At 39.1% G+C, this 72089-nt stretch overlaps 1 protein-coding gene across 1 annotated transcript; it reads left to right on the forward strand.

The window, feature by feature from the left end:
* The first annotated feature begins 16835 nt into the window (after positions 1 to 16835).
* On the forward strand, positions 16836 to 51268 carry LOC118821740 (transmembrane protease serine 9-like). The gene is made up of 20 exons (XM_036590469.1): positions 16836 to 16907; positions 17851 to 17871; positions 18194 to 18356; positions 22117 to 22391; positions 27404 to 27549; positions 27647 to 27938; positions 29445 to 29616; positions 29722 to 29975; positions 30081 to 30181; positions 30659 to 30948; positions 33448 to 33476; positions 41644 to 41664; positions 43133 to 43295; positions 43401 to 43669; positions 45114 to 45259; positions 45357 to 45651; positions 47331 to 47502; positions 47620 to 47873; positions 48926 to 49026; positions 50498 to 51268. The coding sequence occupies exons 1-20, from the start codon at positions 16853 to 16855 to the stop codon at positions 50831 to 50833; spliced, it is 3555 nt and encodes a 1184-aa protein (XP_036446362.1). The 5' UTR covers positions 16836 to 16852; the 3' UTR covers positions 50834 to 51268.
* The last annotated feature ends 20821 nt before the right edge of the window (positions 51269 to 72089 follow it).

A 72089-nucleotide genomic window follows, 5' to 3' on the forward strand; every position in this document is an offset into this window, starting at 1 on the left:
ATCTGGTGTTTGTCCATATGTGTAATGCTCGGACAGAAAACCAGACGTGTGCGGATCTTGAATGAAGGAGGTTTAATATACAGAAAGCGGCTGTAGTCAAAAAGGGAAAAGCAGAGCTCGTAGTCCAAAAACAGTCCAAAAAGTCAAAAACACAGATCATAGAAACCAGCGAAAGTACCAAAGGAATAGGCAAGAGGCAAAAACGGAATCAAACAAAGCAGAAGGTCAAAAAAGACGGTAAGCAATCAGAACAGGAAGAAAACGCTCAGTAGTCTCAGAGAAACAATACCTCGCAGTGAGTCTAACTAAAGCCCGGGCTCTTCTACTCTAAACTACCTGTCATATGATCATCAGGTGAAAGCAATCAAAACTCAGGTGATTGTGAGCACTGATAGGAGTGCCTGTGAGAGTCACGTGAGACTCCATGGTATCCTGGGAAATGGAGTTCTCGTCGGAGTCAGATTCCAAGTGCAAGATAGGAGCAGATTGAAGTTCTTTCGTAATATCCCTACAAGTATGTTGACTTGCAGTGCTCCAGTTCCAAACAGGTCCCTTCTTCAACTTCTGAAGAAGTGCTGCTCACTGGGAAAACTGGGGGATAAATCGATGATACCATCCTGTCATGCCGAGGAACAGTCTCAGAATAGTCTTGGATGGCCTTTATCAAATACCACATGCCCCAAAATTGTCAATGACCACTGCATGAGGTTGCATTTATTGAGGTTGAGGGTAAGTCTTGCCTGCTGTAACCTTGAGAAGACTGTACTGAGATAGAAAAGATGTTGTTCCATATCTTGAGAGTAGATCTCAATGTCATCTATGTAGACAAAGATGCACTTTCCTCTCAGGTCTTGCAACATGTTCTCCATCAGACACTGGAAAGTAGCTGCAGTAAGTAGCCTCTTTGTTACCTACCTGCCAGTACCCACTTTTCAGGTCTAGTGTACTGAAAATGTGAGCATCATGCCAGGACTCTAAGATCTCCTGTATCTGAGGCATAGGGTAGGCGTCCAAGTGAGTCTTGGTGTTTACACCATGGTAGTCGACACAAAAACAAATCTCATAATCGTTCTTGGGTAACAGTATGACAGGGGAAGCCCAAGGTGAAATGAAAGGCCATATGATGTTCTTCTCCAGCATGTTGTTGATTACCTGGTCAGTAAACGTCTGCTTTTCCAGTGACACCTTGTATGTTTGTTTTCTGATTCAGGCATTTGTTTGGTTGTGTTAATCTGATGTTGGAGCCTGGTTGTGAAATCCAGTGCATCAGTACACACCTGTGGCCATTGAAGCAATATGTGGTGGAGTCTATTTTTGTCTGAAATGTCCACATCAGCTCTGTCTCTCAACAGGTCAAGGTGTTGCTGTTGTTTGTTGAGAAACACTTGGCAAGGGTTTGGCTATACACAGTTGAAGAGTCTCTTGCAATGGGGTTGGTGTTTCACTAAATGCATAAACCTGGAAAAGACCCTCTGCATCTGGTAACTGCTAGGAGGACTGCTGGAAGTTAATGGTCACCCCAGCTCTGTGAAGGAAGTCAATGCCTAGAACCAACGAAAATGCTAGGTCTCTGTTGCCCAGCACACACAGTTTCAGAGTCAGCCCATGCTCATGGAAACTGCAGTCCCACAAGTTGGATTCCCATCCATACTTGAAATCGTCTTGGAATGGTGGACAGTAGTAGGGGTTGCATAGTGGACAGGAATGGCTCTGGATAGTAGGCCATCAATCTTCTTTTCTCTGTGTTTTAGACAATCCACTATGGTTTGACCCAGGTCATTTAGCTTGAGCTCCACAATCTCCATGATGTGCTTAGTCTCCTTTTCCATTTTGTAGCACATCCTCTCCTCCAAGGCTTGCTTCTTCCTGGTCAGATCTTGGTACCTCTGCTCTAAGTCCCCCACTCTCCTGTCCACATCGTACATGACCAGCTTTTTTTCTTCCAGTGTTGCCAACACCCACTGCTGGAGAAGTCTGACTGTCCTGGTCAAGTAGGAAGAGCCTAGGTGGAGGAATATCTAAATCTTCACTGATATCATCCTCCTCTTCCGCAGAATCTAGATACAGACTACTAAGAGTCCTAATGATGTCACTGAGAGGTTCCTGTTGTGTAACAAAAAGGACCTGCAGTGTAGTTGAATGATAGGCTAGGCCTATCCAGTACCTCAGGCTGAGTGGCTGCCATGTTGTGTGGTGGTTGAAAAAAGCCTGCAGTTAAGACTAAGAAGGTCTCCATATGGGCCACCACATACATAACACCCAGCAGGACCCCTTTCCTATTGGATTGATATAAAAGACAGGGACTGTGAACATCTTGTACTGTACTTTGAGTAAACATATAAGCAATACAACAGCGATGGTACACCTTTTTGTTCTGGTGTTATTGAAATGATGAAACAATGAATATGCAGTGTACACTGGATGCACCCTCCCTCCCACACTGACAATACAGACATACCTTTAAACCACAACACAACCAATACACATAAAGACCAAAAAGAAGCAAAGGATCAAATACAGTCCACTTGAACATTAAGCTGCTAATGCCCTTTACCTGCACCATACACTTTGTGAAAACATCTGCAAAGCTGTTTACAAACAATTGCTACAATTTGCACACCTGACCTGGTTTACCTCAACACACCGTACAAGTAAAATTAAATATGGTATAATGACAAAGAATTAAGTTGAATTGAATGTTTGTTTATTATTTGTAGCGAACACTGGCTGAAACTTTACTTCAAGATGAGTGTTACCCAAAAGCTAAGGGCCTTTTGGCTCCAGCGAGTCCAAGTGTAAATCTGTCAACTTAACACTCCCAACCCCAAACTCAGTCAAATTTACGGCTGAATCAAGAATCAGCACCCCTCTCCCTTGACCCGGGGGTAACAGAGCACCCCCCTCTGGAGTGTGGCATATGGCTCTCCAAAGTCCTGTGGACAACTTTATCTTTAAATAACAAAGTATATTTCTAAGGTATATATCCATTTCAAACTGCAACCATTTGTTAGGACTCATTTTAACTAAACTAGACATAGCAAGAACGGGACTGCTACGACAATCGGAACTGAGGATTAAAAACTTTCTAAATCCGCTGAGGATCTCAACATGGACCCACAGCACCCCAAGGTGTGAAAACAAGAGTTACGACATCAACACCGTAAGGACTGTTGCTCACAAAGAACATCAGAAACACTCATTGATATGCATGTTTGACTATCAATCCTATCTAATTTGCAAGAGATGATGTTTGTATTTGTGTACCCAGTTACTTAAAGCGTAAATTCTCCTTTCTTTTACCAGACGTTAGGAATGTGTAGGATAACTGTCTGAAAGTTACTGAAATAACCAGTTAAAGTAGTGGTTTTAGAACACTAAGCATGCACCTAGGTTTTCTTTTCACTTATTACATCTAGCCTTCTATTTTACTATTCTCGTTCACTTGATTTTATTCTTTGAAGTGATGATTTTACTGTGGTAAATCTCCTGCCATGAAAAGACATCAAAAGAGTTACCTGTAAGACTATTTCTGCCTTTACAATAGTTGTTTTCAGGTAATGTGGATAAAACTGTACGTTGACGCACAAATGTTAGGTTTGTCTGTGTGGATTTTGGAACTTAATGATCTGAAACTGTTTTGATTTATTCTAACTAAACTTTTCAAATCTAGAGAGAACAAAGAAGGAAGTTCCCTGGGAAGGCGCTCACAGAGAAACCACCCCCAATCAGAATCGAGAACTAGTAATAGCTAATTACCCGCTAGGTAAGAGAACCCATCACCACCTTCGCTCCACCCCTGAAGGGAGGGGCCAACAGCCGAGTAAAACCGGCGCACACGCCAGTTCCAGTTTGTTCGAGCTCGCGTTCCAGAGAACAAAGAGAAACTTCCCCAAGTCTGTGCCAACCGCGGTTAGAAAGAAAGTTTAGAATGCTTAGATCAGATCTGGATATTTTGTTGTTTGTGTAGTTTGTCTTTTGTTTATACCTTTAAGTTTAACCCAACCTTAGAGAAGAAAGTGAAGATTTCTTTACATGGCCAAGTAAGAAATTTCTTCAAGTTTCAGCTCTGACGAAGATAGATAATGATTCAGGTTATCAGCCTCGAAATTTGACTGCACTCCCCAGCCCTAAGAAGAAGCCCAGAGACTCTGAAGCCCAGCCAGAGCCGCGCCTCGACCGGTGAACTGAATCCTCGCCAGAAGACTGCCCTGGTTCCAAGCTTCATCCTCTGGCAGGCGAGACGCCGAAGTCGGTCATCCACTGCAGCGCGTCGCCTGTGCGAAGTCCCACCAAGACTCCAGGGCCAGCGAAGAAACGCCCAGCATGCAAGCTCCGGCCGATACTCAAGCGACCCATCTCAGAGGACCCGCAGTTCTGTCTCCCGACTTCAAAGTAAGGCTGGCTATCTTTCATTTGTGCAGTCAAGGTTCGACGCTATTTTATTCGATAAGAATTCTCTTTTAGATATATGCTAGTTTAGGTTAAGTTGCCCTACAGATCCTTTGTCCTTAAGGCCCGAGTCGCTTTCCCAAGAAGCGCCCTCAGCCACCTTTGCACAACATTTTACACTGTGAAATAAGTTACATTACCTGAGCCATTCCCTTGTTTGTATTTCTTTTCTTTATTAACCAAGTTATCCAACTATAGTGTCATATTTAGCCAATAAAGTTACTTTTGACTGAAGCATCCTTGGCATGAGTGTCTGTCTCTTCCCTGCATTGGTCTGTAGACTTTAAACAAAATCCAAGTTACCCTGACCTCCTTTTTAGTTTGAACAATAATAATCATATTTATAATCAGATTAAAATTGCAATAACCGTTACATATTTATTAAAAATGCATTTGGGAGTTAGCATTACGTAGTAAAGGAGCTATTTTGTTGACTTGACAGAATTTCTATGAGTATTTTTGATAAAGCATTCATACAGCAAAAGCTTTTATTTTGATTTTGATGTTGATGTCTATTGAGGATATTTCAGATAAAAATAAATACTGCAATATTGGTGGTGAAGAAGAACCAGAGGATGCTATTATTTATGCTCAAGGAAACACTTTTTTAAAGAACAAAGCAGAAAAGGCCACTGAAAAATAGCTGTAATGGTGGGAAAGGTCACTTCTAGCAAAACAACTTCTCTTTATGGTAGACAGACAAACCCACACTTACTAACCCACAGCCCAAAACAAAACACAGCTGACATAAGCACATATCAAACTAACAAACATTAATAACAGCAACAACAAACGTCCTTTAAAAAGGGGTAGGGGAGTGGGGTTGTGTGGCATAGCTTTGCATACCACACCCCTAAAGCCCCTTCTGAATCATGGAGCAAGTGGCAGATACTACATAGCTCGTTCCTGGGTCCAGCAGGTGATGTAGGGGCGTCCTGAGCTTGTGACCGAACATAAGAGCTGGGGTGAACCTGGTCGACTCCTGCATGCTGATGTCTGAGTAGTGAGCATCTGTTTAAAATGCTCCACAAGGCCATTGCTCTGAGGGTGAAGCAGCATAGTTCAAGTCTTGCAAATGCCCAGCTGATCACAGATCTCAGGCATGACTGCTGACTCAAAGTTGCACCCCTGGGTGTTGTGGGAGCTTTATTGGCCCTCTGAACTGGCAGAAGTACTTCTTAACTAGCTATGCTGCCATAGTGGCTGCACTCTGATCTGGGACCGTAATATGCCTCAGGCCATTTTGTGAAATAATCCATGGCAATGCAAACATAGCATTTCCTGGTGTTGGCAGAAGGGAAGGGGCCCAGGAAATCCACTGTGACTCTCTACATGTGCGCACCAGAGTGTCCCAGCCAGTGCAAAGCACCTTCCATTTAGCCCATGTGGTGTCACATCTGTCCAATTCGGTTTCTGCCCCATCTAGAGCCAACCACATGCCCATCCTTCTGAGCATGGCGGAACACCTCGGGGCTTACCACATCAAAACCAGTGATGTGGCATTAGAGCAACAACAGCGGTGCTCTTCTCAATTTTTTCCCTCACAGCATGCAAAGTACCAGCACTCCTCAGCAGCACTTGGGCGGTGGGACAGGACATCAGTGTTAATGTGCAGGCTAGGTGTCAAATGGTGAAGCAGTACTTCTACAGGACCATGATCTACCACATGACCTGAACTTACAGCTTTTCAAACTGCATAAGCCAGTTAAACAAAGCATGATCAGTGCTCAAAAATGAAGGGGCGGAAATGGTGCAGTCCCACCACAGCAGCCAACAGCTCCCCTTTACATCACGCAGTAGTTGCGCTCTGGCTTACTCAAACTCTAGTAGTAATATGTGATGACTCCCTCATTCCCATCCTGAACTTCTGAGGGGACATCGCCGATGCCCTTATCGCTTTCGTCTGTGTCCATGACGAACTCACCGCCCGTCCTGGGGATTCGCAGTACTGATGCCTGACATAGCTAGGTGCAGAGGGCAGCACATATGCTTTCAGCTTGTCCCATTGGAGGGCAGCACCCTTTTTGTGTGAACTGGTACAGCAGTGTCAGCGAACCCATGCACACTGATCACAAGATTCTCATCCACTATCTTAAATACTGTGTACGCCTCTCAGGCACAGTTTCAGAATAGTTTAAATCATATTTAATGAAGACAGTTCTAGATTTAAATTGGAAATTTCATATATTTCAACTTTTTTTTGTGCCACACAGTGCCACAAGGTTCAATTTTAGGGTATTTGCTTTTCTCTTTGTACATGTTACCTCTAGGTAATGTAATTAAAAACATAATATAAATTTTCATATCTATGCTGATGACAAACAATTTTATTATTTTAGAAATCTTGCTACTATAGCTTTTTCTATCTCAGAGTGAAGCAGAGAAACTTGTTTATGCATTTGTTACAAGCAGAGTTAATTATTCTAATGCTCCTTTCATGGGGCTTCCTAAGAAAACAATTTCTACAACTCATGCAAAATGCAGCAGCATGCATATTAACAATAATAAAAAAAGAAAGCTCATCACCCCGAATCTGAAAGAACTGTACTGGCAACCTGTATCTTAAGGGGGTTGATTTAAAGTTCTGTCACTATTGTGATGTTAGATCTGCAGGTACTGGCCTCCTGCAAAACACATTTTGTGGAGAGACCTCTTTCAGTTATTCTGCTTCTAAACTGTGGAACTCAGTTCCACCTTTTAGTAGTCAGTCAAGCTAAGTGCATTTTAAATACTTTAAGAAGTATTTGAAAATGTCTGTCTTAAAAAAAAAAATCTATGTATATATAAAGGTTTGTTGTGACATGTTAACTATGACCTAGGTTACATATGGTGCTGATAGTAAATCAGTCATAGACACTAGCCCAGTTGTCTGTAGTATCTCAGAGAAAGAGAAGACAAGTGAACCACTCTTGTTGCTGTTCCACTAGCACTTTTATGTAAGGCATGCATAACATTATAGCCTAATAACAATATTAGGCTGTTTAAATGCAATGTGGTAAATATAGAAGAAAAAACTACCCAGCCATAGCAAGTACCACCAAACCACACCAATACAAAAGTTAGAAACTTGTAGGCTAACTAGAAAACATTTCCTTTCTCTTGTTTAAGCAGGCTTCTCTGTGGCATTACCACCTTACTTGCCATGCTAAAACGAATTATTGGAGAAAGGTGGCTTTTGAACTGTGCACTGATAATAAGCTGAGTAGTCTTTAGCCCGAAGGATACAGTGTTCTTGATTTCCAAAAAGAATTTCAAATGTTTCGTCAGACCACAGGACACGTTTACATTTCCCCTCAGTCCATTTTAAATGAGCTTGGGCCCAGAGAAGGTGACAGCATTCCGGGATCCTCTGTTTATATATTTCTTTGCGTTTAAGAGTTTTAATTAGCATTTGTGGATGCAGTGATGAATTTTTTTTTTCCCCCCACAAACAGTATTTTTCAGAAGCGTTCCTGAGCCCATGCAGTGATCTCCACTACAGAATTGTCTCTGTTTTTAATGCAGTGCCTCCTGAGGGCCCAAAGATCACGGCCAGCAAATACTGGTTTTTGGCCTTGTCCCTTACATACAGAGATTTCTCCAGATTCTTTGAATCTTTTAATGTTATTATGTACTGTAGATGACAAAAAGCAAAAGTTCTTTGCTATTTTATGTTGAGAAACTTTATTCTTGAATTGTTGCACTATTCTTTCACAGAGTGGAACCCCCCTCATCTTTACTTCTGAAAGACTCAGCCTCTCTGAGATGCTCTTTTATATTTCAATCATGTTACTGACCTGTTGCCAATTAACCACCAGGTGTTTTTTAGCATTACACAACTTTACCAGCCTTTTGTTGCTCCTGTCCCAACTTTTTTGGAATGTGTTGTTGGCATCAAGTTCAAATAAAAAAAGACAAAACAATAAAATATCTTAGTTTCAACATTTGATATGTTGTCTTTTTGTTTTTATTTGCATTTTGCACAGCATCCCAACTTTTTTGGAAATGGGGTTGTACCTTAAAATACTAAAAAGGCTATTCAGTAGTCACTAGATATTTGGTGACAGGCTGTTTTGCTAACTGGTTTAAAACTTTCTTTATCAACAAAAAAAGGTTTGCAGTCAATTGAGGTTAGTGCTACATCTGAGTACATTAAGTGCCAAGTAGAGGCTGGAATGTCTCTTTAAGGTAACATTTGATATCTTAAAGCAAAGAGATGTGCTGACCCTGACTGGACTACAAAAGATCACTTTTAAAGAACAAGCAATAAATGTAAGCACCTGGATTTTTTTGGATTCAGTTTTGGCTGAAACTGCAGATCCTATTTTCAGATGAGACAAAAATAGAGCTTCCAGTCTTGAAATTTCACAGGAGAGTTTGTGCTTTAATGGATTTAAATCACCTTTATAAAAAGGCTGCTTCTTTAAAATGAGAAGAACAACGGGCCTCACTTACCAATGCCTTCTAATTTTTTTTTCTTGAGAAAGTCCTTAAAAAAGTTAAACCGCAGAATTGTTTGCACCTTCGTGCTCTTCAGTGTGTGTAGATTCTGTTCTTACCTTAATAAGAAAACACTGCAGAGCTAGGCTGGTTAGTAGCACCGTCAAAAGCATTCAGGGCAGAGCAGAGGGTCAGAGGCCAAAACACACACAAAAGAGCCAAGGCAGAGAAATTCAAGGCAAAATCCAAAAATCAAGGTTTAAAAAAAAAATAATAATTATTTAATAAATAAATAAATAAAAACACAAGTCCAAAATTTGCAAGGAAAAAGCCTCAAGATTGCAGTGACACACTAACAATGCTTCACAAAAGGGTGGAAAGTGAGTGTGAGAGTACTTGTAGGGGAGCTGATGAATGGAGATTGAGAACAGGTGTGTGAGACTGACTGTTAGAATTCCAGAGACGATGACCTCTGGTGGGTAGTTTGGGAGTTGCACATGACATAATGCCTTTAGGTATTCACTTAAAAGTTAAAAACTAAATTATTATGGAACAAGCTCAGTTTCCTTCTTCTCCCTCTCCCTCTCTCTCTCAGCGATGTCAAAATAATGCCTAGTTTCTTGAACTAATGACTTATTTACTCAATGTTTACTTATGATTTAGATAAGCAATTGTTACAAAATACCAAGTGTTTTTGGCATAAGACATTATTTAGCATAATAAGTCTATTATCCATGCATCCATCATCTAAACCGCTTATCCTTCTGGGTCACGATGAAGAACTCTATTATATGAGATGTAATTATTGAGAAGTCATTAGTTTTACATTGCAAGAATTTTTTTTTTTAGAACATAAGTCATTCATTTTCAGATAATAAGTTAGTTTTGTCATATTTCTACCAGGAACGGAGAAGGAAAAAATATGACAATCAGCAGAAAACTAGTTCTACAGTTGTCATTGTAGGAAATTGAAGTGGACAGTAGATGGCAGTATGGAGCCACGTGTCAAATGCTTCAAAACAACCATTTTCTGACATTTTCTGATACATTTGGTTCAACTGTCTTGATGCTTCGAAAGCTTCGTAACGGCCATCACTAGCTGCAAGTAACTTCCTGCTTTGTTAAACTCAGATCAACTTTTTTTTTTAAAGTTTGAGCTTAATTTCTTTTATGGTTTCATTTTTTGTGGCTTTCTTTTCTTTGTCTTTTGTTTGGAGCAGAAGTGTATCTTCTCTTTCCACATTTCTCTCTTCTTTTAGTTTACTTTTCTCTTCCTTTTCTCTGATACCACATCAGTCACCCCTCCACAAAGGTGTGACACTGAGGGCTGTTTGCCACTGTCTTAAGTGCACTCAGCAGGTGAGCCTAGTTGGCCTGATTAACCCAGGGAAGTCTGGGAATTGGCGTTCCCACAACCACTAGCTCTAGTCCTCCCAGAAAACTGCCTATGTTAATGAGTGATTTCCTCATGCGATAGATTTGCCGTTTTACAGAAATTGTTTCATCTCTCTGGGTCTGTTTACACCTAGCATTAACATGCATTTTCGGCGATTGGGTCACGTTCGGAGTTCACTTGACTGCATGAAAAGCCAGGTGTAAAAACACCCAGGATGCACTGTGTTTAGATTACGATCAAATCACTTAAACTACATTCGGTTCGGATGTGGTCAGAGACGGATCTTGATCACGAATGCATGGAATGCATTTTTGTTAGCCATGTACAAATTCGTGAGCAGAAATGTGTTCGCGTTGCACTGACTAGCAGGTGAGAGAATAAACAACAAAACACAAGATGGAGGATATGTGAGGCTGAAGTTAGGCCCAAACCAAGAGCCTTCATGCACTCCTGGCCAATGAAAGTATCCAGGTTAATCTTGTCCACTCTCATTGTAACAGAGAAAAAAGTAAAAAATATTAAAACAAAGTGAAGTATGTGTTGACGTGCTGTTTACACAGAAGTTAAATTAGATCTTATCTGGCTAAACTGGGGCTGCATTTTAGTAAGGTGTAAATTGAATTTGATCAAAGTTTATCCAGATACAATCCAGACACAAAACACATGTTAATGCAAGATGTAAACAGACCCTCTATCTCGTAATGTTATAGTCTATGTATCTATAGGCTGTGGAGGAGTGGATGAAACCATGGATGATGAGAGAAATATGTCAATCAAGCTGGAGTGAAACGTGTGACATGTTAATGTTACAACATTCAGGAGTGGTTAAAAATATTAGGGGCTTTATTCGGGAGCCCAGACCAGGCGACGCTCCTGGGCTAAAGAATCATCAAACAGTCCTTAACAGAAACATAGCACATAAAGAGAAAACTGAGCACTAAAATGTACAGAAATATAAACAGAAATGGACAATTCAGATTCAGTTGTTTTTGCTGTCATACTGCCAATTGTTTCATAACAGAGCTTGTTTAATAATTACATTTATATATTTAGTGATAGTCTTTGGGACAGACATGTAAAAATAAACAAAGCCTTTTCTAATGCAGGCTGAACTTAGCCATAGGTAACTACAGTAAACAAATGACTACTGTAGGCCTTGTCCACACACACGGGTATTTTTCAAAAAGTAGGTTTTCTATACATTTTGGCCCTTCGTCCACATGCAAACTGCTCTTTAGGTCACTAAAACATTACCTTCTGCAAAACTCCTCACATTCAAAAACTCAGGAAATTAGACTATTTTTAAATTCATTATCTTGTGCAGCAGCATTGTATTTAATGTAGTTATGTACTAACTGAAGTTTGGGGGAGGAACATTGCTGAAACCCCTCCTTCTTCCAATCTAATGCCCTATAAATTTACATCCTCACCTTCTGTTCCCGTGACAAAGGGTTCTCAGAGTTCTCCCACCTCCTTCGATCAGTCCTCCCTCATACGACCACCCTGTTGAAAGCATGTTTGAACTTGCAAACTAATTTTTTATATTGATGTGTTATATGTATGTCAGTTCAAAAAGCACAGAAAATAAAATGCAGAAATGGTCAAGTGTGAGGAAGCAGAAGAACCAGTGTCTCTGTGAACAGTGCCATCTGGTGTCCAGGCGTACACCTTGGAGCAGCCTGCATTGACAGCGCTGCTTGGTGCTTAAGAGGGCGCCAGTGAGCCGCCACATCTGTTAACAGCGAGTGTGTTTACACGCACTTAATAATCCAATAACTGCAGAAAATCAGATTTTGTCAGAAAATCAGATCTTCAAAAAAACATTGCACCACTTTACCTAAAAAATATGAACACCATCTAGAAGATGAAGAATATTTACATCCCTCATTTCATCAAGCAGGGCGGCAGGGCGGCACGGTGGCGCAGTGGGTAGCACTGTCGCCTCACAGCAAAAATGGCCTGGGTTTGATTCCCGGCCGGGCGGGATGACCAGGGTCATTTCTGTGTGGAGTTTGCCTGTTCTCCCCGTGTCTGTGTGGGTTTCCTCTGGGTACTCCAGTTTCCTCCCACAGTCCAAAAACATGCAGTCAGGCTGATTGGACATGCTAAATTGCCCCTAGGTGTGAGTGTGTGTGTGACTGTGTATGTCTGTCTGTCAGCCCTGCGACGGACTGGCGACCTGTCCAGGGTGTATCCTGCCTTCCGCCCAATGACAGCTGGGATAGGCTCCAGCACCCCACCGCGACCCAGAAGGATAAGCGGTTTAGAAGATGTCTGTATTTCATCAAGCATGTAATTGGTTTCAGTGATGCTCCAAAAGTATTTGCTGCTTGTTTATTTCCAGTTCTGTGGTCTGTTTTCACACATCCGCAGACTGAGAAATCCAAAAGAAATCCAAATAAGAGTTTACATGCACTGAGAAATCTGATTATTGAACTAAAATCAGCTCTCTTTATTGGATTTCTTAATCGGATTTCTAGATTAAAGTATGCTGTTTAAATGACCATTTGAATAATCAGATAACTGCAGAAATGCAATTATGGTCAGATTATGGTCAGAGGATCTCAGAGCAGCCTTTATTGACAGCACTGCATGTTGGCCCAGATGACACAAGTAAACCAAAAAAATCTATGTTGAGCAATAAATTGTTAAATATTTTTATGTATTATTGCTATGCCCAAGAAACTACTACAACTGGCAACAGAGAATCCTCAAACTTTAACACTCATTAAGAACCTGAAGATTTACAACTATGCACAGTTATGCAAATTATAAACATCCCCTTGCCTTTCGGTTTCCAAACCCCGACCCTTCCCCCAACTGCGAATGGGCAATACAGCCTTCTATGTTTAAACAGATTGAGCAGATGAGTTGCAGCAGAGCAGAAACTAAAATGAGCTCCCACTATAACATAATAATCATAAAATAAAAACGAAGATCTCTAACGAGATCTTTAGTTTATCACCCAATAAATGCTTAACCATAAATTGCAGAACAATTGCTAAATGTTGCGGAGGGGCAAGAATGTATATAGTGAGGCCTTTGTTTTATGGCCAACATGAAGCATATATGTAGTGAGACCATTTTTCATCATTGGCAACATGTAGCATGTATATAGTGAGACTTTTTTTTTTATCATGGCAGAGTCAAGCCTGTAAAGCATCATGAGTTCCACTAAAAACATGTTGAATATATGTGCACTCAGCCCTTTACCACACAAATCCACCCAGCATTGTGCTTCACAGAAGAAATACAAGATATACAAGTGGAAGGCAAACTCACTGCAGAGTTAAAACTGCCTCTTTCTGTACAAGAACTGTGTGCTGGGAGCTTCTTGAAATTTGTTTCCACGGCCAAGGAGATGCACACAAGCCTAAGATCACTATGTTCAATGCCAGGCGTCAGCTGGAGTGGTGTAAATCACGCCACTACTGGACTGTGGAACAGTGAAAACATTCTCTGGAGATATGAATCATGCTTTACTATCAGGCAATCTGATGGATGAGTCTGGGTTTGGTGGGTGCCAGGAAAATGCTACCTCCTGGAATGCATAGTACCAAGAGCAAAGTTTGGTAGAAAAGGGATAATGGTCTGGGGCTGCTTTTCAGGGTTTAGGCCCCTGAGTTCCAGTGAACAGCAATGTTAATGATCCAACAGACAAAGATATTTTAGACAATTATATGCCTCCAACTTGCAGCAATGGTTGGAGGAAGGCCCTTTCTTGGTCCAGCATGAGTGAGCCCCAGTGCCTATAAAGACATGGTCTGATCAGTTTGGGGTGAAGAAACTCCAGTGGCCTGCACAGAGCACTGACCTCATACCAAAACTCCATAATAATGGAGATCCATTCGGAATGTATCCAACAAGGTCACACAGGTGTGATGGTCAGGTGTCCACATACTTTTGCCATATAGTATATACAGAAGAAACAACAAATCTCAATGAGATTCCTTTAATTGAGTTTCATGTTGTTGAACTATGTGGAAAACTGGTCTGGCACAAATTGTACTGTGTGTGACTTAGTGGCACACGGCACACATACCTCACAAATAAGATACCTGGATAAAACCCACGCTGTACGGCACATCACATCTGCTTTGTAACTCGAACTGAAATGACCACTACTTCCTCTTTAGGACTGTGTTATGTAGGGGAGAACTATTCAGTTTACTAAATGTTGGTTGCACGTGACACACCCTGCTGGGACACAGGAAGTGTAGCACCCCCATATTTCAGGATTGCAACTGCTAAAAATTATAATAAAATGATCTTAATTTTGTACTAATTTGAGCATAGTAAAGACGTGCTTGTTTTACAGTGGAGTTTGTATTTTTATATTACATTTTTGTATTTTTTGAACTTGCAGTAGCTCTGCACTGTACCTACCAGCTGTGGTTGGTATAGTGTAGTGGGTAACACCTTTGCCTTCTGTGCTGCAGACTGGGGTTCAATCCCCCATCCAGACAAGCACCCTACCCTTTACCAATAAGAATCCATGGGTAAGACTCCTAACACTACCTTTGCCTAAAAAATGATCAAATTGTAAGGCGCTCTAGGTAAGAGTGTCTACCAAATGCCGTAAAAGCACTGTTTAACCCTCCTGTTACATTCAACTGTAAAGAGCAGCAATAATGTTTCAGGGTCAAATTGACCCCAATGCATGTTTAACCATCCAAAAGTAGTTACAGATATATTTTTCTTCATAAACATTTAATTCATATTAAACAAGTTTTTCACCCCTTACAGATCATGGTATTTTATAATAATTCACTCGTTTTTCTTTGCAAATTATTATTATTATTATTATTTCTGTAAATTGACAAAAATTAGAAATTTAACAAATTTGTTTTATTTGTTCTTCTTTTTTGTTTGACTGTTTATGCATTTTGACATGGGAGCATGTGGATTAATACGAACAAAACATCTCTTCTGTTCTGGGTGAAATTGACCCTTTCAATTCAAATCACACAAAATGAGCCATAAGCGTTATTTTAAAACTATATATTTTTTTTTTCAACAATTTTTAAGAAACCTAAGCAAGAAAGAAAGAAAGTTTGGTGTATGTGTGTGTGGACCAGGTTTATGCCACATTATGGGGACCATAACCTGTTTATGTACTCATGTTGTGAGGACCTTGCTTCCTTATGGAAATAAATAAATTTTAAGGTGAGGGTAAGGATAAGGTTAGGGTTAGGGTAGTTCTGGGTAAGGTTAGAGTAAGTCTGCAGGAAATGAATGGAAGTCTATGTAATTGCCCCACAGTTTATAGGAATGGTGTGTGTGTGAGACTGTCTGTCTGCATGTGTGTGTGGGCAGGAAGGATTAGGCAACCACACTGTGTCTCAAATTTCAAAAGAAACAAATCAGTTTTGGCCTAAATTTGATACTTTTACCCTTTGTATCCTCCATTCTCACTGCTGGGTCAAACTGACCTGAACATTATGTGTGTAATATAAACATGTAGGGGGTTGCAAACATGGTAAATAAGTCATTTTACATTAACATATTTATTACACTAATTAAGCCCAGCAGAAAGGGCTTCATGATGCAAAAATTATTAAAAATATTTTTCCTGTATTTTTAATCTTTGAAACATATCACTCTGACATAACACAACGTAAAACATAACAGGACAGTTAAGTGAATGGCTTACTTTCATTACAGCGAGCCAACAACTGCTAGCCTCTTTGGGGGCATGTTAAAAAAGAGCTATAGGTTAGTTGTGAGACCCACAGCCTAATATTGGGCCTCATTCTCCAATATCTTTATAGGTTATTTCTGAAACTTGTTCTTGAGAAAAAGTCTATGTCAGATTCATGATGTGTTCTTAAACTACACTACTGTTCTCACCTTATGCTCTTAAGTGTGTTTAGATTCTGTTCCTACAAATCCCAAATAAGTAATGTTAGAATCTTTGTGAAAACTGTGTACGTGGATTTTAAGAAGAAATTTCTTCTTAAGAATGGTTGGTGAATGAGGCCCATTGTTTTTTAAATCATGCAACATAATCAAGTTTTTCATCAACTGTCACATCTCCTGCTCAGTGTGCATTTGTGTTAAATCCCACCAGGTGACTGTGGCCATGACACAATGGGTTAAAATGTGACCTCCAGGGGTACTACAGGTAGCCATGACTGGAAAAAATGCCAGAGATGGTATGAGGAAGAAACTCAATTAAGCAAGAGCATTCCTAAGAACTGTTGTCACTTGGAGCAGGATAAATTCCCCTTTAAAGGGTCTTTTCTTATGACAAAGGCTATCTACTTAATAGAATAAACTACTGGAAGGAGGAGGACTGGAAGACAATAAAACTGGTTCTATAACACTCATTTCCAGTAATGGCAGCAAAGTGGAACAGTGCTAAAGGACATTTTACACTTACATCAGTTTTGTGTATTTATTTATAATATGGGCAGACAAACATGTTTCACATTGATACAGATGTTCTTCCACTGAGACAGAGAGAGAGAGGGAGAGCGAGAGAGAGAGAGAGAGAGAGAGAGAGTTGGTGAGTGTGGGTGTGTCCCAGATGCTCACGAGGTATATATAAGGTTGAAATGTTGTAAGACAGTTTCAATGTGAGTGACGATGGTGATGTCAAGGACACTAAGTGTGGTGCTCGTCATCAGCTTCTTAGCAAAAGGTAAGTTCATCAACTGCAGTACATTTTCATGTGTTGCTGCTCACTTGCCTACTGAATAAATCACAATTCTTTCTAGGCTTCTTGTTTAGAACAGAACTCACCAAACCAGCTTATAAAGGAAATAGAAGGATATGTTTAGTGTTTATGTCCAAAGAGCACATAGACAGGTTTCGGGTTGATCTATACACTGACGTTATTCTTAGTAAAATTGCATTTTCTGGTGGCTTGTTCCCCAGCATTGTAGTCATGCAGTAAACTGTCTACTGGGGAACATTTTAGCATGCGGCTGTAATTATAAATTGTTTTCATCGTTGTGAATAAAACAGATTCTCGCACTGTAAAAACCTGGCATTTCAATCTAAAACAAGCAAATAGGCCCGTTTTTCTTTAGAATGTTGAGTTCACTGAACCTCTAGTAGTACATTAAAGGGAACCTCCACCTATTTTTCAAAATGTCTGCACCATTAAATTATTAAGATGATGATCAATGAGTAATGAGTATAATTTTTAGGAAGTAAGGAAGTAAGAGAGAATAATTAGTGATTTGTGTGTATACACACACACACACACACACACACACACACACACATATATATATATATATATATATATATATATATATATATACATACATATATATATATATATATATATATATATATATATATATATATATATATATATACACACACACATTTAAGAAATCCTGATCATTTATTTTGTTTAGGGAAACAAAACATATGGGGACGGAACTGCAAAAAGTGCTATACTTTCCTGACCAGTACAAAACAAAAAGCATTACCCAGATATAAAAGATTCTGTTATTCTTAATTCTGGATCCCATTTTTTCATTAATCCCTCGAACCTACAGCAAAAAATCCACTGTGCCATGAAAATGTTACTGAATGAGTAACTAACACTAACTTTGTTCTTTCTGTTTCAGTGTGCCACTCACAGTTGGGTGGTAAGTTATTTATTATAATTATGAAATGATATGGATACATAAATGAATAAAAGTGCAGCAATTAATATGTCATACTCAGTGCTACATACAATAAAATACGAATCGCAAGAACATATGTTGAGAGAGAAATGTTGTGTTACTACTGGTCCTCTAAAGCCACACTTATGATAACACATCAATATTTAGTGCAATTTAAGCAAGACAGTATAAGACAGCATTGTATAATTTACAAGACAAGACAGTGCAAGACAATCACAAACACATAAAGTACAGAGAGGGAGTCTTCCACCTAATTAGAATGTTGTTCTTATCTCTTTGCCAGTGTGCGGTGTGGCTTCTCTAAATACCAAGATAGTGGGAGGACAGGATGCTTCTCCAGGTTCTTGGCCTTGGCAAGCTAGCCTGCAGATTAGTGGTTTCCATTTCTGCGGTGGATCCCTCATCAATTCTAACTGGGTTCTAACAGCAGCTCACTGCTTTGCAAGGTGTCTAAAAAAATTCCTAGCTGTTTATGTTTTGAAACTGGTGTTTATTTGATGTCAATTTAATGAGATGTGAAATGCATGATCCCCCTAATTGACTCTTGGACCTACAGAATGTTAATAAAATCAAAATTCTAGGGGGGTTTGGGTAAAATGGTAAAATTGCAGGGTAGGGTAAAATACAAACTCAGGTCATTGTTTATCCTGCTTCACCAATGAAATGGCAAGCTTTTGTCTTTAATAATGTTAATCAACTAGTGATGCAACACTGCCTCAGGGTGGCGCTAGGGGGTATTTTACACATTGATTTTAACCTAATCTAAACTACTTGACACAAACATTATGGCCGTGCGAACGGTAGGTGGACATATATATATATATATACATATATATATATATATATATATATATATATATATATATATATATATTATATCCATACACTGCACATACAAATGCTTGTATATCTACATTTAACAGCTAGTGAACCATCCCATATGTAAAAAAATTATATTTCCATATTTTTTCAAAATATGTTTGTGTATATATTGTGGTGTAGGACATGTCACGGATAGGATAGGGTCCCAACGTGATGTGTCTAACTCAGCAGTTGAAGACACTCATACAAATCATTCATATTCATACAAAGCCAGTCAGTTCAAATACATCTGCCATTTCGATGGTGCAGGGAATTCGTCAGCTGATCTGCAACAGTTTGAGCTGGTTGCAGCAGCAGCGGGGTGTAGGAAGCAGACAGTAGCGGTTCAATTAGCCTCAGCATTGGAAGGCTCAGCCCTGTAGGTGCCCCGTGGCCAGCCTGCGGTTTGGTGAGCGTGTGTGGCTGGTGCACGTTAAAGAGAGACTCTAACAGAGAGAGAGCTCCAGTGTGGAAAGAAGCTGCATCTGCTTGCCACCGATATAAAGATTATGGTGGGGCTTAACTTCGGGAACTACCTGGCTGAGGTCTGTACTGATACAGCACCAGCAGCAGTTGTGGTTTGTAGAATCAACGCGTCTCACTGCGCTTATTGATACAAGCTCCCTGCTGTAGCCAGGTGTGCTCCCACACACTGAGAAAGGCACATTAGACAGCTGGGAGGCAACCAACATCCAGCTCAGTTCAGTTTCCGAAGGCTGGGTCTATCTGAGGGGGACGATGTGGCTCCTGGTTGTCCTGGGGGTCTGAGCCAAGAACATGAGTTTGGCTTGCACCCATACAGGATGCATGCATAATTGGCTCAGATTTCCTGGTGGCAGACGGGGCCGTGTGAAACGCTGGGCTTGGTGACAGGACGAGTGAAGCCATTTGGAGCAGCTGGCAGTGGGACCAAAGCAGAGAGGCGGAGCCCCAGCACAAAAGAGCAGCTTCCTCGCCTGTGTTGGCAACAGAAGGGATGATGGAGAGAGCAGAACTAAGACTGGAAGATCCAGGGCCGGGAACATCAGCTAGCTGAGAGAGTCAGCTGCATGGTGGTACCTGGAGTGTGGTGGAAGCCCCCCAGCCACACAGAGAACCCTGTCTATTTCCCCCGTGGTGCCAGAGTGCTGTTGAAGCCCCCCAGCAGCTTTGGAATTACCACGGCATCCCTCGGTGGCCCAGGAGGACCTCAACACCCCAACAGCCACAGCGATCAGCCCAGAGGTCTTTGACCTGTGCAAGCTCTTCAGGGAAATCCCGCCAAGCTCCCCAGTGGCACCAGAGCACTGTCAAAGCCCCTCAGCAGTTTAAGACTCCCCTCAATGGCTATAGGGGACCCAGGAGGATCGCATCACCCTGATGGCTGCAGGGAATGGGCTAAAGGCTGAGCCCAGAAGGATGCTGGGTACCCTTTGAATTCAGGTGCCCTTTAAGAGGCACCTATTTAATTTTGGCTGCCTTAGTTTCACCTTTACAAGGACTTTCAGGCTGAAGAGGCTGAATACAGGTAAGGTGGTGGTTTCTTCTGCTTTGGGAGTTTTCCTCTTTAGAGAGACAGAAGGCTGTGTTTGTTTTTGGCTGTTGACTAGGAGTGGCTGTGCTCGTCTTTCTTTCTGTTTTGCGCTGTTGCCAAAAACCTGGTATTAATGCTGTTGTGAACCATGATCTTGTCTCCACCAAGTTTCTTCGAGGACCCCCTACATTACAGTATTTGACATACAACCCCATTGCCGAAAAAACTGGGACACTGTGCAAAATGTAAATAATAACAAAATACAAGGATATAGAAATAATTTAAACCCTATGGTTATTTGAAAACAGTTCAAAGACAACATATACAGTGTTGAAACTGAGAAATTTTATTGTTTTTTGAAAAAAATATGCCCATTTTGAATTTAATCCCAGCAACACATTTCAAAAAAGTTGGGACGGGGCAACAAAAACTGGTAAAGTTGTGTAATGCTAAAAAACACCTGGTGGTTCATTCGCAACAGGTCAATAACATGATTGGGTGTAAAAAGAGCATCTCAGAGAGGCTTTCAGAAGGAAAGATGGACAGGGGTTCACCACTCTGTGAAAGAATGCACAGGCAAATAGTGCAACAATTGAAGAATAACGAACGTAAAACAGCAAAGAACTTGGGAATTTAATCATCTGCGGTACATAATATCATTAAATGATTCAGAGAATCTGGAGAAACCAAGGGACAAGGCTAAAAACCAGTATTGCTTCGGGCCCTCAGGTGGCACTGCGTTAAAAACAGACATGATTCTGTAGTGAAAATCACTGCATGGGCTCAAACACTTCTGAAAAACACTGTCTGTGAACACAGTTCATCACTGCATTCACAAATGCAAGTTTAAATTCTAAAATGCAAAGAAGAAACCGTATATAAATAGGATCCAGAAACACCGCCGCATTCTCTGGGCCTGAGCTCATTTAAGACAGACTGAGGTGAAGTGGAAATGTGTCCTGTGATCTGATGAATCAAAATTTGAAATTCTTTTCTGAAATCATGAACGCTGTGTACCTTTCATGATACTTAGTAACGTGTGATCGTTGAATAAGAAAATGGACAAGCTACAGGTAAACGCTACAGTACCCTGCGGACACAGAGAATCCCGCATCATGGTATTAACTAAAACACAGCTGTAAGAGAATGTTTCGGACAATTTACCTAAGCTCAATGGATGGGTTTTCACTGCTACGAATGGACAGAAGTGACTTTTCAGGGAACAGCCAGGGCAGTGGCATATGTGTGTATGTAAAGACAAATGGTGTAAGCACCACACATTGAAGCAGACGCTATGTAACTGTAATACCAAACTGCTGTATTTAAGTCTAATTAAGTAGTTAAGTTCATTTAGGAGCAGGGAGCCATTTGAGATTCAACCCCAGCATGGGAAGATGAGTGCTCTTAGTTTGGTGCTAAATAAGTCTAGAAATCACACTGAGGTGCTAATGGACATTAACATTGTCATCACAGTGGTAACTTAGTGACCAAAAAGTACTTATAAAGCAAAGGCTTTCGCATTAAACAGTGCTATGATACGCACAATGATATGTTCATTATTAATTGACAAAAAGTTAAGAGGTTCACTCTAACATTACATATCATGGTATTTGTCCATATAAAGAGTTTTGTGGGCAGGGAGACAAGTCTGCTAGCCCAGTGACTATTGCCATGGCAGTGTCCATGAATACATATACTAGTCCCACTTTCTTTTTGAAACATAAATATTGCAGAAATCACTGCCATGTTGTACAAAGACACAGTAACTACTTCAGGTGAGGCAGCAGCAGTAAACTTAGCTAACGTTACGCTAATCTACCTTCTTTTTTCAGCATTACTGCTCCACAAGTGACCGTGTATCTGGGTGATCAGTCACTGAGCACTCAGGGAAGTAACCCAAATGTAGTGACCAGATCTGTTTTGCAAGCCATCAAACATCCCAGCTACAATTCATCCACGAATGACAACGACATCGCTCTGCTGCAGCTGAGCTCTAGTGTGACCTTCACTCCTTATATTACACCTGTCTGCCTGGCTGCAGCTGGAAGCACATTCTTCAATGGCACTCTGACCTGGGTCACTGGCTGGGGAAACATTGCCTTTGGAGGTGAGAAATGAGAATGTAGTAATTGTAAAGCTAAGGTCAGTATCTCTGCTGTTAAAAAAAAAACACATTTAATTAAAGTTTATGTAAAGAGAGTTTATTCCAAGTAATTTTTGGAGCATTTCTATTGGTCTATTCACTATGAGATATTCACACAATATAAATGACTGCTGAAGTGTACAAGTGATGTAGGATAATAAAAATAATAAAATTAAATAAATAACAAAAAAGCTGGGTTTTGGACAGTGATCATGTGATCATGTCTACCATGTCAAAGCTGCCAAAGTAGGTTGTTCATTAGTACATGCTTTTTATTGAAATGATAAATAAATGTGGATCAATAATAATAATAATAATAATAATAATACATATTTTACATAGCATGATTAATTTTAGTTACAAAATCTCTTTGTGCTTTACACAGCACTGTAAGTCCATTTTGCAGAAACCTACATCTCATAGTGAACAAAATAACTGTCAAATACGAGCATAACACCAACTGTTTCTCCTTTATTTATTTTTAACAAAATCATTGCTCTAGTTTGTTATGCACCTTTTTCTTTTATTTGTTTCTTCCTCATCCCCGCAATTTTCCATGAGCTGCTATTACTGTTCCAAAATCTGATTTGACCTATACTAAATCAAGTGATATTGCCAAAAGTATTTGCTCATCTGCCTTCAGACGCATACGAGCTTGAGTGACATCCCATTCTTAATCCATAGGGTTTAATACAATGTCGGTCCCACCCTTTGCAGCTATAACAGCTTCAACTCTTCTGGGAAGGCTTTCCACAAGGTTTAGGAGTGTGTTTATGGGAATTTTTGACCATTCTTCCAGAAGCGCATTTGTGAGGTCAGACACTGATGTTGGACGAGAAGGCCTGGCTTGCAGTCTCCGCTCTAATTCATCCCAAGTGTGTTCTATCAGGTTGAGGTCAGGACTCTGTGCAGGCCAGTCAAGTTCTTCCACACCAAACTTGCTCATCCATGTCTTTATGGACCTTGCTTTGTGCATTGCTGTGTAGTCATGTTGGAACAGGAAGGGGCCATCCCCAAACTTTTCCCACAAAGTTGGGAGCATGAAATTGTCCAAAATCTCTTGGTCTGCTGAAGCATTAATAGTTCCTTTCACTGGAACTAAGGGTCCGAGCCCAACTCCTGAAAAACAACCTCACACCATAATCCCCCCTCCACCAAACTTTGCACTTGGCACAATGAGGTCAGACAAGTAACGTTCTCCTGGCAACCGCCAAACCCAGACTCATCCATCGGATTGCCAGACGGAGAAGCGTGATTTACTCCAGAGAACACGTCTTCACTGCTCTAGAGTGCAGTGGCGGCACTTTACACCACAGCATTCAACGCTTTGCATTGCGCTTGGTGATGTAAGGCTTGGATGCAGCTGCTCGGCCATGGAAACCCATTCCATGAAGCTCTCTATGCTGTTCTTGAGCTAATCGGAAGGCCACATGAAGTTTGGAGGTCTGTAGCGATCGACTCTGCAGAAAGTTGGCGACCTCTGCGACCTCTGCGCTCTGTGCGCCTCAGCATCCCCTGACCCCGCTCTGTCATTTTACGTGGCCTACCACTTTGTGGCTGAGTTGCTGTCGTTCCCAATCGTATCCACTTCCACCACGACTGGACTTGTTGCACAGGTGGGATCCTATCACGGTACCACGCTGGAATTCACTGAGCTCATGAGAGCGACCCATTCTTTCACAAATGTTTGTAGAAGCAGTCAGCATGCCTAGGTGCTTGGTTTTATACACCTGTGGCCATGGAAGTGATTGGAACACCTGAATTCAATGACTTGGTTGGGTGAGTGAATACTTTTGGCAATATAGTATAGTTTCAAATAGACTTTGTTTTATTTACCACTCTCTGCGTCTCTTTTTTGCATCTCTGTCCTCACTGATTATGTAAAAGCACACATTAAACATGTGTTATAAAAGGCTGTCTGTACCAAACCTCAGCTAACGGGCAAGGCAGCTACTCATACATGTAATTAGACAAAATACAGTCAAATGTATCAGCTGATTTCTTAATAATGTTAGATACATGATCCTATACCATCAATATGCCGGTTAACAGTGAACTTATTCATGCTGATTGTACAACCCCAATTCCAAAAAAGTTGGGATGCTGTGTAAAATGTAAATAAATGTAAATAAAAACAGAATGCAATGATTTACAAATCTCATAAACCCATATTTTATTCTCAATAGAACATAGAACACATATCAGATGTTGCAAGTGAGACATTTTACTATTTTATGAAAAACATTAACACGTTTAGAATTTAATGGCAGCAACGCATCTCAAAAAAGCTGGGACAGGCTGGAAAAGTAAGTGGTACTAATAAAAAAACAACTGGAGAAGCAATTTCCAACTAATTCACATGACTGGGTATAAAAAAAGCATTTTAGAGAGGAAGAGTCTCTCACAAGCAAAAATAGGCAGAGGTTCACCAAACTAAAAAAAATCTAAAAATTGTGGAACAATTTCAGAAAAATGTTCCTCAATCTAAAATTGTGAAGACTTTGGATATCCCACTCTCTACAGTACATAATCATAACATAATATCATTTAAAGGTCCAGAGAATCTGGAGAAATCCCTGTACGTAAGGGACAAGGCCGACGGTCAATGTTGGATGCTCATTATCTTCGGGCCCTCAGGCAGCACTGCACTGAAAACAGATCTGATTCTGTACTGGAAATCACTGCATGGGCTCAGGAACACTTCCAGAAACCATTGTCTGTGAATACAGTTTGCTGTGAAATCCACAAATGTACAAATGGTACATGTTAAAGCTGTATCAGGCGAAGAAGAAGCCATACGTCAATCCAGAAATGCCACCACCTTCTCTGGGCCAAAGCTCATTTAAAATGGACTGAGGCAAAATGGAAAACTGTTCTGTGATCAGATGAATCAAAATTTGAAATTCTTTTTGGAAACCACGGACACCATGTCCTGCGGACTCAAGAGGAGAGGGACCATCCAGATTGTTATCAGTGCACAGTTCAAAACCCTGCATCTCTGCTGGTATGGGGTTGCATTAGTGCCTATGCCGTGGGCAGCTTACACATCTGGAAAGGCGCTATCAATGCTGAACAGTACACAGAGGTTTTAGAACAACATATGCTTCCATTCAGACAATGTCTCTTTCAGAGAAGGCCTTGCATATTTCAGCAAAACAATACTAAACCACATACTGCATCCATCATAACAGCATGGCTTCGCAGAAGAAGAGTGCCTGCAGTCCAGACCTTTCACCAACAGAAAACATTTGGTTCATCATGCAAAGAAAAATCTGGCAAAGAAGATTCATAACTGTTGAGCAGTTAGAATCCTGCATCAGACAAAACTCCAGCAATTGGTCCCCTCACTTCCCAGATGTTTACAGACTGTTGTTAAAAGAAGAGGGGATGCTACACAATGGTAGACACGGCCCTGTTCAAACATTTTTGAGATGCGTTGCTGCCATTATTTTTTAAAAGAGTTAATGTTTTTAATGAAATGGTAAAACCTCTCACTTTTAACATCTGATATATGTTCTATTGTGAATAAAATATGGGTCAATGAGATTTAAAAATCATTGCATTCTGTTTTTATTTACATTTATTTACATTTTGCACACCGTCCCAACTTTTTGGAATTGGGGTTGTAATATGTTATGTGTAGGTAACAAAATAAAACTTTAATTTCTCATCTAATCACTAATATAGCCAACTACAGTGGCTGTAGCCTAAACTGAGCAGCTACTGGATTTAGCTATCAACATTGTGAGTGCTCCAAATAAAACATGAATTATGGAGTTTGCATCCTACAAGCAGAAAATGTAACTTATGCTCATAAACTCTTAAAGTTTTACAATAGTGATATTATATGTTAGCCTATAGCATGTGTGCCGCATGCTTGAACACCTCAAAAAGTCAAAGTTACTCTGGTACTCAGGCCAATGTAACGTCATGTACAGAGATGAACAGGCAGAGAGTTTAGGGCCGAACCACAGCTGTTCTAAGAACCTCTCACTGCTCACTGTGTAGTTTCATCGTTTTTTCCACATTTAATGTAATAAAACCCTTCAGAAACCTCTGAGGACATAGCTAGCCATGGCCATGCTTACACCTTAAATGAAAATTACAGCACAACTGCTAACAGGAAAAAATTAGCCACAATGCTTTGAGGCATATTGTTGCTGTCTAAATGTTTTTTCATTTTTATTTCTCTTCTTCATTTGAACACAGCAGCTGCCCTTGTGCTAAAGTTTCATGATGAATGGACCAACAGAAATGCTCCAAAATTTACTTTTTCCATTAACTTAAATCAAAGGTAAAGAATGTTTTTGTCTTCTCCTGTAAAGTTACTGTTTTGGAGATGCTTGTTTTTCTTAGGACAGGGACAAAACGAATAGCCTAAACAAATGTTTTTAATCTGGATTTTAAAAAAAGTCTAGAAAGTTTGCATTCCTAATATTCTCTGGAATGCTATTCCAGAATTTAGGAGCTATTTCAGAATGATTATCCACCAACTGAGCTGTAAATGATTCTAGGCATTCACAGTAAGCCTGACTCAGCAACGTGGAACACTTTTATTTTTATAATAATTTTGTAAGTATTATACAATCACACATTCATAGCTTATTGTGTACATTTGTATAATTTGCTTGGTCTGTTTGGCCTGATAATGAAATTAATCAGTTATGTTAACATTTGTTTTGAATGTTGTTGGTCTTTTGATGCTGAAAATAAAGTACTGTAGTAATAGCTTATAAAAAAACAAATTACTAGGTCTTAGAACAGATTTTAAATGATGAATTTTCATTGATGAAAGCTGAAGGCTCTGCAATGAAAATGATTTTTGGAGTTATGACACAAATCTAATGAGTTACTATAACTCTATCCTCCAAAAGTTAGCAGAGTTTACCATATTAGTAATTACAACACATTTGCACACCTTCACATTTCACAATATTTTACTGAGTTAAAATGATGTTCACTGTGTGTTTCCTCAGTAAGTCTTGCCTCTCCAATGACCCTGCAGGAAGTACAAATTCAAATTGTTGGAAACAGGAAATGTAACTGCTTTTATGGAGTTGGAACTATCACTGACAACATGGTGTGTGCTGGATTTTTGGCAGGGGGCAAAGGCCCCTGTCAGGTAATCTCTTCCTAATCTCTTCGCTGCTGGCATCCTCTCTTATTCCATTTAAAGATGATTATTGTACACACACACATATCTATCTGGTTCTGCACAGGGAGACTCTGGAGGTCCACTGGTCAGCAAACAGGGCGGTGTTTGGGTCCAGGCAGGCATTGTGAACTTTGGTATTGGCTGTGCTCAGCCAAATTACCCTGGAGTGTATGCTAGAGTGTCTCAGTACCAAGACTGGATCAACCAGCAGATCACCAGCAACCAGCCAGGCTTTGTCACATTCACTTCCACTGGCACTGATGGAGACCTGAGTGTGTCCTGTGCTGGCCTGCCTGCTGTTGCTACAACCACTACAACCACTACAACCACCACTGTCCCCACAACTACTGCTTCATGTAAGACTGCTTGCATTTATGTTACGTAACTAAATGCTAAAACTCATATTGACCATTCTACCAAATTTGTTTCAGTTCTTTCAGAAACATTCATATATTCAGCCCTAGGATTATGTTATAATCCATTTAATTGAGCATATGTATAAGTTAAAGTTAACCCTATTGTCGTTGTCCAAAGAAAAACAAGTATCTTCAAAATAGTATCTTTTACAAGAGAGGGTAAATTTTTTACTTGTCAATATAAAGAGGTTTTATTCCATGCAATTTTGGAGCATCTCTATTGGTTCATTAATCACGAAAACTGAAAATCACAAAAAATGGAAATACTCAAATTTTGATTTCTTTTAAATTGATGTCAAAATATGAGTTTAATTTTAAAAATTTAAAAACTTTATTTAAAAATTGCTGTCCCACATTTACGTTCCCCCAAATACTGTGGCAGTAAGTTTTCTCTGGTGGTTTAGAGATGGGTTTGCTTGCTTTGTCTGTTTAAAGTTAACTTACTTACTGCAACATGGCTGAAACTAAACTTACAACTTACTAAAGTTGAACGACCCGCTCAGCATCGGCTATTCATTCTACTCATTCAGGCTCCTGTATGGAATCACACTGCTTATTATTCAGTCAGACTAGCTCATATTACCAACTACAAGTGTAATGACAATGATGTGACTCGCAAACGGAGGATAACAGGTGTGACTGGAAACCACACAGGTTTACCACCACTAACATATTTAAAGTTTGTTTGTGGCTTTGGAGCTGAGCAGAATACACCGTCCTGCCCTCTGTCATGGTATGGGGTCTCTTTTAAAAGTCACGCAGGTCAATCTCTTAACCAAAACATTTGCATTACTGTAACACATTACTTTGTGCCGTGTTAGTCCCAACACTGGTGAGAGACTATTTAAGATAGTGCACAATTGGTTCTATATGTCTTTCATCATCATTCTTTACAAGATCACGAGGCCTTGTCTAGACAGACAGCTCAAATCTGATTTTTCAGCATATCCAAGTTTTTATATCAAGTTTTCTGCAGACCAAATGGCAAAAAAGCCACACTAAATCTGTCTTTTTCCAGTCAGATTCAAGCCACATTTGTAGGTGGTTTTGAATCGGATTCAAATCTGATTTCCAGTCATGTCAGGTTTCATGTGTTTTTGTCATTCAGGGGTGGTGGTTCATAATGTCAGAACACGTGACATGAAAGTCAGTGGTGCATATTCATATATTATAGCTTAAACATGGAGAACAGAAGCTTTTAAAAGTCTTTTAGGTAACATTTCCTACTTTGTATTAAAGCCTGTCTCAACCAATGTGGATATGTGAGCAAATGCAACTACAGTCTGACCATACAAATCAGATTTGGTCAGTTGTAACCTGAAGTTTGAAGAGTTGGTCAAACAAGTCAGATACAGTAATCAAACCCGATTTGCTTTTCTGTGTGAACAAAGCCCAAGACTAGTCTCAATGCTGAGAATTTTTTGTTCATTTCCTCTCTTGCTCCAGCTGTGGTGTGTGGCAGTGCCAAGCTAAATGCTGTTACAGGAGGGGGCAACTCCTTGGCATCTGCAGGTGTGTGGCCATGGACGGCCAGCCTGCAACGTAATGGTACTCATGTCTGTGGAGGAACACTGGTAGCTGAGCAGTTTGTCTTGAGCTCCGCTGATTGCTTCTCTAGGTAAAGCCACAGCAACATGATATATACAAATTGAGTCAGTTAGGTCAAAACCAAATCAACACACATTAGTGCTAGTTGTCAGACTTGATGTTCTGTATCTCACAGCTCCACCAATGCTTCTGACTGGACTGTAATTCTGGGCCGCCTCAAACAGAACGGCTCCAATGCCAACGAGGTTTCTGTCAACGTGATTAAAATCTCACTGAGCACTGGTACAGCGAACAACATAGCAGTACTGCAATTGTCTCGTAAGCCAACACTTACGGACTATATTCAGCCCATATGTGTGGACCTGGGGAGCAACAGTTTCCCTATCAACACTCAGTGCTGGGCGTCTGGCTGGGGTTCAGGAGGTGGAGGTATGTTATTTGTGTGTGAAACACTATATGAAATATGTCTCTTTTCAAATCATTCCAATGGATGTCATCAATTTTCTCTCTCATGTTGTTCTCTTTGTGCTATAGTTGAGCAAACTCTTCAGCAGTTCAACACTACTATACTGGACTGTGGGAGCGCATCCTCATCTAACAGTAGCATCTGCACAGGAGTCATGCCTTTAGAACAGGTCTCTAATTAATCTATTTTTACAGTAGGCATAAAATGGTATAAAAAGTCCACCTGTTTTGGATGAGATCCTCAGTTGAACTATGCACTTTTTTCTTTAATAATGTTCAAAGAATATATATTTTGGTGAATGATTTAAAAACCCAAATTGATTTTTTGTCTTTGCAAGCAAGGCAAAATATAAAAAAAGATTTTTTTTATTGTGTTTAAATCCTATTTCTTTACAGTACATGATAGTTTTAAGAACTGAAGAAAGCTGCAGTGTTATTTTCAGAGCACTTTTTCTCAGCACGGTCATCTTTGTGGAGAGGTGTGAATAGTTTAAACAGCAGGTGGTTCTCACCCCTCCTCTTTTACCCCTAACTTCTCACTAGCAGCTCAACACAGAGTCACAACAGTGTCCTAGTTCATCTGATAACAGAGTTAAGAAACTCTGTCTCTGAAATACTGACTCATAATCTTTCTCTCTCACTCTCAGACTAGTATAGGAGGTCCTCTGATGTGTAAGGTTGACCAATCATGGGTCCAGCCTGCAGTTTTGACTCTGGCTACCAAGCTGTCTCGTGCCTCAGATGTTCAGGTCTTCACTAAAACATCAAGCTTCTCAGAATTCCTGCTGACGGTAGTGGACACCTTCCCTTCCAAAGCCAACACCACATCTAACAACACCACCACCGTCAGTCCAGTCAGCTCCAGCGCAACTGAGTCATCTACATTCTTCTCCGTCATGTCTCTCCTTCTTCTCCTGCTTTCTGCTCTCATTCAAATGTTCAGATAAGAATGATTGTGTTAGCTCACTAAAGTACTCAGAAAAATAAACTATCAACCCAAGGGACGAGTGCAGTACTGTGCAGAAGTCAGAAACCACCCATAATTTATTTAATTTCTAGTCAAAATAGACTTTAAAAAGACCTACTTTCAGTTTTTCAAAGAAATCTGCAGGGATATTTTTCCACACCTCCGAAGTTCAGTCTTAGAAGTTAGTTGCCATTTTTGTCCCTCATGATCCAAATAATCCCAAACACTTTCAGTGATGATATTGTCTGGACTGCATTGTTCTGAGAACATCAGCAGCTTCTGTGTTTGATTTGCACAACAGCTTCTTGACAGCTACACATCCTTTCAGACTCATTGTGTTGTCACAGTGGAAGGATGGACAGAAACACCTGTGGATTTTTTCAGATCTGAAGTAAGAGTGGAGCTTCATTTTCCCCTCCCTCTCAAAGATGAATGCTTTAAGTACTGTTTATCTGATGGTAACAAATTTGGTGGCCTGTTTCTTTATAACCTTTAAATAACTCCTGTTTTTTCAATTATTTTCCTTTGTGTTCCCCCTTCCTTGTGCATGTGGATCATCTTATAACTAATCTCATCAGAAATATCTCCTGAAAAATGTACAACTTGTACTAAATGTCCGGTTTTGACTGGAAAATAAATAAATTAAGGAGGCTCTAAATTGGCACTTGGTCTCTTCTACAGTCCATGCTCTCCAGTGTAACTCATATCATTAGCTAGTTATCATAATCCTTCATGAGCCCTTCTTTAAAGATGTATACATGTTAGTTAAATGGTGGAAGTGACATTCATCAGGCTTTCTGCAGATGGTAATTAGGTCTAATGGTGGTAAAGTTTAAGTGAGCTTATCAAAAGAAAAGTGAAGACCCATATTTTGTCCTTGAGGTCTGGTTTTAATGCCAAGCAGATTATTCAGGTTTCATTACTCACTCCACCGTCTAATGTTTCAGATGGTGAAACTAAACAAAAATTGCACTCTTAAAAATAAAGATGTCAAAACAGGTTATTTGGAGCAAAGCATTTTTGGTTCCCTAAAGAATTTTCAAATTGATGGTTCTTTAAAGAACCACTTTTGTAAATAATATGTGAATTGTAAAAACCTTTAAAAATGTATACTGTGGTATACTGTAGCAATGGCCTAGCAAAACTTTAGCAGCCACCTTGGATAAAATAACAGCGGGTTAGTAATACATTAGCAACCACCTCCAATATCTCAGCAGTAGCTTAGCAACACCATAGCAACCACTTGGGATACCATATCTATGGATTGGCAGCACCCTAGCAACCACTTTGGATACCATAACAACTACTCAGCAACACCTTAGCAACCCCCTGGGATACTACAGCAATGGCCTATCAACACCCTAGGAGCCACTTGGGATAGCATTGACTAACATGGGCGATGCCCCAACCTGACGAAACTTTGGGATGTGTTGAAGTCACACTAATTCATCTCTGTGATGTTTCTTATCATGCACTCTATAATGTGTTCTCTCATTCGGCTTATTTTACATTGCCCATGCAGTAGCAGTGCATTGGTTTATAGCACAGCTGCTGGGGTAACAAACTGTTTTCACTGTAGACAGTGCAGGTTTTTTGACTTTTTGCGGTCAGGTCGTCTGGATCAAAGCTGTTAACAGGTGATAATTTATCCCAATAACGGTCCCTGGCATCCCTGCTGAGTTTGTCTCGTTATAGACCACTGTAGTCGTGCGTCATTCCGTAGTCCTCATTATGCCCATATTAGAAACTAAGCTCCATTTCTCTATGGCCAGAATGAATACGGTTTTAGAAAAATCGCCTCTATCACATCCTGTGTTAAACAAACATGTTCAGAACCCGATACGTTTTGTCCTGTGTAAATTTTTTTCCTGAATACCACTGGAAAATCATGCCTTTCAACCCTCCATGAAGCTGAAGTCAGCTTATTTTTCATCAGCTGCTTGTTGGAATTTCCCCGTTCCACCTTAAATGGCGCAGCATTTCAGAACGTGATTGCTGCACCACTTAAGGTGGAACGGAAAAAGTTGAATAAAAAGCTGGCTAATGTCCTGAGAAAATGTCCTCAGAAAAATGTTACCAGCATTAAATAATTATGAGGATATTCCAATAGCCGAGATCAGTTTATCAGCGCATGAAACCTGCTTAAGGAGGCTTAAGGAATTCAGTGCGCAGTAGCTTTAGCTCACATGTAGCAATATTCATATTTCAACTCTTTAACGACCTCGTGATTCAGAGGATCCAGAGGTATTCGAGAGAAGAATGTTCACAGGACAAAACGTATCGGGTTCTGAACGTGTTTGTTTAGAGGCGATTTTTAGAAAACCCTATTCATTCTGGCCATAGAGAAATGAAGCTTAGACACGGAGTTCCTGGTATGGGCAAAAGAGCATGGCGCCGACTACAAAATGACGACACGACTACAGTGGTCCATGGTTTCCTCTCACTTTTCTTCTTCTTCTCCGGTTTTAGTGCTTTCACTGCTACCAAAGAGTATAAAAGTAATGCTAGTTCTTTGCTGCTACTATCACTGTATCACTCACTAAAACAATACCTCCAAAATGGAGCCTTGGTGGCGTCATAGACACTAAACACCTGTGACTGACAAAGACTGATACTAGTGAGATAAACAGGAAGTTAATGCTAAGGACTAGGCTAGTGGCACAACAAGGCAAAACATGAAAAAAGCTTAACATACAGGCATATAAACAAAGACAATGGCAGGCATATGGGAAGAATTAGGAAGCTAAGCCTTTGCAGGATGATAGGCCTAGGCTAGGCAGGACAAGATGCTATGAAAAGGCAGGAAAAGAAGCTAAGGCTAGCTCAAGACAAGCTATACAACTAAAGAAGGAGACTGGCAAGGTAAGAGACACATGAAGGTGAAAGGCTTCGCAACTAGAGTCTCGGAGGCAATGGATTATAAGCAGCGCAGCAATGAGCAGGGAAACGAGTCACATATGAGAACAATGTTTAGGAACAAGTTCTAAAGGCCTATAGAGGATCAATCCACAATGGATTGGTCGACTGCTGATCACCATGAGGGGGGAACTGTAACAATTCTAAATGGTTCTTGGTGTAGACGTATGGCTATAGGAACAACTCCTTATTTGATATACATTATTTTAAAATTTAAAAACGTTTCTTTACTTTTGCACAACTTGTTTACAAAAATGGATCTTTAAAGAATAATCCACTAAATGGCTCATTAGGGAACCAAAATCTGTGGATCTATGGTTCTGGTATTGCTCCTAAAGACCCTTATTAGTTCAATTTGGCACCTTTATTTTAAGAGCATGTCCCACTGAAAGCATATTGAACATACAGTAAATGCATACATGTTGAACACACATCCGTGGACCTCTACCACACAAGTTCACCCAACATAGCACAAAACATACGAGACATAACTACACCACACAGTTATTTATAAACTGTGAGGAAGTTGCTGTCATGCTCTACAAGATTTCCTTACCGTATAGTTACTTGCTGTATGTTGTACTGAACAATGTGGAGAACTGGTTTGGCAAGCATTGTTCAGTATGTGTTATAACAGCATATTTGGAGAAAGTGTCACGTTAATGGAGTAAGACAGCTGTACATCTCATCTACTCACCTTTCATAGGATTGTATTATTACTGACATGTGAAAACCTCTTAACTCTATTAGATGTCCTTCACACTGTGTGATCATTTGATAATGAATGGACCAATAGAAATTATCCATACTTAAAACCTCATTATATTAACATAAATTAATGTTAAGAACTTTTTGCCTTTTCTAGCCAAGTTACTGTACTGGAAAGAGGACACAGATGATATCATTACTGTCATTTTGAAACATTGCAACTATAATGTTTTTTGTAGTTTCTAATTTTTTAACACTGGTGGGAAATGCCATAATGAAAGCATGTCACAACATCTTCTTTGAGTGATGCCATAGAAGAACCAAACTCACACATCTCATTTACATAAATGGTTCTATGAAGAACCATCCACTGAAAGGTTCTTCAGAGCAGGGGTTCTCAATTCCATTACTCTCAATACTCTAGACACCTGACCCAGCCAACGAGGAGCTTGTTCATTAGTTGAACCAGGTGAGCTCAATGAGACAAAGCACAAAAATGTGCATAGTGTTGGGTCACCGGGACTGGGATTGGGAATCCCTGCTTTAGGGAACCCAAAATTGTTCTTCTGTTCTAGGGCTGCTCAGTTGTCGTCCTGGAGATCTACCAGGAGAGCACAGATCCAACACACCTGGCTCTGATATTCAGACGCTCCTAAAGACCTTCATTACCTTAATCAGGTGTGCTAAGTGTGCTGAACTCTGCAGGGTGGTAGATTTCCAGGACCAGAATTGGGCAATTTGTGCTGGAGTGTCATTAAAGCAAAAGGGGGACATACATACTAACAAATTCTATAATTTATGTAAATATTTCAATAATTTCCACTTTTCAATCAAACTGTAATGCTGATCATTTGTAATGAAAAACTTTGCATTAAACTAGAAAAGTATACAAAATAGAAGCATTTTTACTAGTGGACCCCACTGTACATTAAAGTGCCCATATCAAGGAAAACCGAATGTTTCTTGCTTTTATAAAATAAAAATGTAATTTTTGTTGGATGTAATATGTAAACATTAAACTTTCAAAACATACCATTTACTTCCCAGTCTATATGGTCCTGTTTTAGGCACATAAAACCATTCATAAATGGACCTTATCAGAAAACAAAAGCAAAAAACTGCAGGCTATAAGCCTTTTAAAGAGCATTTCTCCTTCACTAATACAGTTACTGCTTCACAGATACAAGGATTTTTTGACAGTGACCTGTAAAGTCACTGCAGTCTAGTCTTTGTGAAGACTGAAGCATGTGAGAATGATTGCCTGGAGGCTCTGTCTTTTAGGTGATTAGGACATTTATGTTGTTCATTAAAAAGAGCACTTGTCATAGAATAGGCTTCCTAACTAGACCCTTAAGGTTTCTGTGTTATCTGTGTGATGCTTAAGCATGTTTGTTAGATAATTATGAACTGCCTCAACTACTTACTTCATTTCCAGTATATGCACAAACCAAACCTGTTTGACCTGTCCACATCATTCCTACATAGCTTTGTTTGACAGCACCATCATGTCGGGGAAAAAACACTAGCATGACCTTGCAGCTTAGAGAGTAATGAACCTGAAGACAGGAGCGTAGGCCTGGGTTGAGCTGGCATGTTCAGACATTTTCACACAGGCGCATTCATTCTAGTGTACAACGATAACAATGGCGTAGTTAGTAGTTATTATGGGGTTACTAAGGTAAAGGAGTGTGTGCACCATGTTAATAAGAATGACATTATATGTAAGCCCCCAACACAATGCACTGAAAACACATACACTGTATGGACAAAAGTATTGGGACACCTACACATTACACCCACAGGAGCTTTCATGACATCCCCCCATTCTAAATCCTTAGGCATTAATATGGAGTTGGTTTGCAGCTATAACAGCTTCTACTCTTCTGGGAAGCTTTCTACAAGATTTTGGAGTGTGTCTGTGGGAATTTATCCAGAAGAGCATTTGTGAGGTCAGACACTGATGTTGAACGAGAGGGCCTGGCTTGCAGTCTCTGTTCTAGTTCATTCCAAAGGTGTTTGATGGGGTTGAGGTCAGGGCTCTGTGCAGGCCAGTCAAGTTCTTCCACACCAAACTCACCCAGCCATGCCGTTATGGAGCTCGCTTTGTGCACTGGGGCTCAGTCATGCTGAACAGAGAAGGTTCTTCCCCAAACTGTTCCCACAAAGTCAGGAGCATACAATTGTCCAAAATGCCTTGGTTTTCTGAAGCACTAAGATTTCCCTTCACTGGAACTAAGGGGTCTAGGCCAACCCCTGAAAAACAACCCCACAGCATTATCCCTTCTCCACCAAACTTTACAGTTGCCACAATGCAGTCAGGCAGGTAATGTTCTTCTGCCATTTGCCAAACTCAGACTTGTCCATCAGACCATCAGATAGAAAAGCGTGATTAGTGTTTCCACTGCTCCAGAGTTCAGCAGCAGCAGGCTTTACACCACTCCCACTCCCATTATGCCTTACAATAGGGGCGTCCAAAGGGTGTCTTATCCGCAGAGGGCTGGTGTGGCTGCAGGAGGTCACCTGATTGAAGGTTTGAAGACTAAGACCAACTGATTAAACAATTAGAATCAGGTGTGCTTCAGCTTGTTTGGAGTGAAGACCTGCAGCCACACCAACCCTTTACGGATAAGATTGGACACTCCTGCCTTACAATGTATCTCTCCAACATAAATATATTTTTTAAAATGCATTTCTCAGTTTTGCATTTTGGACTAAAAGCTTATGTCAGAATTATTACAAAACATTGTCTCAGGCACCAGCAATGTATTCAGAATCAGTTTATGTAACAACTACCCGTGAAATAGCTTTTAGAGGCATTAAACTCTTCAGACATCTGGCTCCTATCACCACCACTGTCAACGATTCTTACTTGGTAAGCTTCTCTAGAATGAAGCATTTCACATCAAACCACTCTGATTGATTCTGTTCACATCTTTACCATTTAATTATGCAGAAATTTAAAAATCACAGAATTCCTCTTTAAGGGATTGTAAAAGAAAGCATTACCAAAAACTGTTTAACCTAAAAAAATTGAACTGATGTGCAAAAAAAGAAATTACACCAGTGACATGGAAGCAGGAAACTAAGCACCTAAATGTACAATGTAATGATGTACTTCAATGAACTGTGAGCTGACAGTAAAGGAATGTATTTCTTGGAAAAGTTGTCTGAGTTCTCCTCAAACGAGTTGAGCTGAAAAAAAATGGAATGAAGGACAACTTGTCCAGTCATTACCATCACTGCCTTTTGTTCCTAACAGGAAATCTGCAAATAATAGACGCCTTAATGAGTCTTGCTATGGTACAGCCAAGTACCTGGGAGCATGTATTTCAGGATGTTTATAAAATACACTTATTTTATAATTATTTTATATATTTATTTACATTTTTAGAACAGACATTAAAACTGGTAATACAGGAAAAAGGAAATTTGAAACGTGTCTTGAGCGTAAATAAAGGCACCATTGGAGCAATGCCATAAGAACCATGTTTAGTTAGAGAACCTTGCAATTTGATGATTCTTATGTACTCTTACATCCAAAACCAAGAAACTTTTAGAAACATATATACACTGATCAGGCATAACATTATGACCACCTCCTTGTTTGTGTGCTTATTGTCCATTTTATCAGATCCACTTACTATATAGGTGCACTTTGTAGTTCTACAATCACAGACTGTAGTCCATCTGTTTCTCTGCATACTTTGTTATCCCCTTTTACCCTGTTTTTCAGTAGTCAGGACCCCCATGGACCCTCACAGAGCAGGTACTATTTGGGTGGTGGATTATTCTCAGCACTGCAGTAACACTGATGTGGTGGTGGTGGTGTGTTAGTGTGTGTTGCACTGGTACGAGTGGATCAGACACAGCAGCACTGCTGGAGTTTTTAAACACCTCAGTGTCACTGCTGGACTGAGAATAGTCCACCAACCAAAAATATCCAGCCGACAGCGTCCTGTGACCACTGATGAAGGACTAGAGGATGACCAACACAAACTGTGCAGCAGAATGTGCTGAGAATGATCCACCACCCAAATAGTACCTGCTCTGTGAGGGTCCATGGGGTTTCCTGACCACTGAAGAACAGGGTAAAAGGGGGCTAACAAAGTATGCAGAGAAACAGATGGACTACAGTCTGTAATTGTAGAACTACAAAGTGCACTTATATAGTAAGTGGAGCTGATAAAATGGACAATGAGCATAGAAACAAGGAGGTGGTCATAATGTTGTGCCTGAAAGAGAAAAATAGATAAACAGAAAGTGACAGAGAGAGAGAGAAAGGGAGGGAGGTGTGGGTGTGTCTTTAAGAGGTGCGGGTGTGTCTCAGTCTCAGGTGCTGAGGAAGTGTATGAAAGTCTGAAATGTTGTAAGACGGTTTCATTCTAAGTGACGATGATGTTGACGCTGAGTTTGGCGCTCATAATCGGCTTCCTAGCCAAAGGTAGGTTCCTAATTTGGCTTGTTCATGTGTTTTTATGTGCTCCTGCTCATTTACCTACTGAATACAGATATGTGTCTTTATTTCAGACCGGTTGAGAACAGAACTCACTTAACCAGTTCAGGCATACAAGGAAAAAAAGAGCATGTTTACAATTAATGACTAATTAAAAAGCACTTAGACCAGTTTCAGACAAAAAAACACACAGTCATTGTATATTTCTACCAGAGGCAGAGTTGTTAAGTTGTTCAATGGCCCTAGGCAACACATTAAATGCCTCCCCCACTCAACACATCCTATCTATCCACTACTTCTCCTGTTAATACATAAGAAGGAACTATGTATTCAATAATTCATTAATGTATAAATTACACAATGCACAATTTTACACAATAAATCTTTGGGTTTTTTTTGTATTGGAAGTTTAGACATTTAGACAAACAATTAGAAAACATGCATGAAATCCACAAATCTAGCCTTTGAATGATGTTAGAAACATTTCGTACTATATACTCTATAATAAATCCAGCTATGAACAACATACTAAGAAATTCCTCTGCAATATCCATAAAAATATGGTTAAAAATGAACATCTACATTTTATGATTGCAGGTGTTCTAGTGATTAGAGAACTTATGTTCAAGAGCTGATTTTTAGAAAATGGATTTTAGAATGGGCCTCAGAACTGCATTGTCCAGTGAGATCTCAGAAAACATGGAACATTCGTGTGCATGTTGTCATTAGTACAAAGTATATAGACATATTTGGATACTCTGGTTAGGTGCTACAGAAAAGTAGTCTTTCAGCGGTTATGACCTGACGTGGCTATGCTGATTGTGAGTGGAGCCTAAGCCTTCATTACATTAACATTTGGAAAATGCACATATTTCTGTTGAGTTTTGATATTTTTTAATGATGACAGTTTAAGAAAAGATGTATTATACAGTCATGCAAAAGTTTGAATGACGTTTTGTAAATTTTCCAAGTGAAAATAAGTTATCGCTTCCTCTACAGAGAACGCACTTCTGTTATAACTGTTTAAAATAGCTGTTTATTTGCTGAATTTAACATACTGAAAAATAAAACAGAAAATGTGGCTTGTGCAAAAGTTATGGTGCATTTTACATTTTGTATTTTATTATCTTCCAATATGTCAACTCAGCAAATAAGTAGAAATTGAGCACTGAAATGTGCAGAAAAATGTCCCAGCCCAACCCATCACATGTATTTATTAAATTCCATCAGCAGCAAATTGTCATTGTCCAAAGAAAAACAAGTATTTCCAAAATGGTGGGTTTACAGCAAAAGGCAAAAACATTCTTTAGTTTCAGTGTAAGTTAATGTGAAGAGATTTTATTCCAAGCAGTTTTGGAGCATTTCTATTAGTCCATTCATCATAGAATTTCCACACAACATAAAGAGCAGTTGCCAAAAAAGTGGAGAAACATGTTTTTCTTTGGACAGTGACAATATATGATTTAATTTAATGAACTGCAAATAATACTGGATTTCCATAAGGAAAGCTCTGAAAATGGTTAAACAAACTTTGCGGGTATTCTAATATTTGTGTTTTTTGAGTAAATAAATGCTTAGTACCCAATTAAATAGCTTTGTGAATATAATTTTCTGAGGCATCTACACTGTAAACTTAATTCATTGCCTCACAAAAATGAAGCACAGTTACTTAACAGGTCCAAGCTTAAATAACTTTATACTGGAGTCATAGTTACTTTCTATTGTTTAGATGTTATTGTTTTAGCATGACAATATGCTACGACACAAAATACTATTATGAAAAGAGAAGGTCTACAGACTGAAGAGTCTTTTGCCCAAAAAGCTGGGCAGCTTTTTGGGCAAAAGACTCTTCAGTCTGTAGAACTTGTCCAAATTGATTGATCTTAACTAGCTTTATAGAGGCATTATACAAGAAATAGTACAGATAAGTAAAAAAGAGTGTAATTTTTTTTGTACAGCATAAACATTTACACAGTAATGTTTAAATTACAAATTTTATTTCTAACATAAAAATAAATAAGTAGCATGTTCTCTGTAGAGGATGTGTTCACTTATTTTCACCATTCAGCCAGGGTTGCCCGAACTTTTGCTATTGTGTGTCCGCTGTCCTATTATCAAAAGAGACACTGTATTTAGTTTAGATAGCCATTCACTTTTCTCAAACAAAAGATCTGGTCTGATCCTGAGCTCTCTTCACACCTCATTACAAAGAAAGAAAAAACAAAGGAAACAACAAAAGGCAGTGGCAAAATAACAATATATTAGACACACAACATAACCTCAGCTATTTATGAGGCTACAGGAATTCCCTTGGAATAAGTGTGATCCCTGAACAAGTTTTTTCTTGCAAGTTAGTCTGTAAACTTGAGTGTTAATGGGAAGAGTATTCACCGAAATACACAATGTCCTAAAACAGATAAAAGATGAAGAGATAAAAGATTCAATAAATATGCTACTCTTGAGTTTTGCTTCATTGACTTCTCATCTTTTCACTAATCTACTTGAACTTGGAGCAAAAAATCCACTGTAGTTAATCCACAGTAAATGTTACTGATGAGTGAGCATTGACATTGTTCTGTTTGTTTCAGGGTGCCACTCACAGTTGAATGGTAAGTTATTTCTTATTTTTATTTAATAATCTAAAACAGTGTTTGAATAATCAATAATCAATTTTCAACTACACAGCCAATTTAGCTTTGAAATAATTGGTAGGAAGCTGTAAAGAAATTAAGAAATGTTAGATGTGTCCAGAATGAAGAACAGAGTTGTGAATGATTCTAAAATACCTGAGAAAGATGTAGAACAATGAGAAAGAAGTTATAATAAAATAAACATCCATAATGCCTCATGTTCTCATATTTGAAAAGGGATTATCAACTCGTGAGACAGACAACTTGACAAAAATACTGTAAATTGATGATTACAGTATGTAAATTTAGTATATAATACCTCAACGCCTTTGAAATATTGAATAAGACATATAAAAATACTTTTTAAAGGATTTTAATTTATATAGTATAACAACTTATTATACATTCTCACTGTCTTAACAAAATGTTGCATCTCCAATTTTTGGTGTTTTTCTTTTTTTTTCCTTTCTTTTTTTAAGGGCCAGCTTCCCATTACATTGTGTTAAAATTTCGTGAGAAATGGACCAACAGAAAAAAAGAAGTCTGACAAAATCTTGTTACATTAACTTACATTGAAAGTTTAGAATGTTTTTTCCTTCACTTGTACAGTTACATTTTGAAGAAACAAGGTGTTTTTAGACAGCAGCAATATAAAATAACATAAATTATAAATATAATAAGTAATGCCGAACAAATCAGTCCAGTCTGGGTCAAATACAAAGAGCTGCTTGTTAAAGTGGGTGGAGTATGAAGTAAATTAATTTTTTCCCTTACTTTTTGTCAAATGCAAAACAAAAAATGACTAACATTGCACCTATTAGTCAATATCGAAACATTTTAAACTGTGTTTAGGCTGGCTTTAAACAATGTAAACTTTCATGCAACTTTAGTTCCTTGAAACTTAAATGAAACTAAATTGCACTCAAGTTGCATGACGTAAAGTGTCCTGCAACTCACTTAAAACCATGCCGCAACAGCTGCAAGCATCTCAACTTTGTCAAACAGGTTTCATGAAACAGCCAATCAGAACGCCAGTAACGCGTCACAGGATCATGTCGAACAGCATTCTTTTAAATACCTGATTTCACCAGATCAAAAACCAGATCGCAAAAGATTAAAAACATTTCAAATATATCATCAAGAACAGCTGGAAAAATGATAACAATATTTCAGGTAAATAACTTGTGGAAGACTATATGGGGAAGTCCCAGCATGCAACTAATTGCATTAAGGTTTCATCATGTCAAGCCAGCCTTAGTTTAAGAGAGAAGAAAGATGGTGTAAGATGAAGTCTTTTCCTTGACAATTAAAGTAAGAAATATGAGCGGTCCTGCTTTACTTTAGTCAGTCTTTCTTCGTTACACTGTGTGATGCAATCCACACCATCCTGTTCAGTTGCCCACCTAACTAGAATCTAATCAGAATGTTGCTCCTCTCTCTTTGTCAGTGTGTGGTGCAGCTCCTCTAAATACCAGGATAGTGGGAGGACAGGATGCCACTGCAGGTTCTTGGCCTTGGCAAGTTAGTCTGCAGGATAATGGTTTTCATTTCTGCGGTGGATCCCTCATCAACTCTAACTGGGTTCTAACAGCGGCCCACTGCTTTGCAAGGTTTCACGCTGAATAAAAATTCTGAAGAGTCACTTGTAATACTGTGACGAGAACATTTATCAGATGGTGATAAGAATGGCTTTCTCTCTTTTTATCTTTTTTCAGTTATGTTGCTTCACAAGTCACCGTGTATCTGGGTATGCAGTCACTGTCCTCAAGTAACCCAAATTCAGTGTCCAGATCTGTTCTGCAACTCATCGTACATGACAACTATGATCCAGTGACGCATGACAACGACATCGCCCTGCTGCAGCTGAGCTCTAGTGTCGCCTTCACTAATTATATTAAGCCTGTCTGCCTGGCTACAGCCGGAAGCACGTTCTTCAATGGCACTCTGACCTGGGTCACTGGCTGGGGAGACACCTCCAGTGGAGGTGAGAAATGAGGACAGATTTGTGAGGGAGCTAAGCTTTATATACTTTATCAAACTGAATCCGATTGAGGCTACATCCTATGTACCTCATATGGTGGATTCACAACATACACTGTCATAAATAGTGTAAGTGCCCAAAATAAATCCCTTATGGTAGTTTACTAAAAGAATACTTTAAAGTTAGGTTATTTGCTGGTCAGCTAATATGCAATCCTACACTGTTCTAAGGGCCGGATGTATGTACGAGCGCAAGTGCAGTGCAAAATTTGCTTTGATACAACCTTAATAGGTGCCCCCAGTGTGCTTGAAATTAGTGTTTGATTTACTAAAGCTGCAGCTTGTCACACAAACTGTACGTAGCCCTGTAGCTCCATAGCTCCATCTATCACTATGTCTGCTGCCATTGTTAAATAGTCTCTGATCTTTTTAATTGATGCAAAAACCATCCGCCGCAAGTTGTTCGAACTGTAGTAAATCAAGCAGAATATGCAATCAGTCACATGTGTAATATCTCCAACCACCTTTTTTGCAAGGCCCTCCTATGGTTTTCATGGCTCTCGCTCAAATGCATATTGTTGTATGCAAAAATTTGAGCACTTGGCATGTTTTGTTGATTTTCTTAGAGAAAATAAGTTGACACATTCTCTCATTTAAGATCTTTTAAAAAATTAAAACTTTAAAACATGGCCTGGGCAAACGTTATGGAAGATTTTATTTTATTTTATTTCCAATATGTTGAACTCAAATAAATAGAAATTTTGCACTACAATGTCAAATGACGTGTTGTGTTAACACATTAACACATCATCTACAGAGTATACACATTTGAATGCCGTTTAACATAACTATAATATGCAGAAAAATGCCATGTTCAAGTGTCGCTATAGAGGATGCATTAACTTATTTTCATTAAGAAAATCAATAAAACACGTCATTTTATGAGGGGTTGTTTTGCATACAACTGTATGCATGAGAAAGGGAAGGGCGTTTTGCATTTTTGATGCTAATAAAATCTGCTTATGATTTTTACAGTACACATAGACTGGAACTTGGCCACACTTTGCTGATCCATCATTTACAGTTTGGTGGAAACCTAATTAATTTAGTGTGTATGGCCACAGACTAGAAACATAAAGAAACATAAAGGCCTTTCTGAAGACTTTCTGGGTCAGGAAGATTAGATTTATATTAGAATTGATCTCTCTAAGAGGGTGGATTTGTAGGAGCAGAGCTGGCATCCCATTAACAAAGAGCATGATATAATTACTTTAATGAGATGTGATCATTACACCACAAATTGAATTAGGTATTTCGCACACAATTTTACTTTAAGGTTTGTAGATTTTATAATATTTGCAATTACAGCACATTTTCACACCTCAATGAAATTTCATGACATTGTAAAATGACACAGTTGAAATGACGTTCAATGTGTGTTTCCTCAGTAAGTCTCGCCTCTCCAATGACCCTGCAGGAAGTACAAGTCCCAGTTGTTGGAAACAGGAAATGTAACTGCTTATATGGAGTTGGAAAGATCACTGACAACATGATATGTGCTGGATTGTTGGCAGGGGGCAAAGACTCCTGTCAGGTAATCTCTTCCTAATCTCTCCAATGCTGGCATCCTCTCTCATTCCATTTAAAGATGCTTATTGTATACACATAGATATCTATCTGGTTCTGCACAGGGAGACTCTGGAGGTCCACTGGTCAGCAAACAGGGCGGTGTGTGGGTCCAGGCAGGCATTGTGAGCTTTGGTGAAGGCTGTGCTCTGCCAAATTACCCTGGAGTGTATACTAGAGTGTCTCAGTACCAAGGCTGGATCAACCAGCACATCACCAGCAACCAGCCAGGCTTTGTCACATACACTTCCACTGGCTCTGATGGGGACCTGAGTGTGTCCTGTGCTGGACTGCCTACTGTTGCTACAACCACTACAACCACCATAACCACCACCACTGTCCCCACAACTACTGCTTCATGTAAGCAGGGGTGGGATAGTGCACTACTCCTTAGCTACTTTCAAAGCGCGATTGTCAGAATGTTTGTGTATCTCCACCTGACACACCAAAAAAGCCCAACTGACAGTGTGAACAAGACACTGCATTTAATCATGTGCCAGAAAGAAACCTACAATTCAAAAGCTGCACATATACAAAAATATCACCAAAAAGTGAATTTAAGTGTAACCAATAATCAAACTTACACAACCGAAGGCGATATCCAACAAAAATTTAGACTAAGTAAAGGCAAAGTCAACCATTCCAGGTTTTTCCTAACAAAGATCAACAAAAATAACTGGATACAAACCAAACAGTTTAGTGCAAAGCATTGTCAACTGTTGAAATAAAACTGCTCCTATTTAAACATTTCAGCAAGATCTGTACAGACATGACATTCAGAGTCCTTTGTAAAACTTCAGCAACACTTCAGCCTCAGAACTCTCATCAGTGACCCTGGTTCTGTTTGGGGTGAGAATCAGACCTGAATAATCTCTCCACTGCTGCAGAGCTGTTGTGGCTCCACAGCAGAACTAGATTTTTAGGTAAAATAACATAATAATCCTCCTTTGCTGTAAAATCATTATAACACACAGTTCTAACACAGTTTTCACAATAAATGGTCTTGGAGTTAATGTATTACTGCTAATTCATCAACCTTTAATGTTGAAGACTGACGCATAGACTGCTGGTCACACAGCAACGCAGATAACGAAAAAGCAAAGAGAAAGATTTAAGATGAACTTCGATAATTTGGAGATGAATGAACTCATTTGCATTTATAAGCGCTCAGCTGGTTTCCTCATACGTTTAAGCTACAACAACTTGCAAAGCTGAATTCGCTACTCATTCACCAGCTTCTCGTTCGAATTGTCCCATTCCACCTTAAATGGCGCAGCAATACAATCTGGCGACTCAGGCAGCATTTAAGGTGGAACAGGCAGGAGAATGAGAAGCGACTGAAAAAAAAGTCGAAAACTGAGAGACATTTTACAAGAAACTCGTGGTGAAGTTAAGCTTAAAGCAGAGTAAAGTATGCGTTTTCGTTTCTATTATATTAGTAGCCTGTACTAGAACATCAGCACATACTGAGACATATTTACAGCCAATATGTTAAAACAGATATAAAATGTTGTGGCTCCCAAGGTGGTTTAATTTTTGTTGAAAGGACAAAATAGCTCTTCTTAACATTTCGGTTGTGACCCCCGAGTTAAGCCTACTAGTAAGGGGTGATCAGTGCATGACCCTTTGCTCAAACTGTCCGCTGCTCAGTCAGGATTGCACAATCACCACCATCCCAGTTAATGACTGCATTCAATGGTTCAGATTTTGCGCGGATTGCCTGAAGCCTGTAGCGAAATTGTTGTGAAAATTTTTGCTATACGTAGACAAAAATTTAGCGCTACAGCTATTAGCTACGTTTCATAAAGCTGTAGCGGCTACAGCTATTAGCTACAAAAATTTGTAGTTAGCTACAAAAAGCAGTGCACTACTTAGCTACTCCCCCATCCCTTCATGTAAGATTATCTACATTTACTGTGGACTGCATCTGGAGAAGTCTCTGTGACCAGAACTTCATTATCAGGCAAAGGGAATAGTTGAAGGCAAACTGCTAAGGAAAATTAGTCATTAATTATACTTTATTTCCTATCTTGCTCCAGCTGTGGTGTGTGGCAGTGCCAAGCTGAATACTGTTACAGGAGGGGGCAACTCCTTGGCATTTGCAGGTGTGTGGCCATGGATGGCCAGCCTGCAACGTAATGGTACTCATGTCTGTGGAGGAACACTGGTAGCTGAGCAGTTTGTCTTGAGCTCCGCTGATTGCTTCTCTAGGTAAAAACACAGAATTATCAATATGAAACTCAAAAGTTAAGTCAGGAATCGAAACCACATCAACACACATCAATGCTAACTGTAAGATTTGATATTCTGCTGTACCTTATCTCACAGCTCCACCAATGCTTCTGACTGGACTGTAATTCTGGGCCGCCTCAAACAGAACGGCCCCAATGCCAACGAGGTCTCTATAAGCGTGACCAAAATCTCACTGAGCAATGGTACAGCAAACAATGTAGCAGTACTGCAATTGTCTCGCAAGCCAACACTCACAAACTACATTCAGCCCATATGTGTGGACCTGGGGGACAACAGCTTCCCTGTTAACACTCAGTGCTGGGCAGCTGGCTGGGGTTCAGGAGGAGGAGGTATGTTTATTTCTGCATGCTGTAGAATCTGATTTGCTGAGTCGCATCATATAAGTGCTACACACATGTATGACATACATATCCATTAAATAATGGACTAATGCTTCAGATTAATATATTCCAGTGTGCTTTTGACTGATATTTGGCTTTTACTTTTATGCTTGGCAACCATAATCTGCGTATAAGAAGCTACACTGCTTGGCAGAATAACTGTTTATTATGATTATAAGTAACAGATGTTTACGAGTCACTTTATGCGGGTCCAAATCGCGTCTCGTGTCACTGGGAGCAAATTAGAGTCAAGTCTCACATGTTTAGTAGGGAATATTTGTTTAGTCTCATTATTAGCTTTAGCACTACATGAAGACAAATGCAACGTGTCAATGAAAGAAACAAAACAACTGAAACCAGTAGGTCAGTCTGTAGTTTGTATAGTAGCTTTGATAGGTAGCTTGCGTAACATCCAGTGCAGTTTTGGTTAGTTTTATGGGAATGTACTTCAGATGGATTAGCAGACCACTACATGTAAATTAGATACCACACTAGCTAGAATACTTGCTATCCAAACTACACGGTAGCCAATCATGTCAACTTGTTTTGACCCTTTCAATTAAAAACAGCAATTTCTGCATTTGGCATTTTATTCTGTCCTCCAGATTCAAAGTTTTTGCCGCATTAAGGTTGGCAATGCTAATTTAGTCCACTTTGTTCATTTTCTTAGGCTGAAATTTCACAAGTCTTAAGTCTCGAGTTGCAAATCATTTAAGGGCAAAGCAGGAAGACACATCAACATGCAATTAAAGTCTGAGTCAGTTACTTGAATCCCCATAACAGATTAATCATAATAAATTGTGTACTGAACATTGTCGTATTTTATCACATTGTATTTTGCTGCTGTGTCTAACAACACCACTTGACTGTAAAATCACTGTAAAGTCATTACTTCTTTAATGTATGTGTCCATTTCCAATGGATGTCATCACATTCTGTATTTTTTAGAAGTTTCTTTTGCCTTGGTCTTCTTCCTCATATTTGTTTTCCTTCTGCTGTAGTTGAGCAGACTCTTCAGCAGTTTAACACAACTATACTGGACTGTGGCAACGCATCCTCATCTAGCAGCAGCATCTGCACAGGAGTCATGCCCTTAGAACAGGTCTGTATATTAACATGCTTTTAAATCCATCTGAAATCAATTTTATTATTACACTACAATGAATTTACGAAGTACAAGAAGAACAGGAAACTACAGGTGTACTGTTGGATTTATGGATTTGCTCTGGGGATTTTTGGTATGTTTAAAGCACCACCTGGATCGCTTTTCTACTGATGTGAAAAAGCAAGTCAGGTCACATGCACACTGTATATATTACAACACTGCTACCAATGTGTACTGCTGTACATTGTTTCTGATTGTACTGGATAACTAGCAAGCTAAGCTAGATACATAGATTAAGTTAATTTCTCAACATTTAGTTTAAGTTTGTCTTAGCTTAAACTTTGGAGGCAGAGAAAATCCTTCTTGTTCTTAAATGTTATCAAATGATTTGGCCCAATTTTTACGACACATTTGCATTTTACAAAAATGCTAATAGCAATACCCTACTTAGCTGCTAAAATGCTGCTGATTTTACAGAGCTGATGTTGACAAACTTTCCTCAAGGTTAGTTCACGTTTCATGCTAGTATATTAGTATGCAATATAATATAAACAACACTGACATTAATGTTTCTTGCTAATAACAGTAACAACTCATTATTTTCTATTTTTAAGAATGAATATTTTTGAGTTTTCAGTCACAGTCTGTGTATTTTTACCTAAAACCATGTCAGCATGTCTGTGACTGACTCTTCTCAACATGACCAATGAAACTGTGCTGCATGTTTTGCAACTCAAACTATGACTTAAGGTTTATCTTTGTCTTGACTTGTGAGGCAGAATACAATCTTAAATGAGAAAAAATCAAAAGAAGGTTTATGCAAAAAAAAAAAAGAAACATCTTTAGAAGTCAATATAAGGAAACCACTCAACAAAATGTGAGTGTACTGAGCAGTTGTCATTTTTGCATGTATACGCCATACATGCAAAAATGACAACTCCTCAGCTGATATGATTTTGATGGCATTTGTCACTTTTTCTTAAAAGTAGTCTTCTTTTAAGGCAGTATACCTTAGACAAAAACAACATATCATAGCAAAATCTTTTTCAGAATCTTTTATGCCAAAACAACAGGGTGGTTTGACTTTGTAAGGTGCAGTGTGCACTACATACTGAACAGAGCTCATTTATTTTGCGACCTCCCTCCTGACGATGAGTCCACTGCACAAAGCAGATTTCCAGCAGTTCTTTTAAAAAATATTTACAACAGCGTGTTTGGCAGTAGTTTGATAACATTTAGTTCTTTAGTTGTTCACAAAACATTGCTGGCTTTTGTTCACTTCCCAAAGAAATACAAAATGTTATGTATGTGCTTGCGGTTCAGAAAAAACCCTACTAAACACAAGGCTTTTTTCATAGACCAAGTTAAGTCTAAGGTTAAACTAAAAAGGTTTCTGAGTGTAGGCTCCACATTGTAGGCAAAACTGTGCCTGTAACACTGGCTCATAATCTTTCTCTCTCACTCTCAGACTAATAAAGGAGGTCCTCTGATGTGTAAGATTGGACAATCATGGGTGCAGGCTGTGGTTTTGACCCTGTCCAGCAACAGTGGCACTAACACTAGCTCCAGTAACAGCACCAGGACAGTTCGTGCCTCAAATGTCCAGGTCTTCACTAAAACCTCAAGCTTCTCAGGCTTCCTGAACGCTGTAGTGGGCACCTTCCCTCCCAAAGCCAGCACCACATCTACTACAACTACCACCACAGTACAGCATGTCATGTCTAGTTCAGCTGATTCATCATTGCTCTCCATCACATCTCTCTTTCTGCTTTCGCTTCCTGCTCTCTTTCAAATGTTCAGTTAAGAATGAGCACTCAGGAAAATGAAGAATCGAGTCAGCATTGAAAGGCTAAAATGTAACATCTCTTAATATATCTCTCAAATTCAAAGAGATACTTCTAAAAGGCAAGGAATAACAATCCATGATATCTGGGGTGAGGGATTTTAAAGCTAAAATACCATGACTTTGTATAAAAACTTGAGCAGAATATTTAGTAATTTTATCACTATCTAACTTGGCACTTGAAGTAACTGCTCTAGTCTGATGCACTAGCCAACACTACGTAGTGTAGATGTCTACATGTGACCTAAATGGTTTAAGCAACATACCTGTTATGTGCAGCAGCCATTAGTTTGAAACAAACATAGAATAGCCAGCTTTATTAGTCATTTTTGAAGTTCAAGAAAGCCAAAGTCTGTCTTTACCACCTTCCTCAGTTAAGGCTCTTAAGCTGAGGCCTATGTATTGTACTCTTTAAGTTCATTCTTAATGCATATCAGTATATCTTAATTTCTGTTCTTGTTTACTTTTACTTTGCTTTTTTCTATGCTTCATTTAGCAAAACCTAATGAAGTGCACTAAAAGATTTTAAAGATGGTTCTCAAATAAAAAAGAGTGGTAACACTTTCTATGAATGTCACCTTTGTAAGCATCTATAAACACATTCATAACATGTTATAATTTTTTCATAAATCATTATAAACATGGCTATAAATATTCATAAAAATGCATTACACGTTATAGCCATGCTTATTATGCATTATGAATTGTTAACATAATACATTATAAGTACTGTTCATAACAAATTATAAGAGCTCATAAGTGGTATTTGTCCGCTCTAAGTAAAGTGAAGCGTACTGTACTAAAGCCTCCTCCAGTGTTAAGAGTGAGGCTTCAAGTTAAAGTATTTACTGAAGGATTTACTGAAACACTAAAACATACACAGTAAAGCACATTACAGGCTTCAGATGTCAGAGTTTAAACTAGTGCTGCCATCAGTGCTTTACCCAATGTGGGAACGTTAATGTACACCACCGTTAGCTTGGTATTTGTCTTTACTTTGCAGTCTCCAAGCTGGGACTGACTTCTTAGGCACTGACAGTATAACATGTTATCAATACTACTTATAATGCATTATATTAACAATTCATAATGTATAATAAACATGGCTATAAAGTGTAATTCAGCGTAATTCATTTTTATAAATGTTTATAATCATGTTTAGAAAGCCATATGAAGGCATTATAACATGTTATAAATGTGTTTATAGATGCTTACAAACGTGACATTCATAGAAAGTGTTACCAAAAGAGTTTTTAGCTTTACAACAGTACATAAGTTATAATGCAGTGCATAAGTGCATAATCCAGAGAAAGCCAACTTCTTACACTGTACTGTAGACATAGCTATGTTATTTTTAATGGCAAAAACTAAGAAGACTAAATGCACCATATTAACTGTTTTTAAATAGCATTTTCTGGAATGTGTGCTTTTTGCACTTTAAAATGAAGTGAAAATACATGAAACTGTAAACTTTTTACTCCACTATTGTTGAAACTGTTATATTTCTCAGGGCACACACTGCTAAGGAAGACTTCTCAAACCAAATGGTATATAAATCTTACTGCAGCAACAACCTGGTTGTCTGTGTGTTCTATTTACATCTACTAAAGTAGAGTTAAGGTCTGCCTGGGTTGCACACTGTATCCATTACAACACTGTTACCACTATGTCCTGCCTTGTATCTGATTTTACTGGATAACTAGCTGGCTTAGCTACCTAAATAGACTAGGTTGATTTGTCAACATTTAGTTTAAGGTGAGGTGGAGGAGGCTTGCCATAGCTTTGGCTTTGGAGGCAAAAAATCAACAAGAAGATTCGACAATTGTAATATTTTCTTAGACTGAATTACCACTGGCTTGAATTCCAGGGCAAAATGGCAGTATTTTGGCACTGTGGCCCAAAATTACCACACTGCCAATTTCCACTATCAGGTCAATAATTAAGAACAACTGGAGATGTTAAGCATCTTCCGGGAAGAAATTGTAGGTCTATATGAGGATGGTTTAATGGAACAAAGAATCTCGAAGGATCACAGATGGGTAATTGCAGACATTAGCTGAGTCTTGGGGTCAGACCGTCTCCCAAACCAGAATCAAACATCACCTATTTGACCACAAGTCGTTTGGGGGGGTGCCAAAAGAAAGCCTTTGATTCTCATGAACCAACGAGCTCAAGCAGCTACAGTTTGCCAAATGTTACAGGAACTTTCAGTGGGTCGGTGTTTTACAGTCAGTTGAGACCAAAATAGAGGTTTTTGGTAACAAACGTCAGAGGTGAGTTTGGCATGGACACAAAGAGAGCCATGCAGAATAGTACCTCATCCCCACTGTGAAGTATGGTGGTGGATCTGTGACGTTGTGGGGCTGTTTTTCTTCCTATGGCCCCGGACAATTTATGTGGATACGTAGTTTCACAGACTCCATCAAGTACCAGCAGAAATAAAATCAACACCTGACTGCATCAGCCAGGAAGCTTAAACTGGGCCATAGTTTGAATCTTCCAGCAGGACAGTGATCCAAAGCGTGAAAATCAACACAAAAATGTCTCACACAGAATTAAGGTTTTGTCATGGCCATCCCAGTTCCCTGACCTAAACCCCACAGAAAACCTGTGGGCGGAGCTGAAGAGAAGAGTCCACAGTGTGGACCTCAGAATCTGAAAGATCTGGAGAGGTTCTGTATGGAGGGTCTCAGATCCTTTGTTATGTGTTCTTCAGTCTCATTAAATGTTACAGTGGAAGATTTAGTGCTGTTATCCTTGCAAAGGGGGGCTGCACAAAGTATTAAAGGAAGGAATTCCAACAATTGTGGCATACACAGATTTTAGAAAAATCTGTATTTCCTGACAATATTTAGGTTTGGTTTTTGTAATCATTGTACTTCAAACAAATGTTAGATTTTTGTTAATATTTTGAATTAAAGATCAAAAGCATAAGCAATAAAGGATGTTTTTACTGCCTGTGCTCATGTTTACCAGGGGTGCTAATATTTATGGGGTTCTAAATAGACCAATTGACTTTACTAAAGAATAATAATATTTTTTAAGTGTGTATGTAATGATTACTAATTATTATTATTACATAAAAGTAATAAAGTTGTATGCAAAAGTTTTAGTGCACAAGCAAAATTACATATTTCTTTAATGTTTGAAATTAAAAAAGAAGTAAACACAACCTCTACAGCTAACTACTTCACATCTCTTATAGTGTAAAGTCTCAGAAACTATAGTAATCTGGTCTAATTGTTCTTGTATTTTGGTCAATTACAATTACAACTACAATTATAAAGACATGACATGAGTTATTGTCACAACACTCATTATTTGACATGCTAGCAGAATTTCGATCTTTTATGAGTTTTTAGGGCCTCCTAAACTTTGTACATTTCTGCTTATACAGATCTTAAAACAAAGGTCACCTCAAAAACTGTCTACAGTGTCAGGGCTGAAAGTGCAATAATTGTGATGGTGGTTCTTTCTATTGCTAATTATTAAATAACAATAAATAATAAGCATAATTTCTGTCCTCTTGGGTTCATGCTGAGTTCTAAAACTCTGACACATGGCAGTTAAGGGATATATATATATATATATATCGCTGTTGTCGGAAACATCTCCAAAATGGAACCAGACCTTTTTCCAAGTCATTTTGGGTCATAAATTTACATACAATGAAAGGTTAACAAGTATTTTCAAATTATGTCAAAAACTGGGCGGTACGTAAAAATCACCGACCAGCCAACAAATTTGTAACCTGATTGGTACTAAAGGATTAACTACAAAACTCACGTGGAGATGTGGAGTGACGAATCCCGCTTCTCCGTCTGGCAATCCGTTGGACGAGTCTAGATTTGGCAGGTTGCCAGGAGAACGGTACTTGTCTGACTGCATTGTGCCAAGTGTAAAGTTTGGTGGAGGGGGATTATGGTGTGGGGTTGTTTTTCAGGAGTTGGGCTCGGCCCCTTAGTTCCAGTGAAAGGAACTCTTAGTGCTTCAGCAGACCAAGAGATTTTGGACAATTTCATGCTTCCAACTTTGTGGGAACAGTTTGGGGAGTTTGGCTCCTTCCTGTTCCAACATGACTGCGCACCAGTGCACAAAGCAAGGTCCATAAAGACATGGATGAGCGAGTTGGGTGTGAGTCCTGACCTCAACCCGATAGAACACCTTTGGGATGAATTAGAGCGGAGACTGCGAGCCAGGCCTTCTTGTCCAATGTCAGTGTCTGACCTCACAAATGCGCTTCTGGAAGAATGGTCAAAAATTCACATAAACTAAAACCTAAATCCTAAACCTTGTGGAAAGCCTTTCCAGAAGAGTTGAAGCTGTTATAGCTGCAAAGGGTGGGCTGACATCATATTAAACCCTATGGATTAAGAATGGGATGTCACTCAAGTTCATATGTGTGTGAAGGCAGATGTAGATGACCAAGACCAAATGTACTAAGGTATTCTGCCCTCAGTGTCTTGAGACCTTTGGCTTTGAAATGAAGCCTACCAAATGTCTTTTTGTATATGTCATGGCCATCATGACAGCTGATGAGATATGAATGTAAAGAAATTTCCAGCAGTGTCTCACATTTTGTCACCTCTGAAACCATGTGAAGAAACTCTACCAGCTTGCATCTACCCACATATTTTCATTGCAGATTCTTTCTTTTTTTGTCTGAAAACCTGATTTTACTTTCAGAGGATTTTAATAAGCTTCTTGGAAAATGGTATGTGGGCAGCTAAGTCACTCCTCAGACATGGCCAGCATTATCAACAAGCCATATATCAATTTTAATTCCACAAAATGTGACAATTAGCATGCAAGCATTTTACTATTACCTACTCTTTTATTTTATTAGCTCATCTGTTAGATATATAGCCAGAGCAAAATAATACTATTAATGGCCAGTATCCAAGAACACTCATCATCCATATTTACATGACCAGTTCCCAACCTCTCTTGATCCCTTTCGGTTAGACATGTTATATTATGCCTTAAAGCTTGAGATATGTAAATGAGCTCTGTTTTCACTGGCTTTCCTGTACTGTGTCTCATTCAGAAAATAGACTAGGCTGAAACACTCCTTATAACTTCAACTTCATGGACTGGGCTAAATAGGCTGAATAGCTATATATTAGCATATCATCGCTGTCCAAAGAAAAACATATTTCTCCATTTCTTTTCATTTTTACTTTTCTACATCATTTGAACATGTGTCCTTGTTGCGTCCCAAGGGCGTATGTTTTGTTTTGCTTGTTTCTCTTTCGTTCTCGCTCTCACTCTCTCTCTCTTGGGGCTCGGCTTAGGGTGGTTGTTTTTAGATCAGAACTGTAGCTCAGCAAGATGTTTGTTTTATGGCTAGTGTATTGTCTGTGCTTTTGCAGCTTTCTATATTGGACTGGGATGTAAACAGTACATTTTGAAACTTTAACAATATTTAAATTAAGGAAAATTGGCTTTTCCAGGACATGGGCTGTTAATTAATCTCCTTTAGATGATTTCCTTAATGTCCTGTAAGCTGAGCTTAAAATATTATAGAGGTGTATATAAGATTTCTGTGTTCACTCTTTTAGTTTTTAATTTGATTATTTAACTGTCTTAATTTAATTTCTAATTTGAATTTAACGATTTTCTCTTTTAAATGTATTGTTTCAACCATGTTTTAATTATGTTTTTAATGTTGTTTTTTAATTTTGTTTTTCTATTTGTGTTTACTTTTATTCTGACTCTGACTCTGAATTTTCTCTTGTAAAGCACTTTGAATGACAGCAGTGTTTGAAAGGTGCTATATAAACATACTTGCCTTGCCTTGCCTAGAGGTTTAAATGGTTTATGAAAGACATGTTTTTGGTCATGCTTTGTGAATGGAGCGATATATTTAGCTAGTTGCTAGTTAATGTCAACTTAAAGCTGCACCATGTAAAGTTTATTGTTAAAATAGAAAGAAGTAGCATCACTGAGTCAGGAGAGGAAATAAAACCTCTAAAATATGGTGTGCGTGCACTGCTGTTAGTCACCCTGTAAAGCATGAATTTTATGTAAAAGTCAAAGACATCTGGTCAGATTTCATGGGAGTTTTTCAGACCACATCATACATCTTAACATTTACAACATTTGGTAGATCCTTCACACACATCCTTCACCAAGTTTTGCTAATTCAATGCGATCAGATTCATCCGAACTGAAGGTTCGAAGGACAACTGACATTACAAATTCCTTTTCCACAGCTTGCCTGCAATAACTCATTTCTACCAGAGGGGTCTCGAAATTGTAGTGCAACTTCAATGTTGATCTTCTTAACAAAGGAAAACACCCATAATGTACTGTATGAACAGTTTTCAGTGTAAGTAAAACAGCAGGAAACACATTTAACAGAAAAATACACAAAAGCTTTCAAACACTGTGTATAATATCAAACCTATTAGTGTACTACTGCGACTTGGACTCACCAAAGCTGCCTCATAAATCTCCTTATGAGCATCTAAAATGGCTAAAAGAAATATTTCTAAAGAGAACAGATATAAGACAACCCACATAGATAAGGAGGGGGAAGACAAATAAAAATAAGTGAACAGGTGTTTCCAAAACCAAACTTACGGTTAAAGAATCAGAGAAAATGGGGCTCATTACAACCATGCAAGACCTGGCAGACCACCACAACTGTTCTCTTCAGATAGAAAGCACTTAAAGCTTAATCTTCCAGAGAAAGGAGAAAATCAAGCTGCTTCAGATCTGAAAACCTCCTCAGGTGTCCATCCTTCCACTGTGAGAAGATAAATAATAAAGAACATCATGAGTCTGAAAGGGTATGTAGCTGTCAAGAAGACTTTACTGAGAAAAACACAGACAAAAAAGCTGTGGCGTAAGGTTTTAGGGACTCACGAGTCTAAATGCAAATTTGTAGTTGGGATGTCTTGGATTGTGAGAAGCAGAAAAAAATGCAACCAACTTAATAAGACTTAATAAGTAATATAACTTAATAACTTAATAAGACTGAACTTAGGTTTGGAAAAATATCCCTGCACATTTCTTTAAAAAAACTGAAAGTGAGTCTCCTGAAAATAATGGAAGCTGTAATACAGGTAAAGCATGAACACAGAAAATACTCAACATAAGGGATGTTACATTTAGTTGTTAATGTTTCTGTGTAATTTTCTCTAAAATATATATTTTCTTTTTTTTTCCCTGACACTGAAAATGAATAACAGTCACCAAAGAAGTCTATAAACTTGTAAAGGGATTTATTTACCATTAATTTGAATAGCAGGGTGTAAAGATATGTCATCTGTTGTGTTCATAGACTGTGTTCAGCTAGTGCTGCTTGGAGATTTTTATGTTCAATAAATACCATGTTTTCTGCCAGATTTGATTTGACAGTGACAGTGAGTTCTAATTTGAAATATGTACTTTGAATACAAGATGCTATTTTCTAAGTTTGTTTTAATTCTCTTAGGGGAAAAATGGGTAAAATTTTGCACTAGAAGTCTGTATTTTTGTTTTTTCAAAATTGTGATAGCAGGTTTTCCCCGAGATGTCTCATCACAAATAGGAAAATTAATGCTTGGTGCCCCTGTTGGTGAACAGCTCCCCCAGTAAGGTGTGGCTGCACTGCTCTTTAGAAAGTAAGGCAGGATTGTGATGGCTGTCATTTTTTTCTGTCCAGTATGTTGCAAAAAAAGTTGTAAACACCAAAGTAATGATGTTTTTTACTCTCTTGCCTTACTTTGTAATAACTTCATACTAATAGCAGCTTTGATCTTCTGTATTAAAGAGGCATTCCGGTCTAAAGCCTGAGTTTACGATGATATCGATCATGTTATTCAGCGTTCTGAAGTGCAGAACGTCTCTCCCACATCAGTTTGATAGACTTCATGATTTTATATCATTTTCATGTTTACAACACAGTACCCATCTTGCATTATGCAAATACATCATACAGCCATTAAGAATCCCTGTGGTGTCGACTAATCCTGACTGCTAGCCTAACCACTGAGCTATAGGCTAATAAATACAAAACCTAGCATTAGTACTTCTCACCTTGGTCGTCAAACAAAATCATGAAAAACAGTGATTCTATCTTTATCAGTCAAAGTAAAGAATTCAAACTGAGGTAGGGTATCAGGGTCCGTGTACCTTCCGTTCATTCGATTTTCATTTCAAAATGGGTCAATTCTGGTTTGTGGTTCTGTTAAGTCAGTGGAAAAATCAAGAAATAGCTGCGTTTTGTAGTTTCACAAACCAGTCAAAAAGTCAAATAACATACAAACAGAAGTAGAATAAAGGGTCGTATTGTACTGATCCAAATATGAAAATTCTCATCATTTTAAGCGGAAATAAAGTGCAGAGCCCACAGAGTCACAGAAGCTCAGAATACAGACCTGTTGTTCTGACACACTGATAGACTATACTAGGTTTTGTGTAGGTGTTAGTATATTTGATGTACACAGCTAAAGCCTACCTGAAAATCGTTCTGCGTCCCTGTTAGCACCCCTAAAGAATGAATATTAAGAAAATGAGGCCTAATTCTGACATTTTGTGAGGCTATACAGCATTTTGTAGGGCTATTTGTATATTTGACTTTGTTCTATCTGCAAAAATCTGAATCCTGATTTAATGGTCAAAATAATAGAGAAATTAAAGTGAGGCTGCCCAACAATGATGAATAAAAGTAATACTGTAATGTCACAAGTGTGCATTATTTGTGTTATTCAGTGTTGGGGTGTGGACAGGGAAGGCGCCAGGAATGTTTTATAGTGGTGCTATATGGGTGCTACACCTATGGTTGTGACGGGGAAATGCATGAACAGGGGCAGAGTGGGGGTTAGCTACATGCTAAATTCAGGGTGAGAAGATTCTATATTAAGGCTGTTTTCACACCTAGTTCATTTGCTAAAGTCCAAACCAGAGTCTGAGTCACTGTGATTTTGTATCTTTTTAATAGTTGGTTTCACACTGTATTGGACAGTGCACTCTCTCATTTACCACCATCTGAGCCAAAAAATCCTAGATTGCATCAAAGTGGTCTTAAGGTCTATATCTATCACAGTCACAAGTAACAATAGTAAACCTTATTTCGTATCTGCCTATTTATGATTGGATTGTTAATTTGAATTTAAGCAATCAGGTCACTGATGCAATAGCCTTTGTTCTGTGACCCATGTGCCCTGTGCTTTGTTTTGCTATTATTTTAGTAGCTTGTGCATCACAAAAATGCATTCCCACCGAGCCATGAACTGAAGCAGGGTTCACTTGAAAGCGAACTGAGACCCACAATTTTTTTGGATGAGCGGTTATGTGTTTAGAACTCCTTGAGTACAGGTGGAGCGTTCACACCTGAAACGTTATCACAGTAATTTTACTCAAGTACAAGTATAAAAGTATTAGTAAATAAAATTACTTAAGTAAAAATAAATAAGTCATTTATTGAAAACGTTCATCATGAAATTTTCACATTATGTAAAGAGCAGCTGCTGAGCTTGCTAATGAGTTAAATTGGGTGTTTTAAATGAGGCAAACTGCTATACTCCTTAGTGTTGTCACCCACCAGGAACTATGTTTGACACCTGTGGTTATGGGTGGGCAATATGGCAAAAAAATATATATCACGATACTGCAAAAAATTTTAAGATTTATTAAGTTGGAACAGACAAAACAGAACCAGTGTAAATACATATAAAAAAATCCTAAAACAAAAATAATAACTAAAATAATAATAACTAAAAACTTAAGAGTTTTATTCAATGTTTTACAAACTGCACTGCACTAAATCCAATTAAACAGGCCTAATTATGCATACTTTGCATTGAAACATGTAGTTGGTGTTAAAAAAAAGCATATTGTGACATAATTTACCAAAATAAGGATAAAACATGTTGTCATGTTTCCCATCCGTTCTTGTGGTATAACATGTCATGGACAGAATCAGCCAATAAGAAGTCTCTTTAAAACCTTAATATGAAGAAATTCATATTGCCAACAGAGATGTACATGTTTTTAACTAATATTGTATTATACAATACTCCTAAAATGTATTAATTAAAGAATGTTACCTGTCACTGATAATGTTGTTTTTTACACTATTCCCAGCATTAGAACTATTAATGACTTTTACTGAACTTTCATCAACAAGAGGGGGACACAAATAACAATAACTGGTACCTACCATTTTAAAATAGACCACTGTAGTCGTGTTGTCATTTTGTAGTCGGAACTCCAGGCCTAAGCTCCACTTCTCTATGGCCAGAATGAATAGGGTTTTTGAAGAAACGCCGCTATCGCACGTTTGCTAATGTTTGTGATCGCTAGTCACAGCTGCTGCACCATTTAAGGTGGAATGGGAACATTCAAACAAAAACATGGGTGGTATTTTTGACAAGGAGTTTTAGCCTATCGAAATATCCTACCTAGAGGTTTTATTTACAGGTATACCTTTCTGTCTAAATCTTTGCAAGTAACAAAACTCAGTATGTACGCTGTTGAATAACAGACTCTTCGAGGCATTTCTACAGCCATCAGTCTAGCATGATGGTTGATCAGCACAAGTCTGGGAGTGTATAACATCTGGAGCTGGTGATGCATTTTTACTGAAGGCATCATGAATGCTGTATAAATAAATGTTTAATCCCCAATGGAAAATGTGTGATTGAGAAGAAATTAATTCTACAGGTAGATAACAAGCCCAAGCACACTGCTGAGAAGATCAAGATGTCCTTATTAAACAAAGAAGCTCCTGGTGTTCTGAAAAACAGTGGACTGAGGATAATAATAAAGAACATAGCTTCTTATCTTGTCTTCTGAATGGTTTTTGAAAATTGAGCAACACAAGCTACAGCACAGTCATCTGAACAAAAACTGCTGCATGGCCACCACTACAGTGGCTAATAATATAGCTGGGCTTAGTTTCTGGAACTCCCTGAACACACCTGCTCCAGACCATCAGCTCATTATAAAGCACTTATCCTGAAAGATTATGAAAGGCTGGGGTTCAATTACAGCCAAGTAGGTTAACCGATGGAAATGCTGCACAGATGCTACTAAAAGTTCAGTTCAGTAGCCGTCCAAAAGATCCAGACATCTGAAAGAGACTTACATGGATTTTTTTCTGACCTCACTGAGGGTTTGACCAGTACAGAGGTCATTTACATATCACTCTTAAAAAGCCACGGTAACAAATTCTGTGCAATTGTAAGGGATAAAGATACATTATGAATGGTTTGGTGAAAATCACTATTTTTGGTACATAAAAACACACAAGCATTATAAGTGAACTTAGAGAAAAAAATGAAAGAAAATGCAGAGAATGGACCTTTCAAACAGACAGCAAATATCTGACAACGCCTGTTTACTATGCTTTTAATCCTGTTTATTTAATACAAGACAAACGTGGTAAAGAAATACGTTACACTCTTACATTCTGATGTTACTGATGACTCATATATTATGAGTGTCCAGAGTGTCTCATATATTCTTATTAGAACTTTCTACATGTTATGATGTTTAAATTTGGGATATCCATCCAACTTAAAACACAACAAAACATCCTGAACAATCGTAATTGAATGAATGAACTCTTAATTAACAGGAAAAGAACAAATATAAAATGAAAACAGAAAAAGAGCAAAGTCATTTCTTAGTAACTGAAAAATGAGGGTGATAGCTTATGGTTCCTATGCTTAGCCCACCTGAAAAGAATTACCATATGCATTCAGGGAAACTTGAATGCTTGGCACTAAAGTGGGCAATTTGTGAACGCTTTTGTGACTTTACCATGCCCCATCATTTGTTGTATATTCTGACAACAATCCCCTAACATACATTCTCACCTCTGCAAAACCCAATGCATTAGATATTGCCCAGGGAAGAGCAACGCAGATGCTGATGGGCTCTCACGTAATATCTAATGGTGAAATTGAAGTCTGCTAATTGAGCTACCCACCAGTGCCCTGTGGCATTGGGTTTTGCAGAGGTGAGAATGTATGTTAGGGGATTGTTGTCAGAATATACAACAAATGATGGGGCATGGTAAAGACAGTCACAAAAGCGTTCACAAATTGCCCACTTTAGTGCCAAGCATTCAAGTTTCCCTGAATGCATATGGTAATTCTTTTCAGGTGGGCTAAGCATAGGAGCCATAAGCTATCACCCTCATTTTTCCGTCCTGCCTCTGATATAATACAGCACCCAGTCCATCCAGGGATGCGTCACAGTGTAACACAAATGACCGTCTAAAGTCAGGATACCCCAGGACTGGAGATTGGATAAGTGAGTCTACGAGCTGGTTTAATCTGTCTTGGTGTAGGCTGATCCACTGAATTGGTGTGTGTGACATTAGGTGACCTTTTTGTCTTTTAACAACTGACTTGTGCATCAAGCATGTCCTGTACTCTAGGAATGGGATGGCGATCGGGTACTGACTTGCGGTTCAACTCACTATAGTCGCAGCATAGTCACAAACTGCCATCTTTCTTCCTCACACAGACCACTGGTGAGGAGTATGAGGAGCGGGACAGTGTGATCAAGCCTCGATTTAGCAGGTTTTGTAGGTACTTTTGTACCTCCTCATGTAAAGGCTTGGAGACAGACATGTAAGTTTTCTGTACAGGGCTGGGGTCATGCAGTGTTATATGCATTTTGAAGAATGGGATGCAGCCTATGTCCTTGTCATCATATGAAAAGGAACGGCACTCCTCTCTCAGCATTTTCCTTACAGCTTGCTGTTGTGTCTCAGTAAGATGATCAAGATTGACAGGGGGGTCCCATTCACATGGCTGCATGGTTTCCTTGACATTGGTGTTTGGCACTTTGGCGTCTGCTTTCTCTGTATTGTTCTCAGGCTGGGCTGCTGGCATGTAGCTGCTTTTCACAGCCTGCAAGTCTTTGTCTGTGGTTCGAGGAAAACATTTTGCTTTGGGGTGTTCACTACTGGAATAGGCACATATACGACCCTTCTGTCTGGGACCCTCACCAGCACTTCATTAAAGACAAGACCCTCCTGAACTGGGTTGAGTTCATCAGAAGAAAACAACCCCAGTACTGACAGCCTATGTGGCCATGGATGTAGACTGTGCTAACTTGTTTGGCTGGTAAGAAAACCCTCTTTCTTCCTGTTCTAACCATGCCCGCATTGATATTCAAGTCTGTGTTACACAACAGTTTTACCTCTGTTTGGGCAGGCTTACAGTGTGCTTACAGTGTGTGTAATCTCTCCTCTCTTCCTTTCATGTTTCCTCTCAGCCCCCCTGATTACTTCTTCTATGACACTGTAACCTATAATTGGGTCTTGAGCAACAGTCGGGTCATTGGAGATTGGCACCTTTAGCTCTGAGCTTGATGTGGGTTCACCAGCTAACTTAAAACTCACTTCAATCCAGCCTTTAAACGGAATTTCTGTGTTGTTAGCAGCGAGACTAGTGAGTGTCACTCGTCCCATTAAATCAGCAATGGGCTGTACAATGGTGTGCGGAAGATGCTGCTGTCACCTGGTGTCATTCTCAATGCTGGCACAATGCTATAACTGGGTGGCTGTCAAAGACACAAGACAAGACAGCGCTTGCCTATCAAATCAATGAGGTGAGAGTGCTGTGATGGCTGCAAATACTTGACTGAACCCAGGCTAGTAGGGACACTACATCTAGAATCCTGGTTCAACTGGTTGTTTAGTGGCATTTTCACTTCAGCAGATTGAAGAGCTGGCGACTGGGACTGTTCTTTATGAACTACTGATTATCATGTTGTGAGAAATGTCCTGTTTTCCCACATTTAAAACAGTGTTGACAACTTTCACCCATCTGTTCTTGACATTTCTTGCAGCCTCTATGTTCATGACGCCTAGGCCTTACTGGTTTTTCACTGGCCTCCATGGCAGCAAGAAACGTCTGCTTCATTTCTGCTCTCAGTTCATCCATTATCTGTTTTGCGTTCAATCTCTCTAGTTTGGGCTCTTTTCCTTTTACTGTCTTGACCGTTACAGTAGTATTGAGGTCCCTGGGAGGATGGGAAGGTAAATAGGTCTGGGTGGATTTCTGTGTAAAGCTCATACACTCAAGGGTTTTTACCTGTGTTCACCCTTTTTAGCTTCTCCTGTCTCTCACCCTCCAGCTCTGCAGCTGCATTCACTTTTTCAATGAGGACTTCGTCTGTGGTTTGGACATTAGTAAGATAAGGTAAGATCTGGAGCTTCACTGAGTCACTCCGTAGCCCTGTTTCAATTGAGAGGAGAAATTTGCGCTGAATCGTGTCACGGCTAAACTGTTCATCAGAGTCACCATTAGTGGCTTTCCATATCAGTTTCTCTTTCAGCTCGATGGCCCTGAATACAAAGTTCTGCACTGACTCTTCTGGATCTTGTGATGTATTAATTAGCTGGTGATACAATCAGCGGCACTGTCTACCTTGTAGTGGCTCCGAAGTATGGTGTACAATGCTCTGAGTGTCAGTCCATGTTTAATTTCGAGCATTTCGAGCATGTAAACCTGGATTCACTGCGCTAATGACAATTCAATGGTCAATGGCATCCAGGCCACAGCACTTTAGGTACCTGCAGACCCCTACAAGCTGATCCTTCTCTAACTGCCACAGGACTGAACTCAATCTGTCGTGAAGAAGGTGCTGGCTACTCTCCATGGCTGGGTGACTCTAGGCTTGTCTCAGGAAGGGATAGGTTTACTACCTTTTCTCCTGGCTGGGCTGAAATATGTTACGGGCATGAAATCAGACACCAGGTCCAATCAGCGGTAACATTTATTGAAGGGGGGTGTAGTCTGAAAGTATATGAAAATGCAGGTTTTAATCGGAGATAGCTGCGCTGTGCTCACATATGACTGCTGTCTGCTACTGACTGTTCTTCATGTGCATTTATCAGGCAGATATTCATTCACAGATAACCATAATACCAACAAACGTTCACAACTTAGCTACAGTACTTGTGTTTCACAGTGTTCTAATACACACTCAAAATAAGTCTGCATTTTCTTTTGACACACTATGTCAAATGTTTTCTTTCCCTATTCATGTGAACATATTTCTTAATCAAAACATTAATCTATCTGTTTGTAAGCTAAGCTGAGTACTATTGTTATGAACTGAATTAAATGAACCAAACCACATTATATTTAGGTTAGTGTAGACTATCTTTAGGGGAAACAAACAACATAGCCTAACAGAATGCTAAACTAATTCATTTTTAAATGCTCTCTCCGTCATTCATATTGCGTCATGTTTCTATCATAATGTAATATCAACATCCCTACATGGTCAATAACACAATGCTTGTATAGCTGCTCTAGTATCTAAAGTGGCTGCCCTGCTTTCTAGTTTAACATTAGTCCAACACAAAACACACTGGCTCAACCCCTTCTTTTTACAGCATTGGCGAAAGACAACACACTTTCTTTCTATACTTTCTGACCATATAATCTGCCAATAAACAGTATAAACAGTACACAAGTGAAGGCGTCTGCCTTTCATGAGCTACGTTAGCCGAGATGGCTAGTGACAATAGCTAAAGGAGCCCCATTGTAGAGACCAGAGGTAATAAACCCACAAATATTACATATTACGTGCCAAAACTGAGATTTAACGCATGTTTAAATGTTTTAGATCTGCTGCTTTTAGTTTTACAGTTAGCTCACCTGAAAGTATATGAAAATGCAGGTTTTAATCGGAGATAGCTGCTCTGTGCTCACTTATGACTGCTGTCTGCTACTGACTATTCTTTACGTGCATTTATCAGGCAGATTCACCACAGTATACTGTACAGTTAGCGCCCCCTGCTGGTTGAGTTGAAATGCAGCAGACTACATTAAACATACATTGGGTGGATGGACAATCTAATGAAAATGATACTCCCTACATTGGTTGAATGCCAAACTGTTAAACAGTAGTTAAAAGCAAAGACTCTCCCATATATATATATATATTTTAACTACTGTTTAACAGTTTGGCATTCAACCAATGTACCACAGACACAGTGTTTAAAAACTGCTGCAGCACTGCTGTGTCTGACCCACTCGTTCCAGCGCAACACACACTAACACACCACCACCACATTAGTGTTACTGCAGTGCTGAGAATGATCCACCACCCAAATAGTACCTGCTCTGTGAGGGTTGATGGGGGTCCTGACCACTGAAGAACAGGATAAAAGGGTGCTAACAAAGTATGCAGAGAAACAGATGGACTACAGTCTGTAATTGTAGAACTACAAAGTGCACCTATATAGTAAGTGGAGCTGATAAAATGGACAATGAGTGTAGAAACAAGGAGGAGGTCATAATGTTATGCCTGATCGGTGTATACAGGTGGATCATTGTTAAAGGAAGCTTTACATTAATCAGAAATCAGTTTTGTGCTTTTAATTAATATAAGCAGACAAGCAAGTTTCGCATCAGTGATATCAATTCTTCTACCGAGAGTGAAAGAGAAAAATAGATAAACAAAATAGAAAGTGAGAGAGAGAGAGAGAGAGAGAGAGAGAGAGGGAGGGAGGGAGGTGTGGGTGTGTCTCAGTCTCAGGTGCTAGGGAAATGTATGAGAGTCTGAAATGTTCAAAGACGGTTTCATTGTGAGGGACAAAGATGTTGAGTTTGGCACGCATAATCGGCTTCCTAGCCAAAGGTAGGTTCCTAATTTGGCTTGTTCATGTGTTTTTATGTGCTCCTGCTCATTTACCTACTGAATACAGATATGTGTCTTTATTTCAGACAGGTTAAGAACAGAACTTACCCAACCAGTTCAGGCATACAAGGAAAAAAACAGCATGTTTACAATTAATGACTAATTAAAAAGCACTTAGACCAGTTTCAGACAAAAAACACACAGTCATTGTATATTTCTACCAGAGGCAGAGTTGTTAAGTTGTTCAATGGCCCTAGGCTACACTTTAAATGCCTCCTCCACTATACAAATCCTATCTATCCACTACTTCTCCTGTTAATACATAGGAAGGAACAAACTTTCTACCTTTGGAAATTTTTCTTTTTTGTCTTTGTTACAGAGAAGTCATTTACTAGGTTGGTGCAATCAAATTTCCAAGTACTGTCACTGTCTTTTAACATCAGGGCCAGGGAATCTTTTTATGTACTTCTTATTGTTTCTTTACTATGTATTTAATAATCCATTAATGTATTAATTTAATTTGATTGCATAATAATAATAATAATAATAATAATAATATTAATAGCACCAAGAAGCGTTCTTCTATTATTACGATGTCAAGCTTGTTACAAGAGGAATAACTCTTTTTGGCGCTATTTAGAACCCTCTTCAAAAATCTACAGCACATTCTCCATCAATCTGAAGAACCATGTAGCAATGCATACATAGAATACCTGGCTTTACTGGTCATTTTTGAAGATCAAGAAAGCCAAAGTCTGACTTTACCACCTTTCTCAGTAAAGACTCTTAAGCCGAGGCCTATATCCTGTTCTCTTAGTCCATTCTTAATGCATACCAGTATATCTTAATTGTCTTACTTTTCTGTTCTTGTTTACTTTGACTTGTGCCATTTTCTATGCTTCATTTGGCACAAACTAATGAAGTGCACTGTGGTATCTAGAGTTCCATGTGTTATCTGTTTTTGCAGGTTTGGAATCTTTAAGTTAAGGGCCCCTGGTCCAAAGGTCCAAGGGTCAAGGCCCCATAGGGAATGGGCCCCTTTCCCTTCCTCTCCCTTCTCCTCTTAGTTCCAGATAGATGAGATCATTTTAAAAAGGACCAAATGTTCTGTTTCCTTTTTCAAAAACAACCACCCTATATAAGCAGTTGGATATACTGTTCTGGAGGGGACACTTCAGAATTGGCACGGATCCCCTCTCAGGTACTTTATGGTGTTTGATATGATACTGTTTTACTTTGTAATAAACATCTTATACAAGTAAGACGGTGTCAGCAGAGACTTCTTCATCATCTTCACATCATCGCTATGTAAATAAACAACAGCGCTAAAAGATTTTAAAGAGCATTCTCAAATAAAAAGCTTTTACTGTGTTTTTAGCATTACAACAGTGCATAAATTGTAATGCAGTGCACTAGTGCATAATCCAGAGAAAGCCAACTTCTTACACTGCACTGTAGACATAGCTAGTTTATTTTTAATGGTAAAAACTAAGACTGTAGTTTCAATATTTGAGTAGCATTTTCCACAATGTGTTCTTTCTATGAATATTTTTAATCTAAAAAAAAAAAAAAAGAAACTATTCTTTTTTCTCCGCTGTTGTTGAAACAGTTATATTTCACAGGGCACACATTGCTGAGGAATGTTTCTCAAACCAAATGGCACATAAATCTTACTGCAGCAACAACCTGGTGGTCTGTGTCTTCTATTTTCATCTACTAAAGTACAGATAAGCTCATGTTCTAGGTGTTTTTGTATATAAGAGCACTGCCTGGATTGTATTTTGTGCTGATATGAAAAAGCAGGTCAGCCTACATGCACACTGTACCCATTACAACGCTGTTACCACTGTGTTCTGCCTTGGACCTGATTTTACTGGATAACTAGTTAGCTTAGCTACCTAAATGGACCAGTTTCATTTGTCAACATTTAGTTTAAGGAGGAGATTTGACAATCCTAACTTTTCCTACATTAAATTAGTACAGGCTTGAATTCCGGGGCATAACTGCGGTACTTTGGCACTGTGGTCTAAAATTATATCTTTTTGTGAAATGTTGAAGGCAGAAATATAGCCTGAAAAGAATAAAGCAGACGATGGCTGTGCAAATTCTGTGACTCATCATTTCAATGCTTTGAAGTGTTTCTCCAGGTACAGTTTTCAGAGTCAACAAGAAAGGTCTCATTCAGATGTTGTTTTACCTTTGTAGGGGTCACAGTGTTAATATTTCCTTGTTTTGGGACATATTGTCCCATTTAACTTGTACTTCTTCTTGAATCTTCTGGGACTCTTAAGTGGATATCCACGACTTCCTGTTTTACTTAAGTAAACTCTCGCATCTATCAACAAAGTGTGATAGTTAACAAGTTAGCTGAGTATTGTGGCAAGCTTTGATCATGTCTGGAGTGGTTAGCCAACATTAACATCAAAGATATGCTATATGGCCAAAAGTATGTGGAAACATTGGAGAATGGGTCACACTGAAGAGCTAAGAGACTTTAAACGTGGCACTGTCATAGGATGTCACTTTTGCCACAAGCCAGTCTAAACTTTCTGCCCTGCTAGATCTGCCCCAGTCAACTGTAAGTGCTATTATTACGAAATGGACGTGTCTGTGAGCAACAGCAGCTCAACCACAAAGCAGTAGACCATGCAAACTCACAGAGTGGGGCCACTTAACGTGTAAAATAATGCTAACTGGAATGTTCATATAATTTCTCTTGTGCTATGCAACACACACATTCAGATATGGCTGATAAATCTTCAAAAGACTTTTCAGCTCAGCTTGAGATCACAACTTCTTTTAGTTTACTAATCTAAACAAATGAACTGTGAACTCACCCTATAAGTGCTTATATTACATCAACTGAGTGTAGCTTTATCTTTCCTTTCTGCTAAAATGGCTGCTATGTAGCTGCAGCACCACCATTAACTCTTTACTTATCCAGCATATGCACACTGAAAACAAACAAATTTCTCAATAAAATGCCAACATTTTCAACACACATATGCTCTAACATTGAATATAAAACTACATTGAACAAATAACTGAACTTATATACAGTATTCCCACCTAAAAATGAGGATTCATGAGCAGAAAGTTTGCAGACACAAGTGCTTTTCACTACATGCATTTAATGAATGAAGAGGAAGAGAGTTGGTTGCTCCCCTTACTGCTCCTAGTAAGCAGCCTAGGAAATACTGGAATTGCTTTAGAACAGATTCACCTAATTAAACAGCTTTGAATCTTCATACATTTTGACCTCTTACACACACAAGCCTAAAATTACTATGGGCAATGCCAAGCATCAGCTGGAGTGAAGTAAAGCGTGCCGCAACTGGACTCTGGAGCAGTGACCACTTGTTCTCTGGTGTGATAAATCACACTTTACTATCTAGCAGTGTGACAGACGAATCTGGGTTTGGCAGATGCTACCTACTGGAATGCATATAACAATAAAGCTTAATGGAGGACGGATAATAGTCTAGGGCTGTTTTTCAGGGTTTGGGCCCCTTAATGCCAGTGAAGTGTCATGTTAATGCTACAGCATATGGAGACATTTTAGACAGTAATATGCTTCTAACTTTGCAGCAACAGAGACCAAGCAGATGCAACTTTGTGGCAACCGTTTGGGGAAGTTTTTTGTTCGAGCACAACTGTGCCTCTGTTCACAAAGCGAGGTCCGTTAAGACCTGGTTTGATGAGTTTGGCGTGAAGAAACTCCAGTGGGCTGCACAGAGCCCTGACCTGAGCCCCACTGGACATCTTTGTGATGAATTGGAACACTGCCTGCAACCCAGGCCTTCTTGTGCTACATCAGTTCCATGACCTGACTCAGTGTCAAACACTGGCACCTGGTAATCATGAGCATAAATGGGCTGTAAAAAATATTTGTAATTACTTATGCTTTTGATCATTCAATCAAAATAATAGCAAAAATCTAACCTTGTTGGCACCCCTAGAAATTCTAAAGAGTGAGATGTAACTGAAGTGCAATCCCACTCATATTTCAAGTTCACCTGATCGATTAGGAAGACTTAAATGGTCAGCCATGACTTCCTGTTTCACTGGGAAATATATATATGAGATGAAGCACAGGCCAAATTCCCAAAGTCATCCATCACTATGAGAAAGAGCAGAGGAAACAGCAATGATGTACGACAAAAGGTTGTTGAGCTGCACAAATCAGGAAATGGCTAATAGAAAATAGTAAACAGTGCCAAATGCCAATTTCCACTATCAGGTTAATAATAGGCTATATGCACGCAGAGCGCTGATGTAATTCTGGGAAAATCTCAGCCAGCTACAACACTTCCGCTATTTGTACTGTTGCTGTGATTTTTGTTAAGTGGCGATAATGTCTCAGGAAAAGAAGTTTTAAGTTTCAACGAACCAACCGCGCTACAGCTGAACATTGTTGTGTGCCTTTGTGTCAAGCCTCCAGTAAGTTGGTTTTCATATGTTTCCCTAATTATCACTATCCGGAGGGAGAACTTTAATTACCGTTAATTCCCATAACTGCGTTTGTAGCCGGGAATTTAAAAAAGAGGATGTTCTTGAGCCTGTGTCCGAGACAGGGCAGTGACTGTGAAGAAGGGAACGGTTCCGATGTTGTTTG

Source organism: Colossoma macropomum, unplaced genomic scaffold (assembly GCF_904425465.1).
Source record: "Colossoma macropomum unplaced genomic scaffold, Colossoma_macropomum, whole genome shotgun sequence".
NCBI lineage: Eukaryota > Metazoa > Chordata > Actinopteri > Characiformes > Serrasalmidae > Colossoma > Colossoma macropomum.

Bases quoted from the DNA above. Each gene is read 5' to 3' on its own strand.
- LOC118821740 (XM_036590469.1), top strand. From the start codon at position 16,853: ATGGTGATGTCAAGGACACTAAGTGTGGTGCTCGTCATCAGCTTCTTA. The intron at 30,949-33,447 runs GTTCAGATAAGA...CTCCGGTTTTAG, and splicing joins CTTTCTGCTCTCATTCAAAT to TGCTTTCACTGCTACCAAAG. The intron at 43,670-45,113 runs GTGAGAAATGAG...GTGTTTCCTCAG, and splicing joins GGGAGACACCTCCAGTGGAG to TAAGTCTCGCCTCTCCAATG.